Below are 63,598 nucleotides of genomic sequence, written 5' to 3' on the forward strand. Positions count from 1 at the left end.
TGTTTCTTAAAAACAATAATTGATGCGTCCCTTTGTATATTAAAAGACTCAAGTCTTTGACTGGTTCTGTGAGTCGCCTATTACTTCGGTTCCTGAGCTTAATTGCTGTTCTGTCTGTGGCTCCGACTTCAGTTTAAATGTTTGCTCATGTGTCGCAATAGTTGTATCATGGGAAATTTTTAGTATTTTTTTTACTGGTTAGACGGAATTAGGTAACTTCCTCTTTAACCTAGGCTGGAGATATTCAATCCATGGAGTGATGGAGTTTATTTTTAAATCATGGATTTCCTTATGAGATTAATTAAAGACCAAAGAGCTAGGCATACTACTTAATTATTGAGGGAAATTGTTTTCTTTTTTAGGTAGATTAACCGTTGAGGGAAATAGTTGATAAGGATATTTTTGTTAAGAACTTGTGATTCCAAGTTAGCCTATAAAGGTAGTGCTAAGCAGATTTTAGAGCATATAAGCCCAAAGCCCAGGGTGTGGCCCCTGAAATTTTGAAAACATATGTATTGAATTCAAAGTTGTCAAAATTGGAATTCTACGTAGGATTACGTAGAATTGTGGAAAGTAAGTGGGATTGTAAATCGGATTGTAGATCATAAAATCTTACACTATTTGAGAAAAAAAAACAAAAAATACACATTAGTATGTTAAAAAATCACATAAATTATATAACCATTCATAAAAAATAAAAATAAAAAACAAAAAATTTGCATCCATCTGATGTAATTACCATACATCAATACATTCATTTATAAGTATCATTTAAAGAGGCCAAAAACCTCAAAACATGACACTCTGGGTCCGTTTGGATAGAACTTATTGCTGAAAACTGAAAACTGAAAACACTGTAGCAAAATAATTTTTAAATGTGTGAATAGTGCTGTGGGACCCATTTTTAATGAAAAAGTTGCTGAAAAGTAAAATTTGTGGGTCCATGAACAGTGCACGGATGCACTGTTCACGGCTGAAAAGTCCAAACTTGCGGCTGGGTTAAAAAAAAAAAGAAAAAAAAGCAAAACGCGGACGCAGGAAACGCGCTATCCAAACTCCACCTCTATTGGGATATTATTTTTTATTTAAATCCAACTAACACTCTATCTCTCTACATTAGAAAAGGAAAACTTGGACTATTGAGGTGTTATTTTTCATTTGGGTCTAACTAATCATTCTTTCAAACCTGAACGATTGCAAAGATCCCTGAAAGATTCGGATCGTTTTGGACAAGTGAAATCGTAAAATCATAGGATTATAGGATCCAAATCGGGATTTTGACAACCATAATTGCATTAGTAATAAATAAAATATGAGATTTTGGTTTTTAAAAAAAATTCATACTTGGCCTTCCAAAATTGAAATTTAGCTCAAAAAATTTCTAATATATATTTTTTTTGAGAATAAAAAAATTCCTAATATTAAAGTAGCCGTACCAGTAGGATGAATGTCTGCCTCCTTTTAAAACAAAACAAAAACTCTCTTTTATTAAGCAATTAATTACAACCTATGAAATATGGGTTGCGGACATATGGATTTCACAAAATCGTTAAATATTTTTTAATTGTGCCAATAGTGGGGACCAAAAATCAATTGTCTACCAGCTGTTTTATTGAGAGGTTTAATGTATACCTACTCTTTTAATTTATTTTTTCAATTGTGTAACGACCATTTTTCTATGAATATTGCTAAAAAAAAGAGAAAAAGAAATGTATGATACAATTATTGTGTGTATTTTTTTTTTTTGTATTTTTGTATTTCTGAATAAATCTTTATTTTATTTTCTTGTGTTAGTCTAATGTTGAATTTTAAAATATTTCTTATTTTAATTATATATATATATATAAAGATAAAATACTATTTTTATCTCTACTTTGAAGGAACCAATTTGGGTCCAAACTCTAGTGAACCACCCATTAGAACGTGAATATATGTCAAACATTTGTCACATAATGCACATATTAACATCTCAATAGGTCCAATGCATATTAGCAACATTGGATCCATCATCCACCACTAGATAATGCTCTAGATTTTGACTGGGTTTGCTCTTCAATTTGAGTCTTAGCAGCTGCAACACCTTGTGGTCAATGGCAGGCTCTCATCGCAAGCGAGGATTAATCGAGATGCGCATAAACTGGCTTGAACACCCCGTGGGAAACCCAAAAAAAAAAAAAAACATTGGATCCATCCACTCCTTACCCTGATTTGAATCTCTATTCTAACATAAGCTCCTATTTTAGGGAATGGACTACAAGTTCAAATCCCTAGTGAATTTTGGTGAATCGTGCCAGACCAAACTTTAAACCAGCAGAAAGACCGACAGAAATTAGTGGGTTGGTTTGTCTTGTTAATGAAAGTGGCACAAGAGACAAAACAGATCCCAGAAAAGTGCAGGTCTTTTTTTTATTAAGGCATGTCATATATATTAGACCAATATTTTCTTATTATTATTATTTGATCATGTATGTTCATAATGTATATGTTTATTATAGTGAATACATCAATGTTCTCTGTTCTTCCCCAGAGTTATGTTAGGCTTAGTTACACCAACTCCATGCTACTTAATAGCCGCTGATTGAGGAATAATCTTGCCAAAAATGTCATTTTAAAAGTCACACTATAAAACTACCAACAATTTAAAGTAAATAAATAATACACTTTTGAAATTTCATCTTCAAAATATTACAGCTAGAAGTGATTCGCAGGGGATTGGAAGTTGTAACTTCTAAGTGACCTGACACTGACAGTGGGGTCGATAGGATTTGGATTTGATCTGATTGAGTTTTGGTTAGATTGGATTTAAATAAAAATTTAGTGTCCGGTCAACTTAACGTATTTTCTCAAACGTAAATAATAATAATAATTTTTTTTTGTCTTCTTTCAAATATAAATAATAGAATATATAAATAAAACACTAAAAAAATTTAAATAATATATTAATGATGTTTTCAGTCACCCCGTTTGTTTTGATGCAAACTTAAAGTCTTAAGTTTGCATAATTCAATGTTTACTAAACTAAAGCCTTCAAGCCTTGAACTCATAAAGAAATAATTTACAAGTGTTTGTAAGATGAAAATAACTTGGAAACTAAAGGGAAAGAAAAGAAGGAAAATATTAAGAAATGAAAGCATGAATCATTTTTACATGAGATAGAAAGCCAAAACAAGCACCAAAAAAAAAAAAAAAAAGAGGAAAAAATCCTATTGAACAAAAAGAAGTTAAGACATGTGACCCATAGGTCGACAGAGCCCAACCTAAAATTTTGGCAGGTTGGGTTTTGATCGACAATAACTCGCCTTAACCCAATTTTATCCGATTTAGTTCAGAGAGAGAGAGAGAAGTTGCGCCACAAGTTTTTCTTTAAAAAGAAAAAATGTAAGATACAAAAACTGCTGTGGAAGTTTGGGCTACTATGTTATCAACTATTAAGTGATGTTTATACTTTGAGGAGTAAATTGAATACTTGTATTTTTGAGAAGTTTTAATGGTATTTAGTATTAGCCCAAACTTGTAGGACAGTTTTTGTTTTTTAGAAAAAAAAAAAAAATTACAATTCACAACAGTGAATTAGCAGATTGAAGATGCCATTTCACGACAAATTCACATATTGAATGTGTGATTTCATCGAAAATTGAAACCAATTCAACTGGAAATTTCATTCGCCTTAGTAGATTGCATCTTCAAGTCATTATTTCAATGTGAACTCATAAGTAATAGCTGAAGACGATGACATATTAGAGAATAATGTCTTCTTAGTTTTCTTTCAAAAAGCTGACATTTTTTAAAGATTTGTCTGTACTGAAAGAATTTTCCTTGGGTAAAAAGTAAACTTTTTTTTTTGTTCGGTAAATGCTGAATATGATTGATGCAAAGATATTAAGGTATAAACAATAAATAAAAAGAAGCAGTCATGTGTATGTGTGTGTATATATATATATATATATTTTATCAAGAGGAATTTCATTAAACCAGCAAACTAAGGGGAAAGAACCGGGGGGGGTGGGTGCAGGAACCCATTTGTTACAAAACAATCCAGCCGAGTCTGAGCTTAACAGCTCCAAAAAATCTACAGGTGGATCATTGTACAAAATGAAATCACTACTCTGAGAGGAACCTATCCTAGCAAGGCAGTCCGCACAAGAGTTGGCCTCACAATAACAATGCCCGATCCGGACATGGGGGATCAAAGAAATTAACTGCCTACAATCATCAACAATAGGCATGGCAAAGCTGTTAGAGTAAGAGTGGTCAGCTAGCAAAACAACAATTGCTTTTGCATCAATTTGGATGTCGACAGCAGTTAAATTTAAATTTTTGCAGAGACAAAGCCTATCTCTAAGGGCCCAAAGCTCAGCAATGAAGCTGGAGAAGAAGCCAATATTACTAGAAAAACCAGCAATCCAATTTCCTTGATCATCTCTGAGAATGCTGCCACCCCCAGCTCTGCCGGATTTCCAATAGCTGAGCCATCCGTGTTGAGGCGAATCCAACCTTGTTGGGGCTTTTCCCATCGAACCTGCACCATGGTCTTGTTTTCCATACATGTAGGATCAAGAACACAATATTGGAACTCCGAAGCTCTAAAAACAATGTCTCGATGAATGTCAGAATGAGCAGCATGATCTCAAAAAATAACACTATTTCTATGCATCCATATACCTCTTATAGCAAAAGGAAAAATAATCTTCCATGGGGGCTGATGCCGTAACTTGTGGGACTGATCTTTGCAGTTTTTTTCCAACCAAAGCTGAAGATCATCCTCATAAAAATTACTGCTGGAAATAATGCCCAGTCGGCACCAGATGTTCTTAGAGAAAGGGCAGTCTTTGAGTCTATGTAAAATCGTTTCAGACTCATGGTCACACAGAGGGCAGACCTCACTTTCACTAAGGCATCTTTGAACAAGACACACTCCAACTCCAATACTTTGGTGCAAGCATTGCCATATGAAAGTTTTAATCCTAGGCAACGTTTTTAACTTCCAAACCCACAAACCAGTGAACTTACCATCACCAACCTTGCAATCAATGGCCATTGCATAAGCAGACTTGAGGTCAAAGTCCCCTCTGTTATCTCCTTTCCAAGTTAATCTGCCATCCCCATTGAGTAAGGAATCGATCGGGTCTCCAACAATATTGAGTTCGGAATTTGGATTGATAAGTTTGTCCAATCCCATCCAGCGGGGCCAAGCACCTCTCTAACTTTCAATTCCTCTTCTCCAGCCACTAAAGGTCCTTGAATGAGAGACCTTAAGGGACCGTTGGCTATCCAAGAATCATGCCAAAGACTAAGCTCACTATTTCTTCTTGGAATCCACTTGATACCTTTCTTGAAGACCTCCACCCCTTTATTCAAAGCCTTCCAAGTTCTAGAGCAAGGAAGCTTGTCTTTGTTCCTGGCATTTAGTCTACGAGAGGAGCAGTATTTGTTTTTGAGAACATTAGTCCATATAGCATCTTTTTCGAAGTGAAATCTCCAATTAAGCTTTGCTAGGAGTGCTATGTCTTTTCCTCTGGCAGATTGTATCCCCAACCCACCCTCTGATTTAGGCTTTGTGACCTTATGCCATCCAACCCAATGGGTCTTTTTCGAATGCTCAGATGGCCCCCACAGGAAATTATGGTTAACTCAATCAATGTTATTTAACAACCTTTCAAGAAGAGCCATACATTGCATTACGTAAGCGGGAATAATAGAAGTGGAAGCTTGAATTAGGACAGCTCTACCAGCCAATGACAAGAGGTTAGCTTTCCATCCAGCTAACTTGTGCTTGACCTTTTCCAACACAAAGTTTAAATCTTGGTTGCTAGCTCCACAATGCTTAATGGGGAAACCGAGATATTTCCCAAGGTTTGGGGTGGACTTAAATTCCAAAATATCACAAAGAGACTCCCTAGTATCAATATCCACATTTGGAGAGAAGTTAACCCAAGACTTGTTCTCACTAATAGACTGACCAGACCAAGCACAAAAAGCATCAAGAACATCCCTTATTGCCATGCAATTGACATAATCCACTTTTGCAAAAAGAACCAAATCATCTGCAAAGAACAAATGAGAGAAAGCAGCCCCGTTTGTAGAACTTTTCACAAGGTTCCAACTGTCTTTGCCACATTTCTCTTCAATGAGGTGCTCAAGGACTTCTATGCATAGAATGAATAGATAAGGAGAAAGCGGGTCTCCTTGTCTTATTCCCCGCAGAGGAAAAATGGGGGCAACGTTTCCTTCATTAAAGAGGATAGAGGTAGACACAGTAGAAACACAACTCATCAAGGCAATCAAATATATTATGTTTGGGCTTTGCATGCAATGAAATGTGTGGGAATTTGACCGCGACTTTGTAAGACATAGTTTAAGCCCAAAAGTGAATTACACAACAAGTTAGGCCCAAAAATATGCAATTGTTCAATATATATTGGAGAGCCCAACATTAGCATTTGAGGCTGCTAACTGGACCTTTTAAATTCTTTGATTTCTTTTACATTGCAATTTATAATAAGACCAAAATCATCAAAATATAATGCATTTCAAACCAGGGACTGATGGACTTTGAAACAAGGCCCCTTCCATGTAGTTTTCACTTTCGAATCATCAACTGAAAGTCTGAAACGGTTGTCTACTTCTCTTTCTTGAGCTTAAAACCTTCTTGTTGGAACAATTAATGTAGCCGTTTTTATCTAAGTATATGAATTATGAACCTTGAAAATCCAAATGCTTATAGAATCTTTTTGAGCCATGATTCTAAGTTTATTACAACATTATGCTTATTCTAATCGTTTGAGAGTTCTTTTTTCCGCACCATTTCATACGGTAAAGAATCACTGGTACAACTCCAAGTAAAATCAAATTAAAGTCATATTTATTATTGTGAAATAGAGTGTGTTAAAACAGAAAGAAGACAAATAAAGACTAAAATTCACTTTAATCTTAAATTTTTAAATTGTTTTCATTTTGCCATTTATGTTTCAAAAATCTTGGACTTTCATGTTTGATCCCATTTTTATATTAGCTCTACTATCTATTTTCTGTTAGTAATCTGACTATTAAGTTTTTGATAAAAGTAGTGCTCATTATCAAATGTCACCATATTATTGATGGAAATAAATAGCAAGGTTAATATGAAAATAGAATCATAACAATGGGTTAAAATAAAAACTTTGAAACATAAAATAATTCCAAACTTTAAGAGCCAAAAGTATACCAAGAGAATTAACATAATTTGGTTTGACAACTTATATCCACAACAAAATGCCTTTAATTAACGACTATATCTTTACAATACTATAATGAATGTTACAATTAATTAACCATTAAGAGTCAATATGGAAACGAATTAAACATGAAAGGCCCAAATAAAAGCCAATGTAATAGTTTTTCTTTGAGATGCTCTCATTGTGTTATCTGTTTATTGGAATTTATTGCTACTTGACAGATTTCAGACTTGTTGTTTATTAATCACTAAAATTTGGTTCACATCATTGATTCAATTGGTAATTTATTCATTGGTGCTGTGGTCAGTCCACAAGTATAAATGTTTGTGGGATGTGGGAGGTAAGAGTCGGAGTTTAAGTCTCTAAGAGGGAGCTTCACACACATATACACTTAGATTAGGCTAGAGTAGAATTCTATCTTGTAAAAAAAAAAAATATATATATATATATATATATATATATATATATATATATATATATAGAGAGAGAGAGAGAGAGAGAGAGAGAGAGATATATATATATGGGTTCAAGTTACACATTTTTTAAACCATTGGATTTAAGTAGAAATAACGGTAAAAAAAGACCCTCATTAATGCTAATATTCTAATTGATCGCTTTATTATCTCTTATTTAATACATTCCATACCTATCTCTAAACCCAAAAAAAAAGTCTACATCTCTTTCTCCTCCATAATCTCTTCTTTCTTTTTTTTTTTTTTTTTCTTTTTTCCTGCTCTCTCTTTCTCCTCCATCGTTTTTCTCCAACTCAATTCCATTGTCTTTCTCTTCATTCCAATCTCACCACCATGCTCCTTGCCTCATCAACATCTCACTCCAGATCTTGGCTCATGATCATGAAGGTTGTTTTTCAACAAGAACCCACTAAAAAACAAGCATTAGTCGCTTTACTTAACTCATTAAACGGAAAATTATTCCTCAAACAACTAATTAAGAGCCATAATAACACTGCATTGATCAAACCCAAAACTATACTCGACACAGCATAATATGTATTCCAAGTTTCTTGCAGACATAAACAATCATGAATAATAAGACCAATGACAGCAAGAACATGAATTTAATCAAAACCTTGTCTTTAAAAAAAATAAAATAAAACAATATTGCATAAAACCTAAAAAGTAGTACATGAATTCATTATTAACAAAAAATTAATTTCAAATTGAACTACCTTTGTCAATATCGTATACCCACAAAAGTTTGAACAAAAATTAAAATCTATATATTTTAAAGTATCTGGCATATAAACAATAAAGACCCAATTTTTTTTATTTAATTATAAACCAAAATAATAGCGCAAAAAAATTCTTTTGAAGAATCAAAAACATAGAATACAACAAGCTCTCTCAAAATCAAATACCCCCAAAAGGAAAAAAAACTTTTATTAACATAAATTTAAAAAGAATCAAAATAGAATTATATTATAAAAAAAAAAGATGAAAAATAATTTCAGGGCCTGCGTGTTTATTAGAAGGCTCGTTTAATTGATTAATAAACAGAAAGTATAAAAATTATTTTTAAAAAAAAAAACAAGAGAAAAAACCTCTTGAAGATGAACCGAAAAAGAATTTTTTCTTTTTCTGATCAAAACTGAATGAAGCTCGTGGGTTTTGTTTAGTTAAGCAAATTGAAACATATACGGCTTTTGCTTAGTGCTTCAACTATTTATATTCTACTACTAATATTATCCTATACTTGATAGCCAATTTATTAATACTTAATTAATTAAAAATTTAAAAAATAAGTGAAAAAGTTTCAATGTGGTTGCTCACAGGTCTTTACAGACGTGGGGAACAATGTTTTTGATAAATTTTTTAATTAATAGAAATTCTCTTTAAAGCAACTAATACTTGTTTGTGGTGGGTTCTTGTTGAAAACCAACCTTCATGATCATGAGACAAGATCTGAAGTGTTTATGTTGATGAGGCAAGGAGCATGGTGGTGAGATTGGAATTAAGAGAAAGACAATGGAATTGAGTTGGAGAAAAGTGATGGAGGAGAAACAGAGAGCAGAGAAAAACGTGATTATGGAGGAGAGAGAGACGTAGACTTTTTTTTTTTGGGTTTAGAGATAGGTATGGAATGTATTAAATAAGGAATAATAAATGAGATCAATTAGAATATTAGCATTAATGATGGTTTTTTTTTTAACCGTTGGATCTACTTAAATCTAATGGTTTAAAAAATGTGTAACTCTAAATAATGTTACACCACTCAATATTTTTTAATTGGATGCGAATTTTGACAAATCCACCGTTAGATTACATTATCTTTGTATATTTTTCATGCTTACAAATTTTCATAGTGATTAAAGATTAATAGCCATGTCATCAATCAATTGTTTAAATTCAAAATTTTGTAGTTTAAAATAATGCATAAAATATGAGTTTATAGATCAGATAGTAAATAACATCCAATTAATATGAAAATTAGCAACAATGTTAAAAACATATAAACCATTTAATTCAACGGTGAGATTTTTAAAATATAAATTCTTTAACAAGTTATTAGATGGTGTAATATTACTTAAAGTTACACCATTATATATATATATATATATATATATACACTGCGGCCTCTTGCATTTGTTTGTCAGCTGATAGTAGAGTTGCTAGTTGCTACTGTCCCTGTGTCATGCAGAGAAGTTGTACTCTTTTATTCTTCTTTTTGTCTCTCTCTTAGTCTCTTTTTTGGTTTAAGCAGTCAATTTTTTTAAGCCTGGAAACATTTTGCTTACTTTACATGTTATTTATAGGTAATCACATTAAACTGGTGGATATGTAAGGTTCTTTTAATTAGTGCCAGTGGGCTAGATTCTTTTTCTCTTTTTGGGTAAACTTTAGGCAGCATGCCCATATTCATGCGGCATTCCACCACCATTTCTATGGCAGAAAGAGCACAGGCCTTTGCTTTTGAAGCTGAAGGATAGGGGGCAAAAAATCACTACTCTTGCTCTACCTTTTATCTTTTCCATGTTCTCCATAAGTGCCCTCCAAACTAGTCAGTTTCTCAAATCCTTTTGGCAATATGCTTACCCCTTGTTGGACCATGTTGGATGCTTCTGCACCATGTATATGATCTTTGAATATTGAGATGGTGTTGGTCCTCACCATGTCAGATGACAGTAGCTTGTATTCAGATTAATGATTTCTTGTATATCTACCTCGGGGTTGACAATCCACCAAAAACAAAAACAAAAAAAAGCTAAAAGAGAAGCACTAAATCCGAGTTGTAGCTGAAGCATCTATTGGGGAGATAAATACTTTGGAAAACTTCATTAAGTAATTAATATAATATATAAAGACACAGTTTAATCTAAAAAGTTTAAGCCCAATAAGTATGTGCTCAATTATGTAATATTAAGTACTCATTTTTCTCATCATTATTCAATGTTGGACTTCACTTACACGTGTATACCCAACAATCTCTCATTTTTCGTGTGAGTCTTTGCCTCTCTATGAGCTTCAAGACCTCTCTGTGGGTGGGCCATGAATAAGTCTTACTTGCTCCCCCTTGCCTAATGAACCTTTTTCTTCACTAGTACATCAAACATGGGCCTCCACATGTCAACCCCGCACATCTTTTATCCTTCATGAGAACCCCGCACTTCACCATTGTCTGGCACCATTGGCAATAATACTCATCTATTGGGCGTTTTCCAAGATTGTTTTGTGTGGGCTTTATGGATTTGCTTGGTGCAAAATACTATTCCCGCTCCAACCGCTAAAAGGACCCGCCCTGCTCCATTTACGAAAAGGACTTCAAGTACACATACCCCGTTCTCGTTCCATCTATGAAAGGAATCTCAATAACCTTGCCACATTTACCTCACACCACCATGGGCTCTGATACCACTTGATGAGAAGATAAATACCTTGGAGAGCTTTCTTGAGTAATTAATATAATATATAGAGACACACTTTAACCCAAAAGGTCTAAGTTCAATGGGTATATGCTCAATTATGTTATATTAAGCGTGTGTTTAGGTTAGAATGAAAAATGAAAATTATTTCATTATTTAGCTTATTTTTGTTACTATTCATGATCCCACTGCACTTTTTAGCACTATTCATGAGTCACACTATACTATTTTAATTAACTTTTACCTTAATCTACAGTACTTTCAGTAATAATTTTTTAGTTTCAGTAAACTAAGCGGTATATAAACATACCATAAGTACTTATTCTTCTCATCAATATTATTTAATGTTGAACTTTATTCTCATGCGTAAACTCAACATCATGTTTGCAGGGGAAAAGAAAAAAAAAATCATCTATTTCAAATGGATTGGATGGCTTGCTGTGAAACTTTTTTAAAAAGTTGGCACGGACTGAAAAGTTCGATCAAAAGCTTGCTTATATGTAAGCTAATGTTTATATAACCCAGGATGTTATACATATACAATTGATAGTTTCCAGATTAATAAAATTTTTGTCATTTTGATGTCAAATAAACACTAGTTGATAAACCATGAATAGTGAGATTTTGGTTGCATGCAACCATTGAGATATGAGATGTTGAGATTGGTATATAGGATAGAAGTGGTAGCAATCACAACCCTTTTTTCAAAATTATGAAATTTTTTATATCTCTAATATTGCTCATAGTGAAATATACAAGTCGAAAAAGTTGATATTCTACTCGGGAGAGTTCTAAACTCTAGCACTGCATATTCTAATAGAGAGAGAGAGAGAGAGAGGGATTGGTGGGTGGCAATTGGATTAAAGCCCGTGCCCCGACAGGTAGCTTTTCAGAGCACGTAAAAGTCTACACACTAATCTTCATGCTCCATGAAAACGCTGATTCATGATTATTGTAGCCACTGCGCGTGCAAGAGAGAGAAAACAATAGTTGTCCCTCCCTCTTTCCCTCCACTTCCACAACCCCCATATTTTACATTGAAGTTAGTGCTGTGGTCTACCTACAAATCTTCTTCAATTTCAATGACTCTCTCAAATTATTCTCTAATTATGGTTCTCTTTCTGTTTTGGATTTTCGTACACCTTTTACACCGCATCTACTTTTATATACTGCATTTGTCTCAATCTCCCCCTTAAACAAAAAACAAATTAGAATGACACACTAAAGTTTGGAATCTTGTATTTTCTAAGTTGGAGTCTGCTAAAAGATATTTTAATTTATTAATGAGCTTATTGCTGTATATCTATCACTATGTCGCTTCTATGCAACATCCATTTTATATTTTTGCGGATACATAATTTAGTAGCTACTCATTGGCTTACATCTAAACTCTAAATACATAAGTAGACTTAGATCCTTAATTTAAGCTTGAGGCCATGTATCTAACCTCTAAAGTATACTCATTGACATTATTCCAATACTAACCAATTTCTGGAACTTTCTTCTTGTGACATTTGAACAGAAAAGCGAAGCTTCCTATAAACTAAATTTGTGGAAGTTGATGTCAACACACTTTTTTCTCACAGGGATGGATGGATAGGTTTACTCTTTTAAGAAGGATCTGAAAGTTCAATTTAGACCCTAGCAAGGGATGCTACAGATATTAACCAATTTTAGTCAACCAATTGACTGATTAATCCAATTCAAATTGCATTCATCATTTATAAACACAATGGAAAATAACAATAAATAAAACTTAACACACACAAAAACTAGATGTGATTATAGAGAAAAACCCACCAAGGAGAAAAAATCTCTAAGGCTTAGCCCAGTAAATGGAGTCCACGATAAAGACAGTCGCCAAACATAATGACTTACAAAATCTTCAATTATGCAATGTATATGTATTCAAGCTCCAACTAGCAATAAATTGCACTACTTGTTTCTCTTCATAGTCTCTAACGTAGCGGAAACTTAAAGAAAGCACACACGATACTTTCTTGATGGAATAGAAACTAAACTATTAGCTTCTGGTAGTAAATCTCGAATCCACAAAGGGTTTTCCTGAATCTACAAAGAGAAAAACTGGAATTCACAAGAGAAAGAATTTGACAAAAGTCTGTGTTTATTGATAATAATGTAATTTGCCTCTGACGGCTACAAAACATATAAGTACTAAAAAAACGTCTAAAACCCTAATTCGCACTAATTACGTGATAAGGTAACAAAATATCAAAATTTATTAAAAATTGCAAAATTGAGTTAAACGGGACCTTATTTTGACTTTTAAACTAAAAGTCATTAAGGAAAAACAAATATTACTATAAATAACTAAAACACGGTTTTCAGGGCCTTAACGAAAGAATTCGCCTAAATTTAGGCAACGCTCATGGCACTTGTCATGAGTCTGGATCAGAATGTCGTTTTCCTTCAACCTGCCAAATTTCATGCAATTCTAACACTGTCACCCTATGCCCTCTATTGGCATCCCTTTTTGATTTTGTGTTGTGACTTCTGACGCCCTTGCTACTCCAGGAGGGCATGTGTTGTCTGTTCTACATCAGTCTCCAAATGCAAGTCACAACGTCAATCGCACGTCCGATCATTTGAATACCTCAAGGTCTCTTGAAGATTTCAATAGTTCTTTGTGATTTCTAGCAATCCAAAACACTCAAGGTATAATCGAGGTGATGGATGAAATCTCCTTTCAATAATATTCAATGAAATAAGGTAGGGAGATGTTAGGATTTTTTAGATCTAATCTCTCTTTGCTTTGTGACCGTCTTTCTATTCTCTGAATTAGGGTTACGAAATCAAGTATGTGTAGGGTTTGGGGTTTAAGTGACAAAAAAAAAAAAAAAAAAAAGCTCAATACAAAGCTTAGGTTAATGCCTTTCCGCAAAACTCGCTCGATCAAGGTGTCAGTAAAGCTCTCTTGATGTCCACATTGATGATCTCACTTGGCCGAGGTGTCTGGCAAGTGTCATCAGGTGAACCTCTCTGTTATAATAATCTTGTTTGACCGAACTGGATCTCGTTCAATCGAAACTCTTTAGTACCGCACACCAAACTAGAATTCTAGTAACTTCCAATTTTACACCAAACCCAATTATAATTCAAAATAAAATGAATACATGGAAATTAATGTTATTACATCAAAACCTTTTACATGGAATCAACCAACACTAAAATGACCCTAACAGGATCAACGGCTTAAAGTGTTTGCGTATAGGATGCAATTGAGGGAGAGAGAGAGAGATAAAAGCATTACATAATATATATATATATATATATATATATATATATATATATATATATATATATATGATGCAAGCATATCTTTAAATTTTAGTAGAAATTCTCTCACACCAATGTTGCAAAGTGTTTGCAAAGTGTTTGAGTTTACAAAGTAACTAGATTGATGCCTCACTCTGCATGTAGTGGCGCGTTTTAATTTGTTTTTTAGTAGCTATATTCATGCATGCTTACAAACTATCTATGTTGCACCTCGAGAAGATTACAGATATTATTGATTACCAGGGCTGCAGCAAATAACACAGTTTATTGCCCTTTTAGCGTGCCACTACATGTTAAACATTATTAATACACTACTAATGTCAATTTACTTTCTTGTAGAAAGTGAATAATATGGTCACCCCATGGAGAATAATTGATATTATTTTGATATTACCAACAAAAAAAATTCAGCCTTACTCCCAAAACTTTGGGATCAATCATGGTGTATTGATTTTTTTCTCTTAATTTCAGAAATCCAAATCTATGTGTATGAATAAGCAAATATCATAGCCTTGTTGAAACTTGACGATGAAGTAAATTCTATATTTATAAATAGGGAGTTACATAAAACAACACTCTCCTCAATAATCACCTGATAAGATTTTACCATCATGATAAATCCATGATTCCTTTTTCAAACATGTACATACATGGATAAGCCTTACAGATGAATCTAGTAAGTCAGCAACTGTCTATGTCATTGTTTAAGATGGACTGGGGAGTGCCCTCCAACAAGCAGGAGACTGGTGGAATTGTTAGTGTTTTCAGATCTCCATAAGCATTCCAACAGAATGGGCCTAATACTATATCTCCTTGAGCAGGAAGAAGCTCAACATCAGAGAGTGTTAAGTTGGTGCATGGGACAGAATCACTGCAGGCAAAACGCATTGGCGGGTTTCGAACATCATAGGTTCCCTTTATGTTTGTGTATAATATGTCTGACACAAAAACTGCTGAGGTTTGGTTGGTGCACGCCTTGGTGAGGCAGTAGAATTGATCAACTATAATCGGATTCCGGACGTTATCCATGTGAATATTACTGAATGTTACTCCGGATACAGCTCCTGATCCACCTTGCCAGGTCTTGATTCTAACTCCATTGTCTGAAACTTTAATTACTGAGTCTCTAACAGTAACATTGGAAACACAGGCATGCGTGTTGTGATTGCCTAGACTCCCAATGCTATGTGTAAGGAAAATGGAACAAATTAAATCAAATAGGATGAGTTTGTGAGCATAAACAAAAACTGGACAAAGATTTGTGGGATAGAAATTCCACAGAAATTGATAGGGTACCTGATTCCATGGCCAGGTCCACATGTGATGTTCCTTATGTCTACATCATAACAACCTGATCCAATCGACACACAATCATCTCCTGCAATAAAATCAGCAAACAAGTATGGCTTAGTGACCCTTTTGAGGATAGTCAATGGAGAGAATATGTGAACTAACATTTTTTGGTTTTTGGCTAACCATTAGAAATGACTGAATTATATATTCTGACATCATTTGTATTCTCTATGTGAATCCCATCAGTGTTGGGACTTGAGGCAGGTGCTGTTATGTAAATTGATTCGACATGGACATTTTTGCAATTATCAAATCTGAAGTGGAACTGGGGGCCATTCTTGATTTTGAGCCCTTTCACACTCAAGTTGGAGCTCATAAAGAACCTTATGGCCTGCATTATAAAATTTTGAATAGTGTTCATACAGTGGTTTTATGTTAGTATAAAGTTGATAAAAGATACTTAGTGTATTTTCAACTTACAATGGGGCTATCACAAGGTCCAGGCACTGTCGTTCCATTAATCCCCTGTGTCATTGGATATAGGGAATCAAATATTGTTCTAACCACATAATTATTAGCATATTAAAAATCAGCAATACCTTGTGGGGTTTGCAAGGAAGATTCCACCATTTTTCTCCTCTCCCATCTATTAGGCCACCTCCTTGAAGAGACATTTCATTGATTCTGTAAAAGACCAGCCACTGTCTCCTACTGTTATTCTTTGGCCAGGAATCAGGTCCAGCCGGGGGCATAAGAGTTCCATCAATCTTCTCATTGACCAAGAATGTACCAAGTACTCATACCATTAGCTTTTGTTTGTAACGGTAAAAGGAAGAACGAGACATTTAACGGCCTAGGTTGAATGCATTACCTGAAAGACTAAGCCACCTTGACAAGGACCTGTGAAAATTGTTGACTGAATCATGAAGGAGAAACCATAGGGAACAAGAATTACTGCTGAATCACTTTGACATGCTGTGTCCCACGCCATCTTAAATGCCTCTGTGTCATCTGCTACACCATCCCCGACAGCACCAAAGTTTCGTACATCAAATAAACCAGTATAATCATGGGAATTCCCATCATTGGATGGGTCAGAAGGCGCAGGAGCAGGAGATGGAGGTTGTGAAATATGGGATAAATTGTGAGGGTGATGAATATGCTTGTGTTTTGAATGGCTATGCCATCTAGCTTGGGTGGAAAGAAAGAAGCAAACCAAAGAAATGCAGAATACAAGTAATGTCACAAGAGAACACTTCATTTTGAGCTCAATTTAGTTCAGGTATGGAGTGAGGGGGAGTCTTGTCTTAACTTAAACTTGTTTCTCAATTGCTGGAATTCTAAAATCAGTGCTCAAATGGCTTTGTCACAATCAATGACAAGATGAATAGACTTACTAAGAGTGAATGCACCCGAATTATAGTAAGAAAAGAGAAACTAGTAGCTTCCTTTGTTTATGTGACAACCACTTAGCACAAGAACAACTTGCACAAAACTAAATGAGGTTGGCATTGAAATACATGCAGAATCAGAAAGGCTGAATTCCTATATATAATAACTGTTAGTGGAAGGTCTATTAAAGTTTCATCTTCACCATATATCTTCTTTTTTTAATGGTTTAGGGGGCGGGAACCGACCAATTCCCATTTGACATTGGCCTTTTTTTTTCTTTTTCTTTTTTTTTTCTGAGGATGTGGAGTTGTATATGACTATCCTGGAAAAAGGTGAACTGAATAGAATAACAAGAAATCGGATGAGTGGGCATTTGATAAGCACCCCCATGTTCTTCCCATAACTGTCACTTTCTCCTGTCCAAAAAATCTAGTTATTCCAACTGTGTGATATGTCATAGCAGGCTCAGACTTGCACCTGATCTAATTTTAAGAAATGGGACTGCTGAAGTTGGTTGACACTGAATGCTAAAATCCCAAAGGAGCTTTGTATACTTCAAATTAAGTAGTATAATCCTAGGAGCTAAATCATGAAAAGCTAGTACATATTAATCCAATAGCCATGTGCAACTCATATGCAAATAGTTCAACATGACTTACATATAAAGAGTTATTGAGCTCTCCTGATTTACGTACAGCATTCCAAATCAATTCAGCTCAGCTTAGCCTTTCGCTAAGTAAGAAGCACACAAAATTTAAACCCAAGCTCTTGCTCATGGGGAGAGCCAGACAAGCCACTATGCTATGAAGGCATTAAAAGTAACTACTCTGTTCATGTAAAACGATGTCGGTGGTTATTCAGTTGGACTGAACTGTTAATGAGCTTTCTAATTTTGCATATAATATTAGGAATGAAGTATAAGAATAACTGGATAATATTTCGCCGTATAAGTTATTGTACCATGTTGACAACAGTTTAAAAGCTTAAATTGTGAAAAACTGGTATAAAACTTAAATAAACACCATAAGGATACATTAAAAAATAAAAATAAAAAGTTTGTGGGGGATTTTTTTTTTTTAATGTCCCATAAAGCTGTGGCATATATTTGAGAATGGAGCTGGGACAATAGATGAATTCAATTGAGATGAGCTTAATGCTGGACTTATCGGATTAGTCGATAAACCCGGTCCCTTTGTTGGTAAGTCACCAGAATTGCATGTATTGCTGTTGGAACTTAATTTTCGTGTCCTGATTCATCATGGTGGACTGGTGGACCATGAATGAAGCATGTATGACACACTAAGTAGATGATTAAAATAAGTATTTATCTTAACAACTAAGCCGAAAGGTTTGTAGTTATTTTCCTGTTAAAGGGCCAGTCTACTAAGAACTCTTCATTACAAAGTGCATGCATTCCCATATCAATGCCACTCTAACTGGTCGGGTTTCTCAATTGCTTCTTTTACTAATAGCCAATCATTTCCAGTGTAATCTTTCTTTATCAAAGTGCCTACTGTCCTATGCCTCAATACTCCCATTATATTATATATTTTCTGTACCACTTAGGCGGTTCCTCTTCTCCAACTTCAGTAGCACCAAGATGTTCTCTTCACCTAAATTGGGTTTGGTAGGTTCCAAATAGAGATTAGATCTGGCTTGAACTTAAATATCATGATCCAGAATGGTTGTGGTTGGTGTTATAGTTACATTTCTACTTGGTAAAATTCAAACAATTTTTTGGATTACATGAAAAAAAAAAGAAAAAGCATAATTAGTGATTAAATTCAAGCTGATTAATACTAGCAACATGATTTCTGATCACAACGTACCTAAGTTTCCCCCCAGAATTAAGATTAGAGTCTGTTTTCCAGTCTTCTCTTACCAATTCAACTAGTGTTATGATTGAAGTATGCTTCAATAGAACTATGCAAGAAAGCAGCAGATCTCATATTCAATTTTAAAATGCCTCGTTCTTTTCTGCAACTATCTCCTCCAATATGCCCACTCTATTTCAGTCACAAGATTTTTAACCAATTTCATTTCTTTAATTTTTTTTTCTCTTTTTTTTGGCTCATTAAAGAAAATGAGAATATTAAATGAAGGCCTTACATAGGTATAACTGTATAAGCTCCAATTGTTAACATAGATTTTTCATCCACATTGAGCTTTGAAAAAAAAGATGATTACAATCCTTAGTGTGGATTTTAATGGTCTGTTTAACACTCAATGATACTAATTAGTAATTAAAGTTACCAAAAGGGTTGGTGTGAGGGTTTTGGACTTCGGCCTTTAAAGACAGTACATGCTAAAAAGATGAAATTACAATTACCACCTTGTGATATTCCCTTAAAAATATTACTTACTAGTTCCATCTCTTAAAAAAATGGAGAAATGTTAGGGTTCCAAAAATAATCTGAATATGATACTACTAATTTTTTGTCCTAAGCCGTAAAAGTATCTCAATTACCAAGTTTTTATATGCAAATGCCCTATATAGCCAATACACACAAATCTATGTGCTAGATTGGTGGGTGGACTAAAACAAAAAGAAGAGACATTTTCCATTAAAAAAATTGTTAGGCCATTTTCCTCCAAGTATAGACAAGGTCATCTACGTCAAAGACAACCTTCGCCTCCTCATCAAGGCTGAAAAGAGCTTGGTTAGAGCAAAAACAGACCTCCTTGGTCCTTAATTGCTCGCCACTTGGTTTCCTTCTTTTTTTTTAGGGGCCTAGACACTCCTTTGTCACCGCCACACCTAACTTTCCTAACTTTAAGATCTGAACAATGTTCCTCATGGTAGCCTCTTCCCCTTGGAAAAGAAAGAAGGCCACACCACCCACCCACATCCTCATCTTTTACTGCACATTAAACTCTACAGAATTTCATCTTTTACTGCACATTAAACTCTACAGAATTTTTTTTTTGCGATTGTGAAGATGGCAAGTTGTTAATGGTCAATACAAAATGATGTCAGTAATAGGTTCATAAAAGAATCAATAAAAACTTGTCAACTTCATACAAGTGTTGATTCTCACTTCTTTTGTTAAGCAAGTAGAGACTAACCAAAGGCTTAACCACATTGTAAAAAATTATTAACTCAGTCAAAATTACCAAGAGCCTTATAACTCAATTGACATCTCCTGAGGTCTCCAACAAAAGCATTCAGGGTTTCCCCCTTCCCCCAATTAAAAAAGAAGAAGAGCAAACTCAGTCTAAGCTTAAAGACTCATCAAGATAACATTGTTCTCTCATGAAAATGTGGAACCAATTAGTGAACCTCCAATACATGTACCAGAGAAACAGATACCTTCCTAATCCTAACATATGGTCTATTTCTACTAGCAACTTTAGGTCATTGTATTATCTCAACAAGATAGTGATATCTGTCAGTATTTGGATTAATTCTAGCTCACTTGTTTTCCATGTAGCACAAAATTCAGGGGAGTAATTACATTTTGACACTCAACAAAAATAAATAAATAAATAATTACATTTTGATGTGAGGAATATATTCCAGTTTCACAGGAACATTCTATGGGAACTCCAACATGTCAAAATCTGTAGCCTATAAAGACTTATGGATCAGCACACCTATGAGGGTGTTAAATACATATTAACCAGAACTTTAACTTCCATTCTAGAAACAAGGAAGGACAAATGTGAAAAAATAAAATAACAGGGAACAAATGAACTGGGATAAAAATAAATAGAAGAGAACCATTTAATCACTCTAAAACTAGCCACTAGCTACATTTATACAGAAGGCAACATTTTTCCAGCAGGGAGCATATATCAACGGAAAGGACCTCATGACAATCCAAAGTAGGTGCACTCCTTTCTTGCATGCTTTGGGATCAGCTTGACCACCATCTCTGGTGACACTTCCTTTAGTTCTGATCAAGAGGTACAACAACATCAACACACAGTTGGCATTGCTTTGGGCAAATGAAACAGTACAAAGATAAGTTAAAATGATTTTTACCATGGGCCTTAAAGTTGAACAGTGGGGGAAGTGGACGACCATTCGGCAGGCAGGTGTTAGGGTCACGAAGTTCATCGAAGAAGGGATGAACCATAGCCTCCAGCTGGTTGCAAATAAACAACATCAACCATGAAGTTTAAGTAAAGATAGTACTGAAATGGCAGGCAAAATGAAACCAAAATCCCAACTATCCTCAGAAAGACAAATTATGCTAGGCTCAACCAGATTGCAAAATGCATGATGACTACTCGCCCAACCTGCTCTATTAAGGAAAGCAAATATCTACAGCTTGTTAGAAATTTTAAACTTACAGCTGTTGTACGAAGATTTGGAGAGTACTGAAGTAGTCTTGAGACAAGATCCACAGCTTCAGGGGGCACACGCTTGTGGAATATCTGAGTATCAATGAATATTGATGAAATTTACTATATGGTGTGTTCTTATAAAATAGAGTAATCATATGTGAAGTAACATCCTATTACCTTGTGCAATGGATAAGCTTTAATGTGGGGAAACTTAAATTCCGTGTAGTTAGGATTCATGCACTTAATTTCCTCCCTAGTTGGGGTACCTAAAACCTGCATGAGAACAAATAAATTGTCAAAAGAAGAAACTGGAATGAATCACAACATGAGTAAAGAAATGAAACAAGGAAAGCATCCAATATGAAAGAATTTAGACTTTTTCTAGCGTCTGAATCACATGTAAAATAATGAGCATCAAAATCATTAGAATGCTCAATATCAACCCATTCCAATATCAGATACCAAGTCATATATCTAATACAACATACCAGGACACTTATACTAAAGAGAAATTTCATGGTATATAATCACCTTAATGATTTCAACAAGCTGGTCTACTGCACTTTCACCAGAAAAGAGAGGCTGGCATCAAGAAACACTTTATTAGCTGATAAATAGATTATTAGAAAAGTACTGGAAACCAACCACAGAAAAGATGCTACCTACCTCTCCAAGCAATATTTCAGCAAGAACACAGCCAGCAGACCACATGTCAATGGCTGAGGTGTACTGAGTTGCACCAAATATAAGTTCAGGTGCTCGGTAGTACCTAGAACAGATGTAAGATATATTTGTTTCCCCTGATACCTGTCAAACATAAATCCAAGTTAGCACAAAATTATCAGGTAAGGAACATCAAAATGTGTTGAAGGTGGATGATAGAGAGAAACATACCAAGACTTTAGCACTTCCAAAGTCACAGAGTTTAACTTGATGGGTATGCGGATTGACCTATTATAAATAACATCAAAAATAAAAATAAAAATTTAAGAGATGAGAATCATATGTATATAATTATAAAGAAAATGATAAATCATGACAAAATGTTCACCCAAAATATCCCAAGGTTAACAACTTGAACCATCTAATTTAAGAAACGGGGCATTTAGTGCTTCATAAAAGGAAAAAGATAAATAAAAGTTACAGATGAAAGGCACCAACTCAGACAGTAGAAAATAGCTATGACCTCTGTGACATTACCATTTCTAGTTCAGGCAAAGATATTCTATGTCCTATAGGACCACATATATAGTTAATACTGCACTAGATTCAACAAACACCTAAATAATTTTAATGCTATCAGCAGATGCTAGTTGACTTAAAAAAATAAAAAGACTAAAGCTAATTTGGCAACGTCATGAATAATCACCCACATTCCTCAATGTCCTTTAAAAGTTTCCTGTGGATATTTAGTTACATCAAGAAGTCATTAGAATTACTCCATTTTCTTCGTTAAAATTTTGTGCTATTATTAAAATATGATTTTATTATTTTAAACAATTTACTAAATTATTCTGTTCAATCATTAGTAGCTAAAGGAACATACTTTATTCGTAATATCTTTTAATCTCTAAGATTAGACAACATAAGGACAGTTAGATTCCTAAAACTTCTACCATTACAATGCAATAGAGACTATACAAATAATTTTCAAATAAGTATTTATCCGAATCTATATATTTAATTGGCATATATACAAATAATTCACCAATACACAGTAAATGAAAAGGAATAGGAGTTTACACACCAGTAAATTTTGAGGCTTTACATCCCTGTGACACACTCCAACAGTATTATGAATGTATGCAAGTGCTCTACATATCTGCAGGAAAAATATAGGGAAAACTCATGTAAGGTCCAGTAGTTATAGAGGACCTCTGATTTGTATAATAAGGTAGAAAATTACAATAAATTAGAAAATTTAATAGCACACCAAAAAATGTATTACACGTTGAGATAAACTACTGTGAACCCTAACAAATCATGGCTGATCAAGATATGTGTCTATGAAAGGGCAGTGTTGAGATAAACTACTGTGAAACACATCTCAAACAGTAAATTCAAGATACTGGTAAAACACATACCTGGTAAAAGTAAATTTTCACGTATATCAAAGGCATCCTTTGATGCATCTTCTTGTAGTGTCTGATCACCCGATAGACTGTCTCAGGTACATACTCAAGCACAAGGTTAAGATAGAGCTCATTCTTTTCAGTTGTTGAAAAGAAGCAGTGCTTCAAGCACACAACATTCGGGTGGTCCAGAAGATGCATCATTTGTAACTCCCGGTTCTTGTACCTCTTGTCTTGAAGAACCTTTTTTATAGCAACAGTTTCACCAGTTTCCAAACACTTAGCCTGCATATTAACGAAATCAAATTAGCAAAACAAGTTCAGTACACTGTTGAAAACTTCCATAGATTCACAAATCTGATTCTCTGAACTTGCCACAACTACACCCATGACCAGTTTCTTAGAAATCAACCTACTACTTTGTGGCTATAAGAAATGTACCCTCTACAAGCATGCAATCACAGCCTAATGAAAGGGGAAAAAATTACCTGGAATACTACTCCAAAAGATCCATTGCCTACCACACGCTCAGCCATGTAGCTTATCGTCTAAAATCATTGAGTAACAGAATATTTAATCGTCATGAAACACAAGAACCAAAAAATTCTAGCTGTCCAAAATGTAGAATAACATTTCAGAAGTATACCTGTTTTGGTTCACCATTTTTCCCACTGATAGTTGTGACAATTATATGGCCTGCTTCTGTCCCATTTCCATCAACAATAGTTGTTTCTATTTCCTGTAAAAAATATATATATTTTAAATACAGCACTCGTATAACTAATATTGGAAGATCACTAGACATTAATCAAGGGGAGAGAACAAAAGGCAGATGACAAATGAGAAGAAGAAGACAGGTCATTTTACCTTGTCATCCCTAATTTTCATGCCATTCATTCCATCGCGCACTCGATCAACACCAGCTGCATTTCTACTTGAATCTATCAATCCAGAAGCCATTATCACAAAAACAAAGTATCAAGCAGATCGCCTTTCAATTTCACCTTCTCAACGCAACAAAAGAATCTGCAGAAAATAAAATAAAAGTAAGAAATGGTGTTTAAAACCTTATGAGAAAGCAAATAAATGATAAGTAGAAGCAGCACACAACTGTGTATGGATGCATGCAAGCAAAACTTCAGTAACACAATTTTTTAAAACACAACCCAATTTATTTTCAAAATGACCAAGAAAGGTGAAATCTCTTCATAGAACCAAATCTTATGCTCTCAACATCAAAATGAACAATAGTATAAGCCACCATCACTCCAAAATCCAAATTAAACACACACCATAACATGAAATCCATAACACAATTGAACTAACCAACACATATTCCAATACAACATCCCATTATTTGTGAATCTATAAGAAGCAAAACCCAGATACATAAATTGTTAAGAACTCTATTTTTCATCAAAAAAGAGAAATTTTGATAACAAAATTCCAAATTGGCAACAACATCATATTCCATTTCACACTGAACATAAGCATATAAAATGTTACAAAAAAAAAATTCACACTGTAATTTCAAAAGTTTCAAATTCAATTGAGTTTCCAAAGCAAATATTAACAATAACAACAAAGAGAAACTTATGAAGACCCCAAAACAGAGATCAAATACCAAAGGCTACATGTGATCAAAACCAAAGAAAAAAAAAAAAGCTAAAAACACAGCAAACGTTAAACTCAAAACATGAGTAGAGGGATTTACCTGGGTAGCTAAGGAAGATCAATGACCAGACTTAGTTTCAGAGAGAGAGAGAGAGAGAGAGATTTGGACAAAGGTTGTGGGTGTTGTTGATGTAAAGACTAGGAGGAGTATTAGTTTGACGGTCAAATATTTAGAGCCCAAAAATTTTTGTGGGTAATAACTAAAATTTTTCTTTAGTCTCCAAAGTTTCTTACTTTTTGACCGTTATTATTACTCTACTCATTCTTTTTGATTTTCCCGGAGCTCACTTTTTGACCAGTCAACCCCTTGCCCCACTCCTTTATTTCTTTGATTTGGTTTTCTATGTACTACTGCTATACTTTTCTGAAGCAAGCTATTATGTTGCACTAGTACCCATTCAATTCCTTTCCGGGAAAATCTCTGCTTCCACAATTTATGTCACAATTTCCTCATAATTTTAGTATGAGCCCATGGTATAATTGTAGAAAATGATGGTAGATAATATGATCCTAGAATTACTCTAACGCGCAGTTTGTTTGAATGAAAAAGTGAAAGATAGTTTTTTTTTTTCCTTGTACTTTGTAGTATTTTTAAAAAAAAAAAAATCAAAAGACTATCATTTGATTTCCTATATTTAGTTTGACATGTTTCCAACTTATTTTAAAATTACCACCAAATATAGAAAAATGAAATAAGTTTTTTCAAGAACTACTTTTTTTTTTTTTTAATGATTTAAGGTCTGTTTGGCACGTGAGTTTTAACATAATAACTCACATTTTAAATAAAATTACACATATTTTCATACACTTTTTCATCCACACGTATATCAAAAACACCTAAACAACATAACTCAAACTACTCAATCTAACACCTCCTTACTTTTAATAAAAAAATATTAATACCAAAACAAACAGGACATAACTTTTTCTTTCCCCTTTCCTTTGATTATAAAAAGGTTGATGTATACATATCTTATAGATTGAGATTTATGAGCTTAAGATATTTCTTTCCAAAGAAAAAATTTACTAATTTTATTATAAAAACATTACAAACTGATGTAGTAATGAATATTTGATTTACTTTTTGGGATTGGTAATGCATTAATTTATATAAGACTTATATAATAAAACTTGTAATATTCCTAGCATTACTCTTTTCTTAGTATGTTATTTTGTATAGATTCCATGTATTTAGCAAAGAGCCTAGTAGCTTAATTGATACCCTCTCATGCATAAACTACAAAATGCTTGGAAGTTTAAGAGAGAAAATGTTCTTGTTGTGGGGTAAAAATTATTCATTGTATTTATATCATTTGTATTATTATTATTAGGACAAAGTTTATTACAAAATTTGTTGTAACTTAAGACTACAGAATTTGTTGTAGTTCAATATCTTTTTATTTGAGATAAATTTTGACAAATTCACTATTTATTTTCTTCTTATATCCTCCATGCTTGCAAAATTTCTAAAAAATTAAAAATCAATAACTATATGATCAATAAATTGTTTAAATTACAAGTTTTTATAATTTAAAATTATGCATAAAATATAATCTTATAGATCACATAGTAAATATTATTTGATTTGCACAAAATTTGACATATGTATTAAATACGTAAAAAACATAAAATCCAACAGTTAGATTTTTGAAATATGTAGTAATATTAATGAAATTGAGTAAGGTTGTAGTTTTAGGTTACAACTAATTTTGTAGCTAAATTTTGTCTTTATTGTTATCTTATAGCTACTGCACATTATAATTTCTAATATATCTTAGTGTTAGTCTATTAATAGATGGATTTTAGACTATTTAAAAAGAGATTGTCATATTAATCTTTTACTTAAAACTCAATACAGCCTACCATACCTAATAACACCACATCGGTTTTTTACTTAAAACTTTAAAAATATGATGTTTATTGAGATGTTATCATGTGTGATAAAATGTATTTATATTTTAGTAATATGATGATGTGGCATGTCTTTATTAAATGGTATAAACCAAATGGTTTACATCAAGTCCTTGTAGAATCTAATCTCCTTTTGTAATATCCCTTATAGACTCATTACAACATAACGATTTAATTAAGTAAAGATGAAGTTCTTTAAGATTCTTTTTTTGTAAATGTAAATATTAAAATCGAACCACAATAATATTTGCTTCTGCTTTTTTATTTCTGTATTAGTTTCTTAATCCTATAAACGACTGTAATATGATATCAATACAAATCTCCATTTGAGAAGATGCATTAATGAAACCATACAATCCAATATCCATAACTATAGGCTTTAAGGTTAACTTTCTTTTGAGAGAATTTCAACCTATGACGCCCACTCCTGATGATAGCTCTTTATAATCAGATCAAGACACCAATCAATTTTTGGTGTAGGCGGAAATTGAACCCAAGACCTCTTATACAACCATCAGAGACTTTATCATAGGGGTGGCAATTCGTGTTCACGTGTCGGGTTCGTGTCGTGTCAACTCATACGTATCCGACTATATGGGTTAACACTAACCCGACATGTTTATTAAACGGGTTAAGATTCCTCAACCCTAACACGACCCATTTATTAAACGGGTCAGTCGTGTCGACCTGTTTATCTAATTTTATCAAAATGAAAAAAAAAAAAAAAAACATTTATGGAAAAACAAGCAAATAAATATTTTAAATATAAAATTCAGAACTAATGAGTAATTATATTACAAATAATCATTCAAAACTAAATCATATCTCAATATCATAAATAATCAATCACAATACATCAAAGAAAATAAACTACAACAACTAATAAGTTTATATACTTATAGTTTGAATGGTATATTGGTAAAATTTCATTTAATTAAACGGGTCAGACGGGTCAAATGGGTTCTATAGATTGAACCCTAACCCAACCCGTTTATCAAACGGGTTCGTCGTGTCAACCCGAATATGACACGAACCCATTAAGCCTCAACCCATAACCTACTAATTTCGTGTCGTGTCGTGTCGGGTTCGCGGGTCGTGTCCAATTTTGCCACCCCTACTTTATCAGTTGAGCTAACTGGAGCCCACTTTAAGGTTAACTTAATATAGTTTAAGGCCTAAAATGATAACATAAAATAGGGCATTTCTTATATTTAATTAGTAATTTTTAGTAGACATTCAAAATTTTAAAAAATTACAAATAAATTAAACATAGTCAATATTATGAATTCGACACATAATTTGAAGAATTAATATTAGCCAAATCAAGATTGATTTATACAGATAAAAAAACACAAAAAGATATTAAAATTTATTATCTTTTTAAAAAATGAGTTTTACTTTACCTTAGGCAAGGTGATCAACGGCGAAAGAAACATGACATCTAATTTTTAATTTTAATTTTATTGGAGAGAGAGAGAGAGAGAGAGAGAGAGAGAGAGGTTGATTAGTGTATGGTCATTGGTCATGTGGGAATTGTGTGGGTAATGTTTGACAATATAATGTGAGTTATTATTAACATAAAGAAGTTTTTTTTTTTTTTTTTTTGAGAATAACTTGTGTGATTTTATTACTGAAAATCAAACTACATCTGAATGTAAAAACAAAACAACATGTGGTGGAATATCTTCTATCCATACTTGAAAATCTGGTATGCGTATAGCATGTTTCGCCAAATTACTTATGAATAGTGTGAAATTATTTAAACAATCTAAGCTCTTAATTCAGCTTGATTTTTATTGGTTAACAATTTTAGGAGTCTTCTTGAGGATAGTCAAGATAACTTATAATTCACAAATTTTTAGGACTTTTTTCCTTTTATTTTCTTGATAAGTAATAAATGACTTTTTTTTCTTTTATTGGGAGACCATAAACCTAAACCACTTGATCTTTTCCTTCTTGGAGGGCCATAGGGCAGGCCATGCATACATCCACGCGTAATTTAAAAGTTAAAGGAAATTTCCTAATTTCAATAAATATTGTTTTGGTTTGACCAACTGTACTCTTAATTTGCTTTGTAATTTCATATACGATACTATCATTATATTGTCACGCAGACTTTTAGCTTTGATTAATTGATTGATGGTGATAAAATTGATAATCCAGTTGGACTTCAAACCTTTAGAGTAATTTCAAAACGCGTCTTGAGGCTCTATGTAGACTGGACTTCTAATAAATATGCGTCCTATATATTCAGAGGAAAAACAAAAAAAAGGTGTCCATATTATTCGAGGGATTGAATAAAAATGGTCAAGATTCAACAAATGTAGCATGTCCTTTAAGTTGAGATCTACGATTTTTCATTGAATAAGAAATTTGGGCTTCGATTTCACCTCTACTAAAAATTAATTAATATCTTGATCTGATAATAAAAAATAATCTCAAAAAAAAGATATTATAAATTTAAACTATATCTAAAAAAATGTCGAGAATTTTTCATAAATGTCCCCATTATGTACAACTATACAATATGTGGTGTAGAGGACACCAAAAAAAAAAAAGTGAATCCAGTAATAATACTCCAACCTTAATATGCCATATTAGTAATTTTGAAAAAGATTTTGACAAATGATGTCCTCAACAACCATTTCAAAAATTTTAAGATCGATAGAATCTATCTGCATGAAAATTTTTACTTAACTTTTTCACAACTATTAAATTGATAGATTGTGATTAGAGTACAATAAAATTGATGTTATTGGTTGTTCCACTTAAAAATGATATATTATTAATTAGACGTAAATGCATTTTTAGTTCCTATATTTTAGTGTTTTTTCATTTTAATCCCTACATTTTAATTTTACCACATCTAGTCCCTAATACAATTAATGCGTTCCATTTTGGTCCTTTCCATTAGCCCACCAATAGAAATTGCTTAGGTGGCAAACTGATGTTGATGTGGCCAATTAAAAAATAATAAAAAATTTTAATTAGAATTTAAAAATGTCATGTCAGCTTCTAAATACAAAAAAAAAATAAAATTATTAATCAATTTTAACGAAATTAAAAAAGAAATAACAAAATTAAAAACAATAAAATACAACAATTCAGATCTAATTCATTTTGAACAAGAACATAATCACAAATTTAAACATCAACATAAGAACATGAAGTACAAACCTAGAACAAAACACAAATATTAACACAAGATCACAAACACAAAGAACACAATAAAAAAAACATAAACTCCTGAGACCCATAAAACAAGATCACCACCTAAAACTCACCATCAACACCATCACAACACCATCCACAACCCACAATCCAAAATCAACCAAAGATCCACACCATAAACCCACAAAATCAACCCACAACCCAGAAACTCAAATCGGTGAAGGGCGAGACCAGTGGTGAGTTGGTGGCATGTAAGGTCGGCGGCAGTGAGATCGGCAATTTGTAAGGCAGCGGTGGTGAGATCTATAGCAAAACCCATCGGAATCCACATCGCTGTGACCCACACCGATCTTTACCAAACCCATCACCAATTTGAGCAACCCAAGAAAATTCACCCCCATCTCCACCTCACCGTGACCTCACCATAAAGCATAAACCCACGAAATCAACCCACAACCCAGAAACTCGGATCGGTGAGGGGTGAGACCAATGGCGAGTTGGCGGCATGTAAGGTTGGCGGCAGTGAGATCGGCAACTTGTAAGGCAGCGATGGTGAGATCCATAGCAAAACCCATCGGAATCCACCTCGCTATGACCCACGCCAATCTCCACCAAACTCATCACGAATTTGAGCAACCCAGAAAAATCCACCCCCATCTCCACCTCGCAGACGACCAACAAAACCCAGCAACACCGAACTTGAGAGAACCACGACCCACAACCCACTTCAGTCATACCCACCTCTTCCTTTAAGCACCGGTCACAGCAAAAAAACAAAAAAAACAAAAAACAAAAAAACCCACAGAAAATGAACCACTGTGATGTTGATGTTGATGTTGGGAGGAGGATGGTGTTTGGGTCTAAAGAGTTTATGTTTGTTCTTGTGTTTATGTTTATTGTTTTTTCTTTTTTTATTTCATTAAAATTAATTAATAATTTTTTTTTTGTATTTAGAAGCTGACGTGGTATTTTTTTAAATGCTAATTAAAATTTTTTATTATTTTTTAATTGGCCATGTCAGCATCAGTTTGCCACCTAAGCAATTTTTGTTGGTGGGCTAACGTAAAAAACCAAAATGGAACGCGTTAATTAAATCAGAGACTAAAAATGGTAAAATTAAAATGTAGAGACTAAAATGAAAAAATGTCAAAATGTAAGGGACTAAAAGTGCATTTATGCCTACTAATTACAACTTGCCATCTTAGAACGTTTTGAAAAAAAATAAAAAAAAATTTGTTGTGTCTCTAAGAATATTGTATTAAGATATAAGAGTTGTATAGCATCATACTTTCAGATAGGTAGATATTAGAGAGGAAGAAGGGAAATTCAAATCGGACACCGCAAATGATGTTAATATCATTGAATTATTACTTAACATCACGGTTTTGTACAGTACAACTAATTGTTTGTCTTAATTTTTTCTTTTACTTCGCCAACTTCTTACATTATCTATAGCATCATAAGGTATTGACTGTTACTTCCATATCTTCTTCCGGTTTCGTCTTCCACCAGTATTACACTAAATCTTAAAATTCTAATTCATGGTAAAAACATGCACTTGGTTTTAAGTGCTAGGATGGAATCATTATCAAATGCCTTTGCAAAAGAAATTCAAGTAAATTCCATATCATAATCAAACTCCATTACAACAAGAACAAGAATCAGTGATTTCAACAATGGGCATTGGAGATGAAATGAGTCCTGTCCACATGTCCGATCATCCTATTATTTCAAAAAAGACTAGATAATGCAGCATCTATTATTGCACACCACGTACATTTGGATAAAGATGGCTAACTTCTCCATCTATACAAGAAGAAAACAAATTGAAGTAGTTATCAACCCCTAGCCCCCACCAAAAAAAAAATTGGGCAATATTAGTGATTTCATAAAGGGAGCTGAAATTTTCTTTTTCTTTTTGTTTTGTTGGTGGATATGCATGGGAAGTATAAAACATCAATTTAGCATATGATTCCATTCATTGAAATTAAATTTTCATGGACCCCATGATTGGACTGAATGGCAATAAAAGTATGAGAATGCTTACCAAGTCAACACCCACATAATCTGACCATATATCGTCTGCTCTGACTGTTTCAATATTTATGAACGTATATGAATTAAGGACTTTTGGTGGATTTCTGCTGTGTGTTCAATCTTTTTCTTCATTGACAACATTGTGAATTTACTACATTGGCACTTCTTTCTAGCTCAATAAACTCAATCAATCTATCTAAGGCATTACTGCCATAATGATTTTTGTGCTAATTGGGGGGATCTTCCAAAGGGTTTCTGATTAATTAGCTAAATTCCAAAGGATAACTAAACCTACTCCTTCTTCAATTGAAGGCATTTATGATCTTTATTTGCTACTACCAATTAGGCTTAACCAAACCCATCGAGCATAGGCTTTGGAGTTTGGACCATCCAAAACTTGGACATAGACCATTAGCTGTATTGTGTTTGCTACCAACACGACACAGTTAATGAGATCAGTAGACACACTACCAACTCGGTTCTCTCTCCAATAATGCTCACAAAGTGATTAAAGGATGGTTCCGGGTTCCGGGTCCTCTAAATAAGAAAAGTTTTTCAATTCTACGGACACAAAATTTAACAATATTTTTCATACAAGTTAAATCGGCAATCTTTTACTAATTTTCATCTACATTTTGAGCTCTTTTTTTCAAAACGCAACTCTTGCACGTTTTCTTCACAAACTCAAAATGTAACTTTTTTCAAAAAGTTGCGTTTTATACCTTACCAAACAGACTTTTATATTTATTTTTTTCAAAACATGCTTTTTTTGGGTTGAAAAAGTGGAAACAAACAGTCACTGAACACAAATAACATTTTGTTACTTATTACTAATAATTTGCCGCATAAGGTAGGTATGAAATTTTTTTTTTTTTTTTGATATGGAGGTATGAAATTTTTTATGTCTATAAACTCTCTTTTCAATATATCAATGACTACAAAAATCTATTGAACTCAATATGGGTTCTAGTTACCCAAGAGGCCAAACTAGGCCTCTAAGACTGCTGGGTCCTTTTTACGTAATTTCATCCTTCCAAGAAACAACTAGCCTGTTTATATAGCCCAAGCCCACTCAGTTTATAAATAGAATTATAATTTAATCAACAAAATTTTGGTTTGGCATGCATATGTAGAAAAAAATGGGCTGTTGCCCTTATTTTGTAAAAAATCTAGCATAATGTCCTTGTCGCCTCTATTTTGAAACTTAATTTTAAAAAAATCGAGTTACACATAAAACTCGACATTGTTAAAGTTGAGTTTGAATTAAAAATTTACATATAACTCGATTTTGAGGATATCGAGTTTTATACCGAACTCGATTTTATTAAAATTGAATTTTAAAAACAGGAACACGGTGCTTAATAGTTTCAAAAAAAGAACATTGTGCTAGATTTTTTTTTTAAATAAGGACAAAAACTCATTTTCCCCAGCATATGTCAACAATAATTTGTTTTAGATGATATATATATACCATTTCGATGTGATTCATTTTATAGTATTATTATATGGTGGCCAGCTTAGTTCAATATTGTAACTCATCGTTAATTAATTATTATTAACATTCTTTTTTCGCTTCTTCTTGTTTTAAGAAACATTTTTTTTAGATGTTAGTGCCTGCATTTATATATAGAGAGCATATTATAAATGTTCAAGTGCTATGTAGCAAAGGCTAAGAGCTTTGTAGTTCAAATGTCACAAACTGAAATTTTCAACAAAGATATTCAAAGTCCAAATCTCCCTTCCCCTATTATAAATATTGAATTTATTTATTTTTCTTAAAAGTGCCATGTAACAAGAAATTCAGAATGCCAAGTGCCAAACCACCAAGAAAATGCTTTCCGAAACTCACCAAAAACTGGAAAGTGGAAATGATTTGAGGCTTTTTTTTTTCTTTTCTTTTTTTTGAATATAAATTATTTGAGACTTGGGCCTGAGTTTTGTTTCAAACTGAATGTGGATGTTATAGTCAGAAAATAAAGAGGCGTCCAAGCCCAAAAAATACAAAAAAGAAAAAGCAAACACTAGTGAAGCCCATAGCCCAACTGATTTGTAATGGCCTATGTGGTCAACACCGTGTAGATCGAAGTGTGACTTTGAAGATTGGATCACAATTATGATAGTCACAGAGAAATAATAGTTTTCTAGCTTTGTATTTTGCCATGTGCTTCATGGAAGTTAGAGACACTTTAATTTTTTTTTTTGAGAAAGTAGACACACTTTAATTGCCCACCAAATTATAAAAATTAATAAAAATTAATCACACGTTTTCTCCAGCATTCCAAATATGTCTACAAGCATGCATGACACAACAGTAAAACTTAACCCCAGCAAATTGTTTTATTGCAATACTAATCACACCCCATTATATTTAATCTTTCTTTCTTTTTTCTTTCTTTTTTTTTTATCCTTTTGGCTAAGTATTATATTTAATCCTTCTTTTCAAACTTCAGAGATTCAGACATATCCTTTTAAGTTTAAACTTTCATACTTCTCACACATTCCCTTATCTTATTTTCAAGGGACATTGTCTTCTTATTTTAGAAAGACAATGATTCTGGCTTTTCTATAAGTTTTTTAGCGTATAAGAAATTAAGAATAGGGAATTGCAGCGCTTATTAATCGCATTGCAAGCAGGGATATAGATTCTTTAATCAAGGACGTCACATTTTTGAAGACTAGATTTGTTTCGAAGTAAAACATTTTTACATTTTATAGTTAATAATACTAGTGTTGGCTGCATCTAGTAGTGAGAAAATTAATATAGATTTTGTGTATGAAACCGTGAATTTTGGCTCACCCAATTTGATTATATTAAAAAAGAAGTCTAAGAATACAACAAAATATCACAATATTTTCACAATATCTTCATTTTTAAGATCCGAATAGATATTTTTTTAGTTTATTTGAGAGAAATACTACATTCATAACATTTTTAGAACAAATTCTAAATGATAAGTTATTATTGGTTTTAAACTAGTAACATTGTTATTGATATTCTCAAAACATTTATTTTCAGTTGTAGTTGGTCACAGTCTCATATTTTATTATTTTATTTTGACTTGTAAGAAATTGATACTTCAATATTTGTAAGAATATTGTGAAATTTGTTGTGTTGGTATTACAATATATATGTCAGTTTAAATAAATATTTAAAAGAAAAAAAAAACACAAACCGATTACAATGTTAAAATGTTGTGGACTTAGCATTTTTTATTTGATCTATAAGAAACTAAGATCTCAACAATTGTGAAAATATTGTGATAATAATAAGTGTTGTAATATTTTCTCAAAACATTTATTTTCAGTTGTGGTTAATCACAGTCTCATATTTTATTATTTTATTTTGACTTGTTAGAAATTGACACGTCAATAATTGTGAAAATATTGTGAAATTTGTTGTGTCAATATAACAATATATATGCCAGCTTACATAAATATTTCAAAGAAAAAAAAACAAAAACTAATTATTGGGAAAAAAAAAAACTTTAGGCACTGTAGCTACAGTGCTAGTTGAATAAACCAAAAGCACGGTAGCTCTAGTGCTATCCATCAATAACAGTTTACCTACGATTTGTTGTGAAATCAATGTTAAAATGTTGTGGATTTAACATTTTTCTATTTGATATATAAGAAACTGAGATCTCAGCAATTGTGAAAATATTGTGATAACAATAAGTATTGTAACATTTTCTTAAAACATTTATTTTTAATTGTGGCTGGTCACAGTCTCGTATTTTATTTTTTTATTTTGACTTGTAAGAAATTGATACCTCAATAATTGTGAAAATATCGTGAAATTTGTTGTGTCAGTATAACCATATATATGCCAGTTTATATAAATATTTAAAAGAAAAAAAAAACACAAATCGATTACTGAGAAAAAAAAAACTTTAGGCACTGTGGAAATTAATGTTAAAATGTTGTGGAATTAGCTTTTTTTTATTTGATCTATAAGAAATTGAGATCTCAACAATTGTGAGAATATTGTGATAACAATAAGTGTTGTAACATTTTTTTAAAATATTTATTTTCAATTATGGTTGCCTACAGTCTCATATTTTATTATTTTATTTTGACTTGTAAGAAATTGGCAAGTCAATAATTGTGAAAATATTGTGAAATTTGTTGTGTCAATATAACAATATAAATGTCTGCCTACATCAATATTTAAAAGAAAAAAAAAAACACAAACCGATTACTGAAAAAAAAAAAGTGACTAACTAAACCAAAGCATTGTTGTAGCTACAGTGGTATAGTATATAGTGATAACAATAAGTGTTGTAACTTTTTTTTAAACATTTATTTTCAGTTGTAGTTGACTACAGTCTCATATTTTATTATTTTATTTCGACTTGTAAGAAATTGACACGTTAATAATTATAAAAATATTCTGAAATTTGTTGTATCAGTATAACAATATAAATGTCAGCTTACATCAATATTTAAAATAAAAAAAACACACACACACACAAACCGATTACTTTAAAAAAAAAAAAAACTTTAGGCATTGTAGCTAGAGTGCCAATTGAATAAATAGGGGGAAAAAAAAAACTCACTAAACCAAAGCACTGTTGCAGCTATAGTGCTGCACAGTGCAAAAAAATTGGATGCACAATGCCAAGACACTGTAGCACCATAGCCGCTTTTTATATAGTTAATAGAAATTATAAATGTAAAGATGTAATGGATTTATAAATATGGATTGTTAACTATAAAAACTTTCTTTTCTCATAAAGACTTTTTTTAAATGGATTATTAACAATTACTTTAAGAGTATTTGTTAGCGTTTTCTTATAAATATAAATGGGTTAAAGAGTAGGTATAGTTTGAGTGGATTAATGAAAAGTCATAAAAGTTTGACATGTTTAAATTCCTATTTAAATGAATAGCTAAACAGGTGTGGTATTTTAAAGTGATGAGTGATGAGTGATGAGTGGTGAGTGAGTGAAATTGAGTGATGAAAAAAAAGCATCCAAACATGCTATAACCCTTATAATTTTGACAGATAGTTAAATTAATCTCTGGGACAAAGTATGTTACACAAAGAATTCCAACTTAAAAAATATATATATATATATATATTTTTTTTGATGATAAGCTTCATATATGTCATATAATAAAATTCCAACTTGACTAATAAGTAATCCAAAGTCCAAAGTCCAAAGTCCCAACTTTGACAGGAAGGCGGCGCGGCGGTAAGCGGCAAAAGATATTCTCCACTCCTTTTTTTTTGAAAGGGATATTCTCCACTCCTTGGTTTCACATTATCACTTTCACGGATTTCGATAGAGGTTAAAATATAAAAAATTAAATTTCAAATTATTTCTTATTAGCTGTTAAATATTGACTGAACTTATATTGCATGTATAATTTATTCAATAAAATAATATTATGTTGTTTTTATTATGACAAATTAATTTTAATTATTTAATTTTTAAACTGCTTGTAATAAGTTCACGTGATACCTAATGAGAAATATGTGCAAATAAACTGTTAATATAAATAAAATAGAACTTCAGGTAAAATAAAAATTTTAAAACTTCCACTAACTTAGGTGCGTAAATTTGTAATTTCCCATTTAGCAACAAAAAAAAAAAAAAACTATTGTGTGTACCATAATGCTCTGATATAGAAGGCCTTTCACTTCAGACTTCAGCCAGACAAAACCTACGGTGAAACAAAGCAAATTAGTGGCCTCAATTATATTCTTTAATCTTCACCATGGAAAAACTGACAATTGAGCCTGTGTTAAATTAAAAGAGCATAAACAAGTCCATCCATGCCCCAAAACAGTGACTGTGTAATTGGAATCAGTGTCCAATTAGGTTAACCAACGAAGAAGAGCTGAGTCAACATCTTGGTTTAGTGGTTGGACCACCAAACGCACTGATGAGAAACTTTTTTTATAAAGTGCCTCAAACTTCAATCCGTGTGCACTGACCCAGTTTTCTAATCACATTATCACATACACATAGTATGTAATATTCTTCTTGGTAGGTACGTAGAAAAAGCTCCAATCAAACAAAGCCAAGTGTATTCCATTTATAAATGCATATTATTTGGATACATAATTAGGATAATCAGTAATGTTAAATCCATGGTCCATGGTTGGCTAAACACAAAGCCAAGTGTACTCCATATATAAATGCATATAATTTGGATACCTGATTAGGATAAGTAGTGTTAGGACTTAGGACCATGATCAATGAAGAGCCAACCAGATTACAAAGACGATAATTTCCCATGATTTATATTATTGGCAGTCATGTATAGGCATATGAAATGAAGGTCAACGTGTTAATTAGTGTCAATTATCTTAGCAAATTCTACATGTTTTATTTTACCTACTTTATACGTAAATTTTTAAATATAAATACACTAATAACCTAGTATTGGGCTAAGTTTGCCTTCTCTGTTTCTGATTCCTTATGCCCCAATGCAAATTCTTTGTTCTTTACATTGTGACCATGGAGGTGTGGATTAATGAAACTTCTCAAAACACAAACACACAAAAGAAAAAGACTGCACTAATAAGAAAGGACGATTGTACATAGCAACCAAAATATCACTAAAATATTGGCTAAAAATAGCTCTTGGAGTACTACAAAAACCGATGATATTGATACTCTAATGTCAAATAATTTAATTGAATTTATATTTGAGGTAGCCTATTCCAATTTAATCATTTTAATGTGTTTTTTTTAGAGTACTTAAATATTTTAACACATATACAGGAGAAAAGAGAAAGTCTTAAAACTGACAGTGATGTATATACAAAATAATATATAAATTAATTATTTTTGGGTAATTATTGGGTACTCTTGAAGTACCATAAATGCATACTCTCCCTTCTCACATAACTATGAATCCCACTAATTAAAGTTTCGTTTAAGAGTTTATAAGGGAATGGAATGGAATAGAATGATCATAAGAGAATGGAATGAATGAAATAGAATGCATTTAAGTAAGGGAAATGAATGGAAAATAATAGAATGGAATGGAATTAAGTAACCTTGATTAGATGTTTTAAAATAAAGGAATGAAAATGAATAAAAATAAATGGAATGTAAGTAATCTTGTTTGAGAGTAATAGGGAGGAAATGGAATGAAATCATTTTATAACAATATTACTATTAGACCCAAATTTTAAAATAAATGGTTGAATATATAGGGGTATTTTGGGAGTTTTAGTAAAAAAATTTATTAAATCTAATTTCATTCCCTTCCATTCCTTCCAATTTCAAGAGGAATGAAAATTTGAGATTTTAAGAGAATATAGAAAAATGAGTGTTCCCTCCTACCCATTCCATTCCCTCCCACTTAAACTCCCAAATAAGGGAATGAACTTTCCATTATCTCCATTAAAACTCCCAAACAAGAGAAGATAAGAATATTTTATAATTATTTTTTTTTCATTCATTTCCATTCTATTCTCTCCTCCCAAACGAGACCTAAATTTATGGTGAAACCCACAATTCATGTGAAAGGAGGGAAGTGCGCATTTATAATACCCCGAGAGTATTCAATAATTTTTCATAATTTTTTGATCTAATAAGACCTCACTCTTATAGGATTAACTTCTGCGCCTTAAATGAGAGAAAAAAATAGTAAAAGTAAATGGAAAAGTAGCGATTCCAAAATTATAGTCACAAATTTTTTTTTTTTTGAAACTAAAATTATAGTCACTATTTAAAGTAATGTTAATTGTAAAAAAAAAAAAAAAAATGAATGTAATCTATTTCCAATATCCATTGTATTGTCACAAAATGTTCGAAAACGCTTCCATTTTAGAATGAAACGTTCTAGAAACCTCGGTTTTCAACTTTTCCTCTTATCCGCCTAACCCAACCAAAAAAAAAAAAGTTGGGGAAACCTATTTACTAGGGTTGTCAAAAAAGCTTCAACCAAGTCATAATAATGACTGTAGTTCTTAAAACTAATAACTAGAATTGGTCAATTGTATCTGGACCGTCCCACACTCCATATAATAGGCCCATACGTTGAGTTGGCGTCTTGGACGCCCTGATGCAACAACAACTGCATCTGATTTATCCGCGTTCAACCATTCCAACAAGCATGTTATTTGCCAACAAGCGTGTTATTTGTGATGCCGTGAGTTATAACTCAGCTGATAAAATTTTTTATAGTTAAATAAATGACCTAAGTTCGATTTTTACTTACACTAACAATTTTTTGTCGAATTTGAATTAACACTTAATTAAAAATTAATTAATATCTTAATATGATAATATATCTTGAACATAATAAGATAAAACTATCATTTAAAAAAAAAAAAAACGTTTTCTGACACCATCAGCAACGTAAACAACTTATGTCACCATTCAGCCAGTGTGAACACAAAAAAAACAAATGGAATTCCTGGGTCGGCAACAACTTCTTGTTTCCCAAATTACCCTTAACCATCTCTCTAATCTCTATACCCCTCCTCCCAACGCTTAGAAAAGTCAACTCGACAGCTCATTCACGGAAGGCACTATCAGGGCATTTAAGTCATTTCAGAATAATAAAAAAAAAAACCTCAACGCCCACGCGTCCACCTGGAAACTTTATACGTGTCGGTCAAGCCAAAAATCTCATCGCTTGTGAGCTAAACAGTCCTATTTATCCCACGGTTTAAAATCACACACGTGTCACCAATCTAAACATTTTAACCGGTAGCCACCGGTCAACCGGTTCCTTTACAAGACTAGCTATAAGTACTAGTTCAACCGCTCCGCTCTGAAGATTTTTTATCAAAACAATTCAAGAAAGCAATAGAACCCAATAGAGAAAGTGCGAGAAAATTCTTAAGAAAGTTCTGAGAAAAATTCCGAAGATATCTTCTTGTTTTTTTTTTTATTGTAGTTTGGAGCTAATTGGTTTTTGGAGTTTGTGTCTGGTAATGATATGGGAAAAATGGTAGTTGAAGCTGAGGTTGTGTGCCCACAGAGCGTGCCTGTGTTGGATGTTCAGTACATATCAAGTTCTCAAGCGGTGAGCTTTTTTTTCTCTTCTTGATTGGTTTTGTTTTTGGTTTCTTTGGACTTAGAATTGGAAATTGGCTAGTGGGTATGTTGGAATTTTGGATATGAAGTTGAAATTTTAGTTTTTTTTTAGGACTTGTTTTTGTGTTGTATTTAGTGCCTAGATGTTGACTTTAGCTGAATATGTTTGATGATTATGTGAATATGTAGAGATTTTTGGATTGATTACTGATGATAAGGATACCACATCTTTCTGCTTGAGAATTTTAATTGGGTGTTAAAACTGTATTTAGTTTATGTTTTAGATAGCTGATAGATACATTGATTTAGATTAATGTGATGTGAGCTGCCCCATTATCATATCATTTTGGGTAGTTTATTTGAATTCTTAGTTTGGTTTTGTTGGAGTTACTCTTTGTTGTTTTGAATGAGGTTGAAGCTGAAAATAGATGAAAGTCTCTTCTTCTTTTTTGTTCAACTTTCTTGGATCGTCAGCTAAAATATTGTCACTAGAGATTATGGGAATATTCTCAAGGATTAGAGGAAATAATATTTTTTAAAACTTTCCTAACATCTTCTGTCAGGGCGGCCTCTGAATACATCTAGACAGTAGAGCATGACTAGTCTATTGAGGATCTATAGCGGACCCAAAGTTTTGGGTATAAGACATGGTTGATGTTGTTGTTCTTGTTGTTTCCCAACATCTTCTACCCAAAATAGGTGTACACAAAAGTTGAATTCTTTTTCTAGATGTAAAGAAGTTTGAATCTATAAATTTGTAAGAATCTTTTGATTTTGCTGTTGGCTTGGATGGAAGTCTAAATCTAAGGAGTTCACATGACATAATATTTTTGTTAAATTACAAGCATGCTTACTCTTATAATTATGAAATAAATGGTAAGCAACATAATTTTTTTTTGATAAGTAAAGAAAATTTTATTCTTAGGCTGCGTTTGTTTTGGGTGTAAACAAAAATTGGAAAATATTTTCCACCACCAGGGGTGTTTGGTTTGGCCGGAAAACTAAGTCAAACGGAAAATTATTTCCGTTGACTGTAAAATTAAGCCTTTGAAGCCGTAAATTCGTTTCCGTTGTTATTTTCACTTCAAACCATTTTCGGACTCAAACACGCAGAGAGAGAGAGAGAGAAGATAGTAGAGAGATCGCGCCCCAACCCGATGAAGCAAAGATCGCCTCTGCCGCGCGATCTAGCCTCTGATCGAACCCAGTCGCCCCCAATCGCGTGATCTCGCCTCCACCTGAGATCGCGGGGCTGTGCCTTCGCCTAAGATCGCATGATCTCGCCGTCGCCTGAAAATCACGCGATCTCGCCTCTCTCTCTCTTCCTTCTTCTCTCAACTTGACCGGATTTGATGATTTTTTTTTGTTGGGTTTTGTTTCTTTTATGTAACTCTGCTGAGAAATGATGATGTAGATATGTTTGAATGCTGAGAAATGTGAGCAATAAGTAGAAAATATATTTTCTATGGTATTTTCAAGGACATAACTAAACACTAAAAAATATTTTTCAAAGTATTTTTTAAAATACCACCAAACACCTGAAAATATTTTCTTTTCCGAAAAATATTTTCACCTAAAAATATTTTACACTTGGAAAACATTTTACATCGAACCAAATAAAGCCTTAGTCTTAAGGAAGTAACTAGCATAAATTATGTCTAATAACTTGAAAAACTGACCTTATATGCATTTTCACCTCAAATAAACCAGTTGATGTAACTTTAGTTCTTACACAAAACATAATATAAGGATTTTTACCAAGTTTGGCATAAGGAATTTTAATAAGGCACAAGGAATTTGAGGTATGTGGTTCCATTATCTTTTGTGTTTTGATGGTTGTTGGACATTAAGGTTAGCTATACTGATGAGTATTCTTCCATTTGCAAACACACTGAAGCTATATAACTAATACTTCAACAATTGGAAGTTTTTGTGTGCTCACTGGCTGAACAAAATTTATAACTAGTAGCATTAGTATGAGTGTTAGTAATAAATTATCTAGTATCTTCAATCACTTAATATTTCAAGGGGAAATTTTGACATAAAATTACTTTCTATTTATAGGATATTAAACCTGCAGACAAAATTTCAGATGCAGTTCTTGAATCTGTCATCCTGCAATTTCTGCCCTACATTCGTTCTGGCAGCTTTGCTGATATTGGTCCTCGAAGATACATGGAAGATGAACATATAAGGATAGATGATCTATCTTCACATTTTGGATCACTTTTAAAGTTTCCCAAACCAAGTGCTTTTTATGGGGTAATGAGCTTGTGCCTAGGTTGCTATGACCTTAAATTTGATAGTTGTGTTGCTTTATAGCTGACTGAGGATATATATATTATACAGGTATTTGATGGTCATGGAGGATCTGAAGCTGCAGCCTATATCAGAAAAAATGTTATCAGACTCCTTTTTGAAGATGTCAACTTCCCCCAAGCATCTGAAGTCAATGATATTTTCTTAGAAGAGGTTGAGAACTCAGTCCGGAAAGCATTTCTTCTGGCTGATCAAGCCTTAGCAGATGACCGCAGTGTGAGCAGTTCTTCAGGGACGACGGCTCTCACTGCTATGATATTTGGAAGGTAAATGAATGCTTTAGAAAAATAAATTTCTCCCCATTTTGTCAAAACACCCTGTTTCTCCTTGTCAAAGTGTTGTTTCAATTATATGATTTTGGTTCCTTTGTAGCAGTTTGCTCTGTCCAGTGTAATTGCTCTGAAACTAGTTTCTTACGTATGATTAGTGGCTTTTTTTTTGGACGATTATAGAAATTTGGTTAAAATATGTTAAGAGTTTGGAATATTGGTGTTGTTCATTGCACATCTTTTGTTTTTGTTACTTGAACCATCAAACAGTTGCACAATTCCCGATTTCCTTAACACAGGCTCTACTATATGGGCCAGATGGGCAAATGTAGACTTTTATGTAGTCTACAAGTCTGGGCCAGATGAACCATCAAGAAGAAATTGCCAATTGCTCTATATGTGCTCTAGTCTAATCATATTGTTTATTTGTTTCAGCATTACTTAGTCTCTTGCTGACTAGTTTCTTCTCTTCCAGCCTTCTCATGGTTGCCAATATTGGTGACTGCAGAGCAGTTCTCTGCCGGAAAGGAGAGGCAATTGATATGTCTCAAGACCACAGACCTATTTATCCATCAGAAAAGAGGCGTGTTGAAGAATTAGGTGGATACATTGATGGTGATGGGTATCTAAATGGTGTTTTATCAGTTAGTCGAGCCTTGGGGGACTGGGATATGAAGTTCCCTCGTGGTTCTCCTTCGCCTCTCATTGCAGAGCCAGAGTTCCAGCAGGTGGTTCTGTCTGAGGATGATGAGTTCCTCATCATAGGGTGTGATGGAATTTGGGATGTGATGTCAAGTCAGCAAGCAGTTAGTCTTGTTCGTCGTGGGCTGCGGCGGCATGATGACCCAGAGCAGTGTGCAAGGGACCTTGTCATGGAAGCCTTGCGTCTCAACACCTTTGACAACCTTACTGTGATTATTGTATGCTTATCTTCTCTAGATCACTGCCGGGAGCAATCTCCTCCCCAGAGGTGCTGTAGCCTCTCTGCAGAGGCCCTTTGTAGCTTGAGGAGCTTGCTGGATGGCAGTGCCAACAGTTGAACATATACATTGATTCTGCCAGCGGTTGAATGTATATACGTTTATTCTGCCAGCAGTTGAATGTATATACATTTATTCTGAAAGCACTTGAATGTATATGCATTTTTTGAAATAAAATCTCTCCCTTGCTTCTGGTACGATGTATCAAATCTCGTCAGCAGAGAATAATTACTGTTTTGTGGCTGCTTCAGCTAGATGGGAGAAAAAGCAGCTAGCAGTTTTGTAGGTGCTGATTATTCAGCTATTTGTGGTGTTGATCCAGGCTGATGTACATATATAACCCAGGGAGGTGGATGGTGGTGTAGAGATGTTGTATACTGATACATTATTATTGTGTTCAAAAGTCATTGTGGATTCTTTTTGTAAACAGTCCAGAGTGACCACACTTTGATTTGGTCCACATCTGATTCATAGTGTTTACCCTGTGTATATTCTCAATAAAATATATTTATTTCTTCGTTGCCAATTTAAACCAAATGACTGCCGTTCTTCGATGTAGCAAGTACACATGATGTTTTGCAGTGTCTATATCCACGGCGCAATGTTTATGTCATTGAGATCAACCTGCTCGCTTTAGGGGTCAATGAAAATCATGCTCGGATATCAAAAGCACCGTATTATAAGAAGCTTAGTCCGTATTAAAGTTTGCATCCATATCAAAATATAAATAATGCCAGAGATACAAATCATTTTACAAGAAATTTTACAAGTTGCTGATGTTAACGAGTGATTATTGGTAAACGAAAAAGTGATGTTAATGGTGAACTTAGACGAAATCCAATAAAATGTTGGTCACATCAACATTTTGTAAAAATATTGTAAAATAATTTATAATTGTAACATTACACTTAAAATATTATTAGTTTATTGAATTAGATGATAAAGTAAATGTATATATTAATTTTTTGTGCATTAATTATTTTTATTAAATGAATTTATATGATTATTTTTATAAACTCTATATAAGAAATAAATTTTAGTTAGAATAATTGTGGGGTAAAAGTGCTTGAATATACGTTTGGGTTTTGGGCCTGATTAGTTGGTACAAATCTGTTCAATTAGGGTCTCTAGGCCCACAGGTCAATCCATACTATAAATAGTCCGAGAAGGTGTCCGAGGAGATATATCTCCTCGGACAAGCCCAACAAAGGTCCTGGGACTTGTTAAACGGTAAAGAGGCAGAATTCTAGAAGATCTGTGGGGTAAAGATGTGATCCAATCACCCTTTGGAAGCAAGAACGTGTGAGAAATATCTGATGAAAAAGCTTCCACCACCGCATTGAAGGCCCTGCATCTACCTCCCTGGCCGAATTAATGGAGAAATGACATCTGAACAGTAGAATTTAACCTTCCAGCTATTATTTGAAAACTTTAAGAAGGTGGTGGATGGGACAAGTATCTGAAAAAAGACTTGTGTTACACATGGATAAAATAGGGAAGGAGAAGGAGGATATAAGAAAACGAGAGAGGAAAGAAATGAGGGGGGCTTCTTCTTTGGAAACAGAAAATTGTAATCTTTTGCTAAAGGAGAAAGAAAGACTATACAAATTATCCTCGGCTTACGTCCGATGAGGGTTTTCTTGTCATATTCATCTATCACTTACATAGATTGCGGCATTCTAGCTTGTTCATCAACTTTCAATATCCCAAACCTAGGTTTCAAACCTATATTCTACAAATTTCATTGTATAAGGCTTTTTGGGCCTGAGCTTATCACTTGTTTTTGGGTTCAGGTACAAATTGTGCACTTACAATAATAATAATAAATTTAGAATATGATATTTTTTTTCATGTTTAGTTGTTTTAATAACAATTGACATAAAAGCCATAAAAAAATTATATATTTGTGAATTCATATATGTGTGTGGGGTAAACTAACATTGCAATATTTATTATATATAATTAGAAATATTAAATATGTTTATTTTTTATATTAATTATTTTAAGCATAAAGAAATTTTAATATCATTTTTCTAAGATTTAAACGAGAAACAATTTTTTTTTTTTTTGTTATGTGTGAAAAATTGATTTGAAATATGATATTCTTACTCAAATTTAGTTGTTTTTGTAACAATTAAAACAATGTCTAACAAAAAGGGAAAAAATAGTAATACATAATCAAGAATGTAAAAAAAAATAATTGAAAGATATTTGAATTTTTTTTTTAGTAGCTAGGCATGAAACACGCTTATTTATATTAACTACTATATCATGCATTTTAAATTTGTAAACACACACACACACACACACACACACACACATATATCATACGATCAAATCACTACACTCTACTCTCAGTGCCTTTTTATTTTTGTCTATAAAATAACTAAATATTACAATTTCTTACAAAGAAATTTATTAGAATATTTTTTTTATACATAGATGGTTGGGGTGGGGATTTGAACCCTGGATATCAGGGTCAAAAACATTACAAGGTGTCAACCAGTTAAGTTACAAAATTCTTACCAAAACTAATTGAAAAATATTGAAAAAAACTAATTATAAGTTGCATCGCATATCATGTGGAAATTTAGCTGGTATATATGAAGACGTTCTCTAAGTGTGTGCCTAAAATGTAGTTATTGGGCTTAAACTCTATTTGGGCTCACAATCTATTTGTATTGTGGGTTTTTGGGTTTCCTACTATGGGGGTTCCGTGTTCGGTCACTCAAATTCCCTCACCTCCTTCTCTCTTTCTTGGACCTCTTAGAATCCCTTTTTCTCTTTCTCTCTGTGTCTTTGTTTCTTTGAATACTCTCTCAACTTTTCCCCAGTGTTTTTCCTCCCAAAAGCCAACCCCCTATCTTGAATTATCCTCTCTTATTTATAGCCTAGGGTTAGTGGAAGAGTTATGATTATTTTCTTGGTGAGTGAGAAGAGAGGTCCAATGCTATTACCCTTAAGTGGGTGTTTAGTTGGGAATGGGAAGTGGTGAGAATGGCATTGGAGCTGGTTCCACCGCTAGATGGACTGCCTTGTAGCGGTACTCCCTAGGCTTTGTAGAGCTCCCTAGGACTCATCTCCTCGGGAAATTGCCCTCCCCGACCAAGTAGGATCTCACCTTCGCGGTTCATGTCATAACTGGCTTCATAGCGGTTCCCGGATTTTGGTTGGGTGCCGAGGACCACCTGGACCATGTTCGTAGACTTGATAGAGTATGTGTTTGCGCGTGATACTTTAGGACTTGAGGCCCAACAAGCTTTGGGCCTTGTACACGTGGCATTATTGTGATGAGTTTCGTGGGTATTGAGCCTACAGAGGAATAACGTCCTGTACACTAAGGATTTATAAACTTGATGGTTTTATATAGCTTAATCAACAGGATAAAGGAAACATAAACATATATACATGATCATATATGAATTAGCATCGAACTAGTTGACTAAGATATACCATCCAACCTTAAAAAAGTTGTCTTCATATATCCATGAATTCAATCAGAACAAATTTGGGCCAATTATCTAAATTCTGAACTCAGTTGGAGGGTGTAACAAATTTATCTATACTCTTCCAACTTTTCAAAGTAAATTATGTATAAATTAGATAGTATTCACTTGGAAAAACTTATTTTCATTGAAGCATTGGATTTAAAAAATAGGTCGAATAAAAGTATAATTATACCTAAAACAAATGAGTCCTTAATATCATTTTGGTAATAACTTATTTAACTTTGTTGAAGTACTATTATTAGTGGGTCCAATAGGCTAAGCCCACTGAGAATAGTGGCTTTAGGTTATACGGCTCAATACAATTAATTTGTTAAAAGATGGGCTTCCGAGGTCAACTTTAATTTACTAGTATGATTTAAGCTTTAGATGGATGCCTAAAAGTTAGACAATTTAAGGAAAAACAGATTTTTAGAATTAACACTTCCTTGAGCCTGGCCAAAGAGTAGTTGTTCATAGATTGTTCAAGTCTTAATCACAGAATAGTACTACACAATGTCAGTATTTCCTTTTAGTTTTTTCTCTCCCTTTATAGTTAGCTGAATTGCATCTAAGCCCTCCACTTGTACAGTCACTGACTTTCCTTTAGATGCTTGTCCCATCAAGGTTTTACTGGAAGTAGTAAAGTGTGCTGCAAGCTATTAAGGCATTGTTCAGAGGTCATTCCTCCATTAATGCGACCAGCTGAGTTGGTGCATTGCATTGAATGCGGAGGTGATGGTTATTTTGTTTGAAGACTTCCCTTCTTATTTGCTTGCACGTTTCTACCGTCTTCTTTGGTATTCTGTTATCTAGTGCAAGTGGTCTTCCCAACAATTGTCGAGGAACGCTAGCTCTTCGGGCTCCTTAGAAGGCCGGCCTCTTCATAGTTCTTCCCTGGATTCACATCCACGTGTTGGGTAAGGACTAATGCATGGGTGGGCCCTTCTCCTTACCCAAACTTGGCCCAAGGGCTATATTCCATACTCAGATTTTACCCCTCCCACAACTATATATAAAAATTTAAAATAAAATAAAATAAGTATTGTAGCAAAAAGAATTAGAGTATACTCGCAATACATTTTGAATAAATTGGACTTAACTTTTTGACCAAAACCTAAAAGTGGCATCCGCAATCAGCATTAGCTTATACAGCCATAAGCTTTTGAAGCAAAGAAATAAGAGCATATTTATTGACTACTGCATCTGGCTTGTTATATGCATTTTGCATAATATTGTACCAACAAAACACAAAATACTCCCCACATCTAAACATGCATATTATCTTTACACTAATATCTAAAGATAGCGTATAATCCTTCGCTCCTTTTTTAGTATTAACAAAACAATCCTCCAATAGGATGGCAACGGCTTGGGTTTGGTTGGTTTTTTGACTAATAATCAGGATTTCTTATTTATTTAAATGGTTTGGGTTCACATTTTTAAATCCTTGGGTGGGTTTAGGATTTGGGAAGGGTTTGTTTTTTATATTTAAGGCAAAACCCAACTTGACTGTAGTTTTTTTTTTTTTGAGAAACAAATACACACATAAGAAAGAAGGAAATGAGTTCAAACACAACCTGATTGTATTTAAATTACTAGCATTAAACCCTTTTTTTCCACACAAAAAAAAAAAGGATATTTTCATAATAAAATTTACTGTACATCTCTTTTTATTTTAAAATATTATTAATTTAGCTTTTTTAAAATTAAAAAAAAAAAGTATTTTTGATATTCAATTTTAGAATAAACAAACGAGTTTGGGCCTTTCAAACATAAGCACATCATGGCAGCAACCAGTATGTTGTCCACAAGATCATCAGCAAACTGATCTCTCTGTCATTGGGAAAATAACAGGTGGTGATACCTGGAATTAGTTCTTACAACTCACTGTTTCATAGACACCATTCTTGTCATTAAAGAATCCTCAGAGCATTCACATCAAGAATGCTATAATACTAAAAATGATATTAATAACAACTAACACACAAAAAACACACTACATCAAACATGTCAAATGCTATAATTTTTGACACCCAGCTACAATGAGCTGCCATCTCTAGCAGCTCACTGTAGCAAGGTGCTATGTTTTTAAGACTCTTGATGTGAATGCTCTCAGCATACTCTTTCAAGTTCATGCCTTCATTAGCCCCTTTCAGATCCATAATTGTACCAACGACGACAATTAAGTGCATCTTTCAGCTTGGTATCAGTGGCATTTTTCATAAGCACGTTGATATAGACCTTGCTATCTGCGAGGTTTACTGATGCTAGCTCAGTAGAGATGGTTCCTAAGCCTTAACAACAAGCTGCCTCCTATGGATGACATGAACCTAGTATTGGTAGACAGAACTAAGGATTGGGCTTAGAGAGAAAACCTTAGTTCATTTGACTGATCCATTTTGGCAAACAATAACAGAAAGTGGAAAGGCAAGGTAGACCACTGAAACTAGGTAGCCTTGTTCTTGGAACTCTCTTTGATCAACTCAACAACATGAAGCAAATAAACCTTTTTCTATGGGAATAAACCATCCCTCTGAAGACTATCATATAGAAAAAATGGTTTGAACCATATAATTTGATTTTTGCATCCCACTACAATGTATTAGAACACGCACAATATGTAAGAGGAAGTTGTAAAACAAAAGGTTGGGGTGTTTTTTGTTTTTTTGTTTTAAATATGTTTTTTAAACTTGTTAAAAATACTATATATACTGCTCCACAGCTTGAATATTATACAGTTTTGTATGGTAGTAACAACATATGGAAAAACTAGGCATATGACCATAATTGAACTGAATTAACCCTACTATGTTACAGAGAAACAGAATAATATAGATTTCTTAAATTATCAAAATTATTTTTTGTGCTTTATTTCTCTACAAAGTACGGATTACAATTGGATTTGGTATCCACATTAAAAGAATCAGTGACAATTATTGAACATGGGATATAATTTCCACTTACGCCATCAGCTGGTTGATTCTGCTTGGTAGGTTTTTGCAAACGACGCAAATCGTTCCAAACCTCGTCCAAGTAAGCCTTCAAGAAAAGGTTTCAGTGCCTAAACATATATAGCATCAGAAAAGTCATGGATCACTTCAGGCTACTTTAAAAGAAAAAGAAAGAGAAAAGTCTTATACTTAAAAGTCTTCACGTTTCATTAAAGATGGAGACAAAAGAAATTTGTTTTTAAGAGGAACTATGAGGGATATGCTTCCAAACGTTTTCTTACTTATATGATATATCCCAATCATTTACCAATCAAAACAACACATAAATTTCTAACACATATTTATGTTTTTTCAGAGCAAGTAATTTGAGTTTCTCCTGCTTGAAGTAGTGCAACAACATCTAAAATCAGAGTCAGAAAACTTACTGATGCCACTGGAGCTAAAATTTGAGGAACTTCATACGACACTGTCAGCTGAAAAGAACAAATACAAATAATTGATAAGTGAGCTTCAGCTATTGAAAGGGGAAGTAATTATTCAATAAGTACTCTTATTCCATGTCCAGCATATGGGTTTTCCTCTAGGCCATCAAATCAATTGCCAAGAAGCAATAGCCATTTTATTTCAACTATCAATTTGAATATATTGTCTCCTTATTGTGGCATCAATTTGATGGTCTGTATATCCTAAGAGTTGAATGAGCTATGGGACATTAAAATTGAAGAGAAGAGGGGCACAATGGACATTCCCAACACTATAAAAACAATTACTGGAAAAATTAAAATTAAAAGTTGTAGAAAAAGAAGCCTCACTTCTACTACACACGACGCAGGACCTTTTGGGTAAAATCGGACAGCACCTCTGCCATGGTAAAATTCAATCTATTAAGGTTCTGATATTAACTTATATGAAATAACAACATATATACAAAGGCATATGATATATGAAAATATCGAGCAACTTCAGCATTGGATTTACTTTTTCATGAATGGAAGTGAGTTGGACACAGACAAGTACAGCAGTAGTGAATAAAGTTATGAAATATACTGGCAGTGGTACATTCTAATCTCCAGTGCATGTTCACAAGAAATGTCAAAATTAAATAGCTTAAATGGCTGAAAGAGCCTTTTGTGATGGTTTTAAGAAGTTTCAATTTTCAACTCTTTTGTTCTATTGTGCTTCAAAGCATAAGTAAAGCACTACTTTTCACCCAAGCAAAGCCCAACAGATTAAGGCAGTTTGGCACTTCGTGCAACATCTATCCTTTTTGGACAACTGATATACCAATGAACCAAATGAACATGCACACACAGATGCACTAAAAAGGTGATATCACTCTAGCAAAGCATAGAGGTTTAACTCAAAAAATAAATTAAATAAATCCATTAAAAATTTCATGTAAAAACATTAGGGGAATGAAACTAAAACATGGTCATTTTGGCAATACTAAGCACTACAGGGCAACTAGCCCAGAAAATGTCAATATGGCAAGGCATCACTGAGGAGCTTCACTACCATTAACATACTAATGTTTCTTGCTTACTTTCCAAATTCAGTTGATCACTTCATGAACTAGGTCTCTCTCTCTCTCTCTCTCATGCCATAATGTGCTTCGCCTAATAAAGGCCTCAGACATGCACCACTAATAATAAACAGAAAAGTAACCAAAGCACACTATTCTGATACTGTATTGCTCTTTCTAGTTACCTGTTCGGAAGACCATCCAGAGATCTCCAGTGGATTTTTTGATTTGGGATAGGCTGCAAAAATTAATCATAACATCATTTAAAGGCAAACATAGGAAGAAGACAATCATGTATTAGAATGAAAGATAATAGGGAAAAAAAGAATTAATTGAATATGTTATGCATAACGTCTTACCTGCATATTTCGAGCAAGCCAGGAGAATTCAATATTACGACCAAATGCTTTATACTTCAGTGACCATTGTGATAGGGCAGGCTGGTCTTCCAATATCTGTAAGCAGAAAGAAATTTTTAACTTCACTTAGATGCACATTTCTGAAGCTGACCAGCAATGTGGGACTCAAAAGACTCAATAACATCATTACACAAATACACTCCTTAGGCAATGAAATGGAAGGGCTTAAATCTCAATGATAAACTTTACTAATGCCATAAAATGCCCTGCTGCAGTTTTGGATGCCATGTAAAGAACCATTTCTACCTTCTCAAAATTTTCAGTCTTAAAAATTGGTTGAGAGTTTGCCAGACTAAGCTGAGCTTTAAAACTGAGTTAAGTGCCCACTGGTATTAGCAATCAGTTATATAAGATGCTAGAAATCTGCTATAAACTTTACAAAGGAAACTTTGTATTTGTTCAAATAAGGAAAACAATTTCATTAGGGCGATATTTATGAATTCAATCATTAGAATGAAAACTGATCTAAAGAGCTATTTTGTGTGATCTAGAGGCACCTTTACAGATGAAATAAAGGGCATCCAACGGGGAATGGCTTCGCGGTCAGAGTAACAGTTATAGGCAACTGAAGTAGGCACATCAAGTTCCATCTTAACCCTGCATTTGGTCAGGTTTTCTAGTTAATATTAGCGACTAATAAGCTGGTATTTGGTTCAAAATGACATCCCAGACATGCTGAGAACTGACCAAAAAGGTTTGCATCATATCGCACATTGCATCATAAATAGAATCAACACGTTAGAAACATCTTAGAACCAAACTTATGAGATCAGCCATTGTGCAAAGCCGTGCAGCTCTAGCTGAAATAATACACTATATTGAAAGAAAATGAAGCCATTTTTAAATTGAAATGCATACTGGGTACAAAACCACTTCACTAAATCTAATACGTAAGTATCCAATTAATGCATCAAATAATTGGTGATCAAAATCATATGGAGCACTAAGAAAGATTCAAACTTTACAGTTACATAGCCCAATATCTTCCTCCTGATTAAAATCTATGAATCTGGGTAACAGCAAAATAATCTAAGAAACAAACAAAATGAAGGCAGAAAGAAAACTAATCAGTAAGAGACAGACAGAGAGAGTTTTACATGCAATCCTGCCATTCCATGGTGACAGGGGAAAAGGGCTTGGAGGCAGTGGAAATTGAGGTTCTCTTGGAGGACCCATATGGGATTCTGAGGAAAAGCTCGGAGGAAAAAGATGGTGGCCTCAAAGAATGGCAGCCTCTCGAAGTGGATACAAGTTTGGAGCTATATAGAATAACACTTCTGGTTCTTGCTGTGGTTGTGGATGACAAGTTAGTAAGACTGAAAGAGTTTGGGCTTAAAACAACATAGGATGTTGCTATTGCAGACATGATCGTTTGTTATTAGCAGAAAATCAGGAGAGGTATACACAGCACTAAAAGGCTGACTGATTGTGATTGTAATTTGACCATCGAAGAAGAACCGAGTCCACAAGCAGTGGAACACTGTTTGATGCTATTATACAGAAGCTGTTACAAAAATATATATGACAGACCAATTAAGTCCAGACAAAAAGTGAGGCCACATTATTTTTTGCTACGAGTGGCGAGTCTGTAATCTGTGAAGTTCTTGGGCCTAGTACGGACAGAAAGTATAGCAAGATATTGTGTCAAATGTCAAACATGAACATTGTGTTGCTGGACCTTCCAGTCCAAATGTCTGGTTTCTCTTTTTGTGGATTTGACTTGGGTAACAAATGGGTTGGCTCAAAATTGGGTTGGAGTTCACATCATATTGGATTTGGGTCAGTCACAGACTCACAGGTCATCTTGGCAAAATTATAGGTGTACCTAAAAAAAAATTAGGCTTTTAGAAGACTGTACGTACATAAGCAAATATGCTAATATAATATTGATATGATATTATAAAATTTTCATTTTGTACCAACTGATAATTAAAATGAATTTTCTAGATTGAAATGATTATAAAAATGAAGTTACAACAATTTGGCAATTCAACTGAAAGAATGGATTTCTTCTCAAAGAAAGAAAGAAAAACTGAAGGAATGGATAACAAAAATTTCAGCCATGTTCACCAAAATTAAAACTTAAAAGGATGCGACAAATGGAATTTTTGACAGTGAAACCTTATAAAAGTACCCACAAAAGGACGTCAGATATCCCACAAAACATCTTCCCACGAAACATTGGAACCTAAGCTTGATGTTGATACCTTTTTGATAAGAACTAATAAAATGAGCCACTAATGTCACTAGCTTGAGCACCGCAGCCTATACCTGGTAGTATCATGGTCTATGACTATGACAGAAGAATATTTCAAGTGCACGATGAATCGCACTCTCAATTTTACAATTTATTGACTTGCGCAACTTTGAATAGTTGACATTTTCTCCCCACTACTGATTATATGGACCCATCATTTTTCGTCAATCACTCACAATCTTACAAATTAACAAGTTGTGAAATTGGATATGAGAATAGGTGTCCATAGACGGAGTCTGGAAGACTTGGTTTGCATTGGATCCCATACAAGTTGTCGATGACACAATTAAAGTTGAAATGGTAGTAGACTGCTTGAACTTTAAACAACTCTTTTACAGATTGTCTTTCTTCATAAGATTATTCTGTTATGAATATCTAAATGCAGAATTCAGATTGTTATATAAGAAGTAAATAAAAGTCGTACCCCGTACCATTAGATTTCCTACTGTATGCATGCATTTATCTGTCAACTAAACAATTCCTTGCTCCCTACGGCTATCAACAGTTGTAACGGCATGGCTAATGTGGTCATGCTAACATGGAGAGTTGAAATGAATAAACAATAGATCCAGTTGTAATAAGGCCTAAATAATTAATATTGCTATTCTTTAAGAAGCAGACACTGAAGTCAGAGAAATATATTAAGCAATTGTTTGGCTGAATTGGTGTAAACAGTTTACTCCAGTTATATAATGATTAAGTTTAAAATATGTATGTACAGTTGGCTTGAATGAATGGTTGATGGGGCATCACTAAGCTTATTTCTTTAACTTTTTTTTTTGCTCTTTTCACCACAACCAAAGAGATTAAAATAGTTGCATATATACACAATTGATAACTTCACACAGTTCGCAATTCATTGAATAAAGTAATGCAGGGTGTTTTTTACACACGTCATTGTTTAGCTCAGCAGTCTTGTAAGTCTTATAAATGCATAATATGACAAAGTTAATATAAGCAGTAGATCCAAGAGGCTCATTTGGAAGTTTGAGAAGTGAACAAGAAGGTCACCAATGTCTAAGCCAAGGTAAGTTTTTCTTTCAATGACCCCCTTAGATCTTCCAGTGCATTCACCTCTAAATAATTTCTTGCTTAGGATTTCATTATTTTCCTCTAAATAACTTGGTTTTTACTCAATGATCCTCAGGTTGGAAGGAAAGGTGGCCCTTATCACTGGTGCAGCTAGTGGGATTGGTGAGGAGGCAGTGAGATTATTCACCGAGAATGGGGCTTTTGTTGTCGTTGCTGATGTTCAAGATGAACTGGGTCATCAAGTTGTTGCATCAATAGGTCCAGAGAGAGCAAGTTATCACCATTGTGATGTAAGAGATGAGAAGCAAGTTGAGGAAACTGTGAATTATACCTTGGAGAAATATGGTAGCTTAGATGTCTTGTTTAGCAATGCTGGAATCATTGGCCCCTTAACTGGCATCCTAGACCTTGACATCGACGGTTTGGACAATACCATGGCTACAAATGTTCGTGGAGTGGCTGCAACAATTAAGCATGCGGCACGTGCTATGGTAGCTAGAAATATACGCGGATCCATCATATGCACCACAAGTGTAGCAGCCTCACTTGGAGGAACTGGTCCACATGCTTATACTGCATCGAAACATGCTCTTGTTGGCCTAGTCAAGTCGGCTTGTGGTGAGCTTGGTGCTTATGGGATTAGAGTAAATTCAATTTCCCCATTTGGAGTAGCCACACCTCTTTCTTGTAGAGCTTATAATTTGGGACCAAGTCAGGTAGAAAGCCATAGTTGTGCCATGGCCAACTTGAAGGGTATAGTGTTGAAGGCACGGCATGTTGCAGAGGCTGCTTTGTTTCTTGCTTCTGATGAATCAGCTTACGTCAGTGGCCAGAACTTGGCTGTGGATGGAGGATTCACGGTGGTTAATCACAGTTTTTCAGCTATCTCCTAAGGAGCCAATGTTTTATGTGTGATTGGCTTTAATTAATGTAATATTATCAAGTTGAACTGGATTTTCTTTTCAAGTCAAACCTTGTTACCAGCACTTTCCATGTGCATTTTCCTTGTAACCTGCCTTGTTATCTTATTTCTGTTTCCCATTTCATAAATCCATCAATCTTGTCTGCCTATGTGTTAAGCATCTTTTTTATCCCCAACCAATCAATTACCATTTACCCAAATTTCTTGTTTCCCAACTATATTTCATGCTATGAATCATGGTGTATTACATTTAATAAATAAATAAATAAGCCAAAACTCATTTTTCTCTTCCCCCTAACCAAATATTTATTTGTCGAAGACTTGGGGCCTCTTTATACCAAAAATTGAACTACTAAATTACCTCAACATCTCGATGGAAGTACAATTTTGGGTATTATTTTTTCATATTGGAAGAATTATATTGCTTGCTATCAAAACAACAGTCATACTGCTCTTTCTTGCTAGTTAATTGTTGAGATTAAATTCTATAAGAATGTGATATAAAATTCAAGTTTGACTCCTCCAATCGTAACATGTTACATTATCATATTACATATTAAAGAAATATACATAATCACACTTAATCAATTCTAATACCCATTTGAAAATCCAATTTAAAATTTATTGTGAGATGTTTATATGTGTGGTAGGATGTATTGAGTTTTAAGTAAAAAGCTGATATGACAATCTCTTATTTGATAGTGTAAAACATGGGTTTTACACCCTATCCTTACCAAATTCAAACTCTTAATTGTTATGTTGATTGTTATGTTGGTACTAGTTGCGGTATATTATGTTCTCCTTCAGTCTACACGCAGTTGGGTCCATTGTACATTCTAAATTGTTGCACTACTACACCTAGAGTCCTAGACTATGGCTATACATGTAGATGTAGGCTATAGAGTGATTTAATAATAATTATGATTTCAGCATGTAATTTCTGATTTCAAGATGGCATTAGAACCTAGATTTTAGGAATCTCTCTCTTCTCCTTTTTGGTGTTTCAGTCTATAGTGTTGCCCTTTAACAATGTCTTCATTATCGTTCGAGCATTGGTCTTATAAGGTCCATACCTTCTTTGCATTGTTTCAAGTCACCAACCACATCACTCAGAAAATCTAAATCCAATCTACTCAATAAATATTGATGAAGCAGTACCTCGTTGGTTTGCTGGGACTCGTCCAGATGGCTCCTGGATGTGCTCTAACGACCCTGCGTGATCAAGAACTTACTCAAGTGGTCACCGGTGTGGTGCCTGCCACAACGCCTCCGATGATAAAGTCAGTACCAAAGAAGATGATAATGGAAATGTCAATAAAAAATGATTCAAGTTATGATGCTGTCTTTTTGTTGTACCTTGTATTGGTGTTGTGAGGGTTTTATATACCCTTGGGGATTATGGCCGTTGGAGTGTTAATGACTCCCTGATAACGTCTCTGGTGGAGTTATGGACTTTAATGCGTTCCCATCGGTTCGTCCAGCCGGTCTTGTAACGGTTGGAGCTTTATTGGCAGCATTGAATGGCATTAACTCTTTTTGATGACGCGGATACTGGTCATGTTCGTCCGTGAAGGCAGCTTCGTCTATACTTATATTCGTCAGTCCCATCAGATGCCCCCGGGCTTCATGGTCGTCAGTGACGATCGTGGAAGCCGAACAGTTTTTTTTTTTTTGGTTGCCCTTTGGGATTTCGTGCCGCATTGAATGCGTTATGGCGGCGTTACATGGGTTGTGGCCACGTGGCGTGATGTGGTTGGAAAGGGACTGACCCTTGGGTTTCCCGCCGATTTTCGGTTTTCACTTCTATTTGGTTTTTAAACTTCTTTCTTTGTACTTTACTTTTCATTTTCTTTCAAACTTCAGTTCTTCTCCTCTAAGCACCCTCTTCGTATATCTCTTTGCTCCCTCTTGAGTTTGGTTGTCCGCTTGGCTGTTGGGCTTCTCGCTTCCTCGAGGTAAGCTTTTTCTTCCTCTCCCTTCTTCTTTTTTCCTTTTTTGCAAGTATCTGATTCTTGGTTTTTTTTTTTTTTTTTTTTTTTTTTTTTTGTGTCTTTGTTTGTTTCTCCCCTCTTTTTTGTGGGATTTTTAGCATTTTTCTTTTTAGGCTGGGAGTTCATGGTCAGTAATTTAGAGGTTAGGGAAGCTTGTCCTTCAATTTCTTTTCTTTTTGCTCGCTTAGGGGGGTCTTTAGGCGCTTTTCCCAATTTGAGGGGTTTTGTTTTTGAAGGTAGCAGCTTAGGTGTTGTTTTAGGGGACTTGTTTCCATTGCTCCGAGAGTCGGTCGATTGGTTCGAAGGCCTGGCGAAGGAGTTGCAGTTGATGTCTGAAGTTAGGTCTAGTGACCTCGATACTGGGTTGTCGTCTAGCGACGACCCTATGGAGGGAGATACAGCCGTTTCGACTTTTAGAGAGGTTAGGGCTTTTCATGCCCTCGTGGAGCCGTGCGGGTTAGATTCTGACGCCGTCAGTCGGTTTAGGGATAGGTTTCAGCTTCCAGAGCGGGTCTGTGTTCGTCGCCCCACTGACGACGATAGGGCTTGCTCGTTTTTCCCCGGTGAAGTGTGCCTCTATGAGGCCGCTTTCACTTGTGGACTTAGGCTTCCTGTCCACCCGTTTGTGATGGAGCTCCTAGCGTATCTGGGGATTGCCCCCGGGCAGCTTATGCCCAATTCGTGGAGAATAGTGGTCAACTGTATGGAAATATGGTTGGCCGCTAACGGGGATATGGTTAAAGTAAATGAGCTCGTCTATCTATACCGTCTAAAAGAGTCCAAAGAGTACGGGTATTACGAGCTAGTACCTTGGGAGAGAAGAACCAGGATCGTCAAGGGCTTACCTTCGTCCTTCAGGTACTGGAAGTCCAGATTTGTGTTTGTGTCTGGGGACGATTTTGAGACTCCCTCTAGCCAGGACTGGGGTGAGATCCCCAGGTTGCTTCGTCGGTGGGGAACCCCGACCTTAGGTGCGGAACCCCGACCTTAGGTGCGTCAGTCTCCTTTCTCGCTTTTTTTTTTTTTTACATATATATATATATATATATTTTTTTTTTTTTGAGGTGATTGTTACTAATTCCCTTCGTTCTTGTGCAGCTAAACGAAGACCGAAGTTGAAAAGTAGATACAAGGAGCGCGTCGAGGCGGCCATCACGTATTCCCAGTCCATCGAAAACTGGGACGACTTGGTAGACCCGAGGACACTCGCTTTCTACAACCTCGGCCCCGATCCGTCTCCCTACGTCTTGTGGAGCCTTGATATCGAGGGAAAGAAGAGTAAGCTTTTGAATTCGTCGGTATCGACTCTAAGGCTGTACTTGTTTGATTTGCTCTTTCTCTTATAGAACCTTTCCCTTTCGCAGAGATGACGACGAAATTCAACAAGGGTATGTATGAGAAAATGAGGTCCAAGAAAGACGAACCTTTGTCGACCCTCGGGAAGAAGGTGGTTCGTGTGAAAGGCAAAGTTGCTTCCGTTACTCCGACGGCCTCGACCACGCCCGTGGTTTTGGGTGCCGAGACGACGAGGACGGCTTCTCCGGCCACTTCGGTAGAAGAAATCCCGACACCTGCTTCCAAGAGGCCTCGCACATCGGATAGAGGAAGGGAGGCCACCGGCTCGTCCACTATTTGGGATGACGAGAGGTTGGCGACGGATCGGGCTCATGGGGTCGTGAATGCTGAGGACCTGAAGGTGCTTTCAGGTTCGACTCCAGCTGAGTTGATGGGTTGTCATATCCATAAACTCGTCCAGGTAACCTGTTTGTTTCTCATGACGCCCTAACATATATGCCCCTCCCTTTATTTATTCTTTTGCATGCCCCCTTTTTTTTTTTCTTTTTTAGGTGTTGGGGGAAGCCGTCCATTTTTCAGCGGAGTATCAAGCTCAGGAAGCCAAGGTCGAGTCTTAGCTTTCTCGGATCAAAGTCCTGGAGATGGAGAACACGAAGCTGAAGAGGGATCTAATAACCGCGATGGAGGACGTTCACCAATACAAGGACGAGGTCAAAAAGCTGGGCGACGATCTTAAGGTTGAGCAGCAGCTGGTTCTAGAAAAGGACGAGCAGCTCGCAGCCGCGAAGGAAAAAATTAAGGTCGTCGCCTCTAGGGCCATCGAGGGCTTCCAGCAGACCGAAGAGTACAACTCCGTGCTCTTCAGCTGGTACTTTAAGGGGTTTGAGCTCTTGAGGAGGTATTGCATCAAGCATCCTTCCGGCGTAGATTTGGAGGTGCTGGATATGGAGGAGGTCGACAAGGAGATCTCTGCTGACGAGGCCGCCCAAGCCGCCGCCGCCCAAGCTCCTGGGGACGTTCCTGATGCTAGCGTATTTGATGCCCCTGCCCTCGATGCCCCAGCTGAAGACGATGCCGATCCGGGTGTTTGAACCTGTTATTAAGAAGTTTGTTTCTTCTTTTTTTTTTTTTTGAGGTGCCTGACATGTTTTTCAGGCTTAATTTCCTGGACAACTAGAAATTTTCATGTGTATTTTTAGCCCAGTGTTTATGGGGTTTTTTTTTTTTGAACAATGGCCTTTGGTTTTAGGCTTTTATAATATTGTATTTACTTAGACATGTTTACCTGTGTGTCAATTTTTTTTGCGTTCACCTTCAATGTATGCTCATCCGGTGGGAACGTCATTGCTTAAGCTTTCCTCTGTACTTAGGCGCATTTTTTTTTTTACTCTTGCCTTCGTCAGTAATGTACATCCGTCGACACGGAATCTTATTACTTAGGCTTTTTTTTTTTTTTTTTGCATTCGTCAGTAATGTACATCCGTCGACGCGGAATCTTATTACTTAGGCTTTTTTTTTATTTTGCCTTCGTCAGTAATGTACATCCGTCGACGCGGAATCTTATTACTTAGGCTTTTGATTTTGCCTTCGTCAGTAATGTACATCCGTCGACGCGGAATCTTATTACTTAGGCACCTTTTTTTTTTATTTTGCCTTCGTCAGTAATGTACATCCGTCGACGCGGAATCTTATTACTTAGGCTTTTGATTTTGCCTTCGTCAGTAATGTACATCCGTCGACGCGGAATCTTATTACTTAGGCACCTTTTTTTTTTTTTTTTTTTGCCTTCGTCAGTAATGTACATCCGTCGACGTGGAATCTTATTACTTAGGCACCTTTTTTTTTTATTTTGCCTTCGTCAGTAATGTACATCCGTCGACGCGGAATCTTATTACTTAGGCTTTTTTTTATTTTTTTATTTTGTTTTCTGGGTCTCCGGGACTTGGTACCTGTACGAACACATTATTTGAACCATTATTTCATTAATTTTGACGAATTGGTACATTCTCGATTTACATCTGTGGGTGGTATTTCTTCAAGTGTTCTATGTTCCAAGGTCGTGGGAGTTTCTGTCCGTCTAGGGTCTCCAAGTGATAGCTACCTTGTCGGGAGTAGTGCACGACTTTATAAGGTCCTTCCCAAGTGGGACCGAGTTTCCCGTGGGCATATTTTCCAGTTGCAGTCGTTACTTTACGTAAGACGAGGTCGCCAATTTCTAGTCTTCTAAGCCTGACCCTTTTGTTGTAGTATTCGGTCATCTTCTGCTGGTACTTCATCGTCATGTTTGAGGCTTTGTCCCTTACCTCGTCTAAGCAGTCTAGATTGATTCGAAGCTGGTCGTCGTTGTTCTCCTTGCTGAATACTTCTCGCCTGGTGCTAGCCATACCCACCTCGACTGGGATTACTGCTTCAGTGCCATAAGTGAGCCTGAAAGGCGTCTCTCCCGTGGGGGTTCTTGCTGTTGTCCTGTAGGCCCACAAGACGTTGGGCAATTCTTCTGGCCACGCGCCCTTAGCTTCGTCTAGTCGTGCTTTGATGATCCTGAGCAGCGTGCGATTAGTTACTTCCGTCTGCCCGTTAGACTGTGGGTGCCCAGGTGACGAGAACTTATTCTTGATGCCTAGCCCCGAGCAAAAGTTTCTAAATCCCTGGCTGTCGAACTAACGGCCATTATCTGAAATGATCGTTTGCGGAATCCCGAACCTGCAAATTATATTCCTCCACACGAAGCTACGGGTTCTCGCCTCTGTGATCGTCGCTATCGCTTCTGCTTCGACCCATTTAGTGAAGTAGTCGATAGCGACGAGTAAGAATCGTACCTGTCCTTTTCCCAGGGTAATGGGCCGACGATATCTATCCCCCATTGTGCGAATGGCCAGGGGGAGGTAATCGTCGTCATCTTTTCTGCTGGCAGCC

At 34.6% G+C, this 63,598-nt stretch overlaps 5 protein-coding genes across 5 annotated transcripts; 2 read left to right on the plus strand and 3 right to left on the minus strand.

Annotated features, from left to right (window-relative positions):
* Window positions 1–15,072: 15,072 nt before the first annotated feature.
* Window positions 15,073–17,028, minus strand: LOC142614255 (polygalacturonase At1g48100). Its single transcript, XM_075786833.1, has 6 exons — window positions 16,556–17,028; window positions 16,284–16,451; window positions 16,165–16,209; window positions 15,868–16,075; window positions 15,688–15,769; window positions 15,073–15,574 (listed from the first exon to the last, which is right to left on the minus strand). The coding sequence occupies exons 1-6, from the start codon at window positions 16,943–16,945 to the stop codon at window positions 15,073–15,075; spliced, it is 1,395 nt and encodes a 464-aa protein (XP_075642948.1). The 5' UTR covers window positions 16,946–17,028.
* Window positions 17,029–20,527: 3,499 nt separating this feature from the next.
* LOC142613570 (glycogen synthase kinase-3 homolog MsK-3-like) lies at window positions 20,528–25,327 on the minus strand. Its single transcript, XM_075785962.1, has 13 exons — window positions 25,153–25,327; window positions 24,306–24,464; window positions 24,085–24,177; window positions 23,927–23,986; window positions 23,451–23,723; window positions 23,114–23,188; window positions 22,261–22,317; window positions 22,033–22,173; window positions 21,898–21,948; window positions 21,544–21,639; window positions 21,373–21,456; window positions 21,062–21,164; window positions 20,528–20,972 (listed from the first exon to the last, which is right to left on the minus strand). Exons 2-13 carry the CDS (start codon window positions 24,396–24,398, stop codon window positions 20,887–20,889), a joined length of 1,212 nt encoding a protein of 403 aa, XP_075642077.1. The 5' UTR covers window positions 24,399–24,464; window positions 25,153–25,327; the 3' UTR covers window positions 20,528–20,886.
* Window positions 25,328–40,972: 15,645 nt separating this feature from the next.
* On the plus strand, window positions 40,973–44,971 carry LOC142613874 (putative protein phosphatase 2C 49). The gene is made up of 4 exons (XM_075786389.1): window positions 40,973–41,225; window positions 43,301–43,498; window positions 43,586–43,821; window positions 44,300–44,971. The coding sequence occupies exons 1-4, from the start codon at window positions 41,139–41,141 to the stop codon at window positions 44,862–44,864; spliced, it is 1,086 nt and encodes a 361-aa protein (XP_075642504.1). The 5' UTR covers window positions 40,973–41,138; the 3' UTR covers window positions 44,865–44,971.
* Window positions 44,972–51,103: 6,132 nt separating this feature from the next.
* On the minus strand, window positions 51,104–54,646 carry LOC142612781 (uncharacterized). The gene is made up of 7 exons (XM_075784936.1): window positions 54,282–54,646; window positions 53,682–53,781; window positions 53,125–53,220; window positions 52,951–53,003; window positions 52,056–52,104; window positions 51,669–51,716; window positions 51,104–51,353 (listed from the first exon to the last, which is right to left on the minus strand). Exons 1-7 carry the CDS (start codon window positions 54,548–54,550, stop codon window positions 51,261–51,263), a joined length of 708 nt encoding a protein of 235 aa, XP_075641051.1. The 5' UTR covers window positions 54,551–54,646; the 3' UTR covers window positions 51,104–51,260.
* A 1,763-nt stretch (window positions 54,647–56,409) lies between these two features.
* LOC142614069 (short-chain dehydrogenase reductase 3b-like) lies at window positions 56,410–57,445 on the plus strand. Its single transcript, XM_075786610.1, has 2 exons — window positions 56,410–56,468; window positions 56,589–57,445. The coding sequence occupies exons 1-2, from the start codon at window positions 56,455–56,457 to the stop codon at window positions 57,364–57,366; spliced, it is 792 nt and encodes a 263-aa protein (XP_075642725.1). The 5' UTR covers window positions 56,410–56,454; the 3' UTR covers window positions 57,367–57,445.
* The last annotated feature ends 6,153 nt before the right edge of the window (window positions 57,446–63,598 follow it).

Source organism: Castanea sativa, chromosome 10 (genome assembly GCF_040712315.1).
Source record: "Castanea sativa cultivar Marrone di Chiusa Pesio chromosome 10, ASM4071231v1".
Taxonomy (NCBI): domain Eukaryota; kingdom Viridiplantae; phylum Streptophyta; class Magnoliopsida; order Fagales; family Fagaceae; genus Castanea; species Castanea sativa.

Excerpts from the sequence above, each read along its gene's own strand:
- LOC142613570 (XM_075785962.1), bottom strand. The coding sequence starts at position 24,398 with ATGGCTTCTGGATTGATAGATTCAAGTAGAAATGCAGCTGGTGTTGAT. Across the intron at positions 23,987-24,084 it reads AAAATGGTGAACCAAAACAG|ACGATAAGCTACATGGCTGA; the intron begins GTATACTTCTGA and ends CAATGATTTTAG. Across the intron at positions 23,724-23,926 it reads CTTTTGGAGTAGTATTCCAG|GCTAAGTGTTTGGAAACTGG; the intron begins GTAATTTTTTCC and ends GTTAATATGCAG.
- LOC142612781 (XM_075784936.1), bottom strand. The coding sequence starts at position 54,550 with ATGTCTGCAATAGCAACATCCTATGTTGTTTTAAGCCCAAACTCTTTC. Across the intron at positions 53,221-53,681 it reads CCTTTATTTCATCTGTAAAG|ATATTGGAAGACCAGCCTGC; the intron begins GTGCCTCTAGAT and ends TTCTGCTTACAG. Across the intron at positions 51,354-51,668 it reads TTTTAGCTCCAGTGGCATCA|GCACTGAAACCTTTTCTTGA; the intron begins GTAAGTTTTCTG and ends ATATATGTTTAG.
- LOC142613874 (XM_075786389.1), top strand. The coding sequence starts at position 41,139 with ATGGGAAAAATGGTAGTTGAAGCTGAGGTTGTGTGCCCACAGAGCGTG. Across the intron at positions 41,226-43,300 it reads ACATATCAAGTTCTCAAGCG|GATATTAAACCTGCAGACAA; the intron begins GTGAGCTTTTTT and ends TTCTATTTATAG. Across the intron at positions 43,822-44,299 it reads ACTGCTATGATATTTGGAAG|CCTTCTCATGGTTGCCAATA; the intron begins GTAAATGAATGC and ends CTTCTCTTCCAG.
- LOC142614255 (XM_075786833.1), bottom strand. The coding sequence starts at position 16,945 with ATGAAGTGTTCTCTTGTGACATTACTTGTATTCTGCATTTCTTTGGTT. Across the intron at positions 16,452-16,555 it reads AAGGTGGCTTAGTCTTTCAG|ATTGATGGAACTCTTATGCC; the intron begins GTAATGCATTCA and ends GTCAATGAGAAG. Across the intron at positions 15,575-15,687 it reads GGACCTGGCCATGGAATCAG|CATTGGGAGTCTAGGCAATC; the intron begins GTACCCTATCAA and ends CCTTACACATAG.